The 70,607-nt window shown below is 39.8% G+C and overlaps 1 pseudogene; it reads left to right on the top strand.

The window, feature by feature from the left end:
- The first annotated feature begins 33,241 nt into the window (after positions 1 to 33,241).
- On the top strand, positions 33,242 to 43,379 carry LOC122196616 (NAD(P)H-quinone oxidoreductase subunit 2 A, chloroplastic-like; annotated as a pseudogene).
- Positions 43,380 to 70,607: the final 27,228 nt, after the last annotated feature.

Below are 70,607 nucleotides of genomic sequence, written 5' to 3'. Positions count from 1 at the left end.
CGACCGCGTTCACCGAAGTGAATACTAGAATGCCAAGAACCATAGGATAACCTTCGTGACCAAGGATACTTGAGGAAAGTAAGCGATAAGTTGTGTCAAACTATATAACCCAGGTCGTAAGAGATTTTAGACTCGACACCGGTCTAGGTGGTAGTCGATGGGGTATACGAGAGCACGCGCTTCCTACGAGCTGGAGAGAGAACCGACAACTTATTGGTGCATGTATTAGAGATTTGTTGGGCTACTAGGTGTTCCATAGAATAATGTCTTTAAAGGGGTAGTAGAACCACCTCCTAAAATAGCCCAGCACTCCAGAAAATCTCTAAGGGCTAAGTTAGCCCTAAATAGAGACTGCTATCCATGAAACAACGAAGTCAGTAAGAGCATGATTCCTTCCGTTTAGAGATCGTGCTGTGAAAGCATCTATTAGATGATTTTGAATATTTAAATTTTCTAAGCATCGTCTGGTAAAAACCCCCTAACTCACCGACCTCGAGAGTTTCCGTTAGAGACACCTCAAAGGTTAGAAGTGCATGTCCATTTTTGCACTAGGTTGAGATAGATGCCCTGTAGCCAATAGATACCAGTAGATATCCAATACATCTGATGATCCAGAAAATCTCCGAAAGCCAATCAGTAGGAAACACGAATCCGAAGTTAGCCCGAGCCTTCTAAGAACCAACCCGGAGAACTACACCCCCGATATGAGAGAACTTTTGGAACTTTAAAATGGCGATCACGCCAGTGATGATCTCACCATAGAAGTACATTATGTTCTAAGTACTGAAAAGCTCTATCTTTCCGAGAGCTTAGGACCATCCGAGATTCATTATAAGAATTGGTCCAACCCTTGTCAGACCACGACTACTTTTGGAATTCCATAAATTCCACCGTGGTCTATTCGCGTCTCCAACATGGACAAGATGTTTGTCCGACGTGACTCGTATAATCCCACTCGACGAGATAGAAATCATTGAGAACCCCAACTTCGTAGAAGAACCCATAGAAATCATATACCAAGAAGTCAAGCGAACAGAACGAATCCGCATCCCGTTAGTGAAGGTTCCCTAGAACGCCAAGCGAAGACCGGAGTTCACTTGGGAGCGCGAGGACCAACCGAATAGGAAGTACCCACATCTCCTTACTCAATTGTTCATTCCTACTTCCTTGCCTAAACTCTAATTTCGGGACGAAATTCCCTCTATCGGGGGGATGATGTGTCAACCCAAAATTTTTATTTGTATATACTCCGCAATTAAGCACTTCAAAAATTAGCCAAATTTATCCCAAACCATTTTTGGCCGGATTTAATCCCATTTGAATATTTTAAATAATATTCATCAAGCGAACAAAAATAAGGAAGCATAATTTTAGAGTTGCCGCGTATCACGTAAGTCGTGAAACTCCAAAAATTTGGAATTTACGGACGTAAACTCAGAGTTTACGACCGCAAACCCCCGAGAGTATAAATATGACACTTAGTCATTTTTGCTCATTTTTCACTTCCTAGTTTTAGAACACCCAAGAAATCCTCTCAAGTATCATATTCCATTTCCGTCAAATCCGCCAAAAACGTAAGTGTTTCTAACCTAGATTTGTTCATATAACACTTAATCTAGTGTTCATACCCCTGAATAAACCTTTTAAATGATTTTAAATGCTTTTATGGGGGGGGGGATACAAGTTGAACTATATAGTTATTAGATCAATCACATGTGATTAATAACTGTATAGCAAAATAGATTTTGCTTGTCAAACTGCTTTATCCAACTGAAGGTTTTCAAATCTCATTTTCAAATCTTGTTTTAAAGTATAAATTTCTCTTTTAGATTATCAAAGATTTTCCAAAGGTTATCCAAAGGTTTTCAAGGCTTGTTTTATATAATGACATCAAGTCATAAATTCTTAATTGTAAAGTTTTCCAAAGGTTTTACAAAAGTTTCTTTCATGCTTTTATATTGTTAAATGCATGCCTGTATATGTATAGCTATATAAGTAATACTTAAAGGACTTCGGAAGGCTAGCTCGCCCTATCTCCTTTTCCTTCTTTGGATGTGGTTCTGGGGTATCGGTTATCTGTCCGAAGGTCGTTTAATTATTAGTTATATATCATGTATACATATATAGTCATAAAGGTTTCCATCAACGAGTTCATTTCCTTTGGGTAGCAAAGGCATCCTTCTATTCATTGTTCTTATACCTGAAACATTAATAACTATTATAGGAATAGTTAGGAGGTTCTATTTACTGTTTCTAGTACGAAGAATTCCACAAAAGTCAGTTCATTCGTGAGTCTATACTTTTGGGGAAATTACTCCTTAAACATAAAACCGTTGGGTCTTGGTAGAAGACTACTTTTAATAGAGATACTCCTTGGTTTAAACACAAAACAATTGGGTCTTGGTAGAAGACTGCTTTTAATAGAGATACTCCTTGGTTTAAACACAAAACAATTGGGTCTTGGTAGAAGACTACTTTTATTTAGAAAATATAGGATTTTATGGAAAGAATTCTAATACTCTGTATATTCTAAACTACCATCTTTCATGATGTTATTTTGAATAAAAATGTGTATTTATACAAATGTCATTAAATACTTATGAACTCACCAGCATGTAAAAATACTGATACTCGCTTTCAAAATAACTTGTATTCTCAGGTCATCGATAGTCAGGTACATTCCGAGAGCTTTTGCGAAGTTAGCCTAGAACCAAGTTGCATTTATGTTATGTTCTTTATTTACTTTGTTGTTGCTATGAAATGTAACCTATGTAAAATTATTACTATTAATGCAATGGTTGTTGTACTTTGATTACTATACTACATATGTTGTGATACTTGACATGACGTCCTCCACCCTAGAACGTTTCCTCCGTTCCGGTTTTGGGGTGTGACACCAAGTGACACTGAGTTTACCCAATGGCTCGACATGGCTGGACTCATTTTTCCTTAGCACCTATTCTCCAACTTTGAAGTTCTTGACACATAATTGGTGGTTGTAATAGTTCTCGGTGCGGAATTTGTACAATGCTTGGCGCATCTGCGCAGCCTCACGTTTTTCATCTAGCATGTCCAAGTCCTGGCGTTGCCCCTCTTCATTGGCCGTTCCCTCGAAACTATCTATTCGCAAGGAGCCAACCACTATTTCCAATGTGAGGACTGCTTCCGTCCCATAGGTTTGGCTGATTAGCTTTTCTACCGTGCTTTTCCTTGCTGTGGTACGATATGACCACAACACTGTTGGGAGCTCATCGACCTAGGCAGACTTTGATACGAGTAACTTCTTCTTCAGACCATTGAATATGGTTTTGTTTGATATCTCAGTGTGTCCATTGGCCTACGGACGTGAACCGGCGGTGAATTTTCTTGTCTTCGTACCACTTCTTGAAGGGATCCCTTAAAATTGTGTGCCGTTGTCTCTTATGAGAACTCTGGGTGTACCAAAGCGATCCAAGATATTTTTGACCATGAACTTTACCATTTGTTTTTTTGGTGAAAGTGGCTAGTAGTTCTACATGAGTATTAGTAATTTCTATGGAAGTAGGTTGCCAAATTATAATTTTGGGTCCATTTAGGGGTTTGCAAGCCACTAAGTAATTAACTTTGTTGGTTAAGACACTTTATTGGACTCAGATCTATGTTTGGAGCTTAAGGTCTTAAGGGATTAAGCCTTTTTGGAGATTATGGCTTAACAGGGTAGTACACTAGGCGTACAAGCCCGTACGTGCAGCGTACAAGCCATGTAGCCTATGCGCTTAGTGGGCCATCACTGGATTTGGGTTTTCGTCATTTGGTCCTTGGGTTGGGCCATTTCATGGACTTTGCTATTTTGGGCTATAGTGGGCCATCAAAAATTAGTTAGTTTAGGCTAAGAATATGTTAGGCTTAAGAGAAGGCCCATTTGAGGAGTTGGGCCCACTTTAGAAAATTAGGCCATTGGTGGTCCACTAGTGGGCTTAGGAAGGCTATCTAGATTTGGGCCTTTCATGATATGGTTTTGGGCTTTAGACATGGACCAAATTAGATCAGTGGTAAAATGGTCATTTTACCCTAAGAAGGATTATTGGATTTTGATTAAGTGTTATTTTGGTAATGATAGCCCAAGGAGTCGTCAGGGTAGCCGTTAGAGATTCGTTACCATGAGATTCTGCATTCAGCTTTGCGAGGTAAGTTTCCTCTTGTAGGAATGGGTCGAAGGCACCAATGCCGACCCGTTTATGTATGTTAGTATGTTCTAGACAAAGGTCCAAACTCGGGTGGTGCCCGATGAATGTTTATATGCTATCTGGATTTCGGTCCGACGTCGGGCGATGCCATAGGAATTTTTGTATGCTTGATGTCTTTGTGATTCTTGCATGTGTCTGTATTTGTATGTTTCCAGATTTCGGTTCAATGCCGGGCAATGCCCGAAGAATGTTAGTATGCTTTTGGATTTTGGTCCGATGCCGGTTAGGGCCCGAGGAATGTTTATATGTATATGTTATGTGATTATTTATGTGTATTCGTTGATATTTTTATGTGTATACCGAACTTTGCTCGATGCCACGGGGGGGGGGGGGGGGGGGGGGGGCGATGCCTGACATTGTTCGATGCCAGGCGGGGCCCACAATAAGTTTATATGTGATTATGTGCTTATGAGTATGGTATGTGGTAGTTTGGGGAGACTCACTAAGCTTCGTGCTTACAATTTTCATTTTTGGTTTCAGGTACTCTTGGTAGCAAAGGGAAGAGCTCGGATGACTGCTGTGCATACACCATTATGTTTAACCTGGGATGATTACTCTGTTATTTTGATTTGGAAACTCTGATAATAATGTTTTTGAGATGGTTTGACTTATGTTTTCTATGAAGTGTTTTGATAACTATGATTTTATTTAATGATTTAAAACGAAATTTTTGGTCATGATTTTTGGGATGTTTCAAGTTGGTATCAAAGCCTTGGTTTGAGGGATTCGGGCATACTCTCGGGTCGGAGATTACCCTAGGGCAAGCCTAGGATGAGATTAGTGATAAGAGCAGTAGTAGAAGGGAGTTGTGGAGTTAAGGTAATTCTTGAGGAATGTACGAATAGATGTGGAAGGTAGTATGGGCCCATACTACTGAAAGCAGAGGATCTGTACTCGAGTCAAGGAGAGCTGAGATGAATCCATGAAACTTGTAATGTGTGTGATCCCTTGAGTTATGATGAGTATTATGATGTTTGTTATAGTGTATTTTCATTATGGTGATGCTACGCACTAGACTAGTTGGCAACATTGGCGTCGGTGAGGGATCATGCTTGGGCTCTAGAGCCGGGCAACTCGATGATTAGATGAGGGAGTTCATTTCATCTAAGATCACGTGCAGTATATTAGACCAGACTCCCGTGATCTTCGCCACGGTCAAGGAGGGAATTCTGGAGATTATTGACGAGAGGTTGGGTGCATTTCGCACCGAGACGGTGACCATGATAGGGGCGCGTACAATGACATTTAGGGAGTTCCGAGCTTGTAGAGCTCTAGAATATCATGGGGCTCGGGACCCCAATGCTAGCAACAGGTGGTTGGATGATGTCGCCAACTTCTTTCGCACCAGCCGTTGTCCCGAGGGGTACAAGGTCCGACTTGCTTCCTGCCTCCTGAAGGACAGGGCGCATGATTGGTGGGAGGAGGTTGGACATGCCATTGGATATGATGCCGCTCTTATGCGATGACCTAGAGTGATTTATTGGCCACGTTCAGGGCCGAGTTTGCACTTGTGATTGAGGTGCAACAGCTTGCGAGAGAGCTCCAGGATCTCTAGCAGACTACTGAGACGTCACTGAGATCACCGCCATGTTTAGGGAGAGGGCCCTTCTTATTCCGTAGTACGTGGTGGAGTAGAAGATGGAAAAGGACCGGTACCATGAGATGCTGCGGAGTAATATCCGCCAGTTTGTGAGTCGATCCAGCTGCAAGACGCTGGAGGATATGATAGTGAGGGCTCGGGAAAGGGACCTAGATTTGGAGATGGAGAAGAAGAGGAAACCATAGGGGGTTCAGACAGGGAGTTCAGGCAAAATGCCCAAGGTATCGGATCACAGATCAAGGAGCCAGCAGGGCCGCAACCGCTATGGCAAGATGCACGAGTGAGCGTCCAAGGCGGGTAGTTCGAGCTGCTTTAAGTGCGGTAGAACTTGTCATGTCAGCAGGGACTGTACTGCTACCACCACCACGACAGTATCTGATCTAATTTGCTTTCAGTGCAATCAGAGGGGCCAGAAGCGGTCCCAGTGTCCGAGTTTAGCAGCAGCAGGACAGGTGGCGGCACCCGCTCCTGCTACGTTGAGGATTATAGATTACCGTGAAGGGTTTTGAGCATTCTAACACTCCTATGGTTGACATATAACCCTAAAAACCTTGGATCTATGTTTTCTCTATTATACATGCAAATTTGATTTTCCAAGGTTCTCAACCTAACTAGCATGTTATGGGGTACTTGTAATATGAAGCTTTGGTAGAATAACATACCTTTTCCTGTGGTTGATTGCTTGGAGTCTTGAGAGCCTAGCACCAATAATGTGGATGCCTCAAGTGGAATCACAAATCACCAAAACACCTTGGAAGACTTGAAAGTATAGTATTCACTTGTAGAAATCGGCCCACCCTTTGTTCTCACACACATTAGTGCCATTTCATGTGCTAAATACCTCTTTATATAGTATGGAGGATTAGGGTTACATCCATGTAAACCCTAATACCCATTACCTTTCATTTGCATAGGATCCATGGGTTAAAAACTCCATGGACTATCCATCCAAGCTTTTCCCATCCTAAATGAACTTGGCCCATTATATATATATATATATATATATATATATATATATATACTTAATTAGTTCATTTTGATCACTAAATTAATTCTTGATCAATACTAATTAAATAATATGATTTCATATTAATATATTATAACTAATAATGTATTAATAAATCATAAATATACTATTCTCAAAAGGTTATCTATATAAATTGTTTCGGTGAAGTGCAACCCAAATGGACCATGCCGGGTCAGGTCAAATACATATCAAATATAGTTACGGACTTAGACACCTTATCCAACAGTCTCTCACTTGGATAACTCTGATAACTATAGTTGCAAGTATGACTTCAGGAACCAACCAACAATCGTAGCTCTTAAAAATCTGTTGAACTATGAAGTGCCATTTTAGATAAGTGATCATATGATCCTCTGTTCTAGATATAAGTCGGACAAATACATGGAACAAAGTCGTACTTATTGTCCAACAATTTGTTTCCCGATTTCCGATTTGTTTGACATAGAACTAAACTGAACACATCAATTTGGTTCTGACCGGGCCCGAAACATAGTTAAAAAAATCACCGAGAGGCCCATATATCAGTTTTAATCCTCCAAGGACTAAAAGGAACATATAAAATTCGACTCATATGCTTGTTCTAATACTTGTTGAGTCATACATAAAGGTACGTTTTATAACATCAAGTTACTGATGCGTTTTTATAAAATGAATGCACAACCAACTCATAGGCACCAACTCATATCTTTAGGTTTGAAGACTTATATGATATTACCGTCTCACGATTACTCGAGATAAATTCCATGAAGTGATACAAGTGAGCGTGAGTTTAATCCAATACTCAGAACTTATGAGCATTCATGAATGTTGTAGCAACTTTTGCCATGTCTAACACCTTAGACATCTTCAAGCCCAATTCATGATAGTATTGATTCATACCTACTTCCAACATATGACTGACTGTGGAGAGTTTGAATAAAGTAATTATTCTAGAAGTCAAAACATGCAAAATTGAAACAATAGTAAACAATTGACACAAGATAACAACACCTTACTTATAAATAAACAACAACTTTTATTTAATCATCAAATGTCAATTACATTTTACAAGTTTCAGAAATAGTTATCTAATCTGTAAAACTAATATCATCCTTCAGCCCGATGCGCCTCGCATGCTGCAAATGCCTAACCCTAGTCAGTCCCTTCATGAGGGGATCTACTGGGTTCTCTTTTGATGATATCCTCTTTGCCACGAGGAGTCCTTCTTCTATCATGTGTCTTATGAAGTGATATTTTCTGTCAATGTGTCTGGATCTGCCATAATCTCTCGGTTCCTTGGCTAAGGCAACTGTACTATTGCTGTCACATAAAATCTCCATAGGCTCCTTTATAGCTGGTACAACTCCAATGTCTCCGATGAAGTTGCTCAACCATATCGCCTCCTTCGCCGCTTCACTCGCTACTATGTACTCTGATTCACAAGTCGAATCAGCTACTGTCTCCTGCTTGGAACTTTTCCAAGTAACCGATCCTCCATTCATGGTAAAGAACCAGCCTGACTGAGAGCGGAAATTATCCCTATCAGTTTGAAAGCTAGCGTCACTATACCCCACTACTCTCAAGTCATCACTCCCACCAAGGGTAAGGACCCAGTCCTTAGTCCTCCGCAGGTACTTGAGAATGTTCTTCATCGCAGTCCAGTGAGCCTTGCCAGGGTTCCCTTGATATCTGCTGACCATGCTTAAAGTAAAGACCACATCAGAGCGGTACAAGTCATAGCATACATGATCGAGCCAACAACAGAAGCATATGGTAATCGACTAATCTCAGCTATCTCAGCCTCTATACTCGGTCTACGAGCCTTGCTCAGTTTGGCATTATGCTGGATCGGTAAGTCACCTTTCTTGGAATTCTGCATGTTGAACCTTTTCAACAGTACCTTGTCCACATAGGTTCTTTGACTAAGTCCAATTAGTCGTTTACTCCTTTCTCTCAATATCCTTATCCCTAGGATATAGGTAGCTTCTCCAAGGTCCTTCATAGCGAAACACTTCCCAAGCCAGGACTTAACCTCCTGCAAAGTCAGGATGTCATTTCCCATGAGTAGTATGTCATCCACATATAGTACCAAAAGGCTAACTCTATTCCCACTAGCTCTAACATATACACAGGACTCATCTTCGCTTCTCGAAAAGCCAAACTCTTTGACTTTCTTATCAAAACAAAGATTCCAGCTGCAAGATGTTTGTTTCAATCCATAAATGGATTTCTCAAGCTTGCACACTCTATCAGGGTACTCTGCAATGACAAAACCTTCTGGATGACTCATGTAAACATCCTCAGCCAACTTTCCATTAAGGAAAGCGGTTTTGACATCCATTTCCATATTTCATAATCATGAAATGCAGCAATGGCTAGCATAACCCTAATAGACTTAATCTTTGCTACTGGTGAGAAGGTTTCATCATAATCAACTCCCTGAGTTTGAGTGAAGCCCTTTACAACCAGTCACATCTTATAAGTGTGCACTTTACCATCCATGTCGGTCTTCTTCTTGAAGATCCATTTGCACCCGACCGTCTTATGACCCGATACATTGTCAACCAAGTTCCAAACTTGATTGTCTCACATGGACTGAATCTCGCTGTCCATAGCCTCTTTCCATTTAGTAGAATCAGGGCCTGCCATGGCTTCCCTATAGCTGTTAGGTTCATCCAAATTTACCAGTGTACTATCACTGATAAATGTATCAACTTCCGCAGTAAAATGGAAACCATAGTAATGCTTAGGTGATTCCTAACTCTTGTGGAATGCCTCAGAGGTACAAACTCGTTAATTGGTTCAACAGGAGTTTCCTCCTCAGGTTGATTCCCAGGGTTTTAGGTTGCTTCACCACTTGAAACTTGAAGATTTTCAAGGTCAATTTGCCTCCCATTATTTCTTTGGCTTATAAAATCTCTCTCGCGAAAGACCACTTTCCTTTCCATAAAGATCACATTCTCACCACGTCTGTAAAAGAGGTAACCAAAGGATTTCTGTGGGTAGCTGATGAAAATACACCGTTCACTATGAGGATTGAGTTTGTCTAGAGTCTCACGTCTCACAAAAGTGTCGCAACCCCAAATCTTGATGTGGTCTAAATTGGGAACTTTCCCAGTCCACATCTCGTGAGGTGTTTTGGCAACCTTCTTGGTAGGGACTAGATTAAGGATATGGGCGACAGTCTCTAAGGCATACCCCCAAAATGAGATTGCTAACAAAGCTTGACTCATCATGGAACGAACCATGTCTAACAAGGTTTGATTGCGCCTCTAAGCCACACCATTAAGCTGTGGTGTTCTGGGAGGTGTCAATTGTGAAACAATTCCACATTCCTTAAGATAGTCAAGGAACTCTGTACTAAGATACTCTCCTCCTCGATCAAATCAAAGCATCTTAATGTTCCTACCCAACTGATTCTCCACTTCCTATTTAAACTCTTTGAACTTGTCAAAGGTTTCTGACTTATGCTTGATTAAGTAGACATAACCATATCTACTGTAATCATCAGTAAAAGTCACATAGAAGCGATTAACATCCCCTGTGGCGGTTTTGAAGGGTCCACACACATCTATGTGTATGAGGTCCAACAAACCTTCACCCCTAGAACAAGTACCAGTGAAGGGTGACTTTGTCATTTTTCCAAGACAACAATGCCACAAGGATGCCTTATCCAAACTAGTGGAAGAATCGATATACAACACATTATTTCCTAAATTGTCTACAACTGACACAGTTTCATATACACCATAAAAAGGTAATGCTTTAAAATAAAAAACGTTATTATAAAAAGAATTACCACCACATTCATTATCAAATGAAAAAGTAAATCCTTGTTTGTACAAACTGTGAAAAGAACAAATATTTCATTCCATTTCAGACGAGTAACAACACTTATTCAAATCAAACAATAACCCACTACTTAGCAACAAAGAATAAACTCCAATCTTGGTGACAGGTGAAGCTTTTCTATTCCCCATGATCAAGTTTATCTTTCTGTCACACCCCAAAACCGATAATGACGGAATACATTCTGAGGTGGAGGACGTCATGTACAGTATCATAATAGTTTCATAATAGTAAAAACAAGTGACAACAATCACTGCATATAAATAGCAAATTTAAATACAAACGTGTTCTGTAAAGTTTATACACACTAAAAGTATAACAAAATAAAATATGGGTCTTGTATGTGCTCCATCTTCTCCAAAAGCTGCAACTGTACCTGTCTATCTTTGATCTGAGGATACAAGTTATTTTGAAAACGAGTATCAACATAAAGCTGGCGAGTTCATAAGAATTTAGTGTCGTTGTTGTATAAAGAGTGTTTCCAAACTTATAGTATAAGAACTGAAATTTGTGTTTATAAGTAGTAGAAATCCCTAGAAAATCCTATATTTTTCAGAAAAGTACAATGTAAGTTAAATCCTTTGAGTTGAGTGTAAGTATTATCATTGAAAACCTTCAGTTGTAAAAGTACGGTAATAACTCTCATGTGAGTAACATAGATGAAGAAAAGTTATGCCTGTTGACAGTAGTAGTGGTGCAAACTTCCATTAGTAATAGATACTTACTTACTTCGGGATGTTAGCTTAGACTTTAGTCTTAGTGTATTAATCTAAATAAAGGTGTAACCCTCATGTAACCAGGCTGGATGATAATAGAGAACCCGACGACCTTCCCGGTCATACGTAGTGTAGTGATGTAGTGCCACCCCTGGGCCTAGTCGGCTCGGACTGTAGTTAACAGTCGGGATGTAATAGTGTCTGCCCCGTATAGATCTATACATGTAGTGCTACCTTCCTTCCGGAAAGCCCTGGTCACATGGTGTAAGCGCGGTAGAGTGTCTTATAGAGGGATAGTGTGTTATACTCTGGATTAGTGCATTCTCTTGTAATATAGTATAATAGTCTTTTTGTATAGATCATAGAGTGTTCTCTTATACGTGTATTAACTTGTTATAGTAACAGTTATAGTGAGTATAGTAGTAGTAGAGGTAACGAGCAGTAGTCTTAACTATACCTATTATAGTTAACTAGAGTGTATGATTTCATGCCTTTGAATAGCTAAGGTAGCGGGTAAGATGAAGACTTTCATATCTATCACAAATATATATATGATATATAACTAAGAAATCAACGACAGTCGGACGGACAATAGATACCCTAAGACCACATCAAACAAGAACAGGAAATAAGGCGAGCTATCGGTCCTAAGTCCTTAAAGTCTTACTTATATAAATATATTAATGTAGATATATTTTAAAAGAAAAGAAAATTAGTTTAAACATAGTTTTGAAAATAGTTTAACAACAATTTAAATCTTAAAAATGTATTTGATAGTCAACTAAAACATTTTTATTGGTAAGCAGCTAAAAGTGTAGAAAATCCATTTTTTTGATGATAATTGGTAAGTCGCATATGATTTGGTAATAAAAACTTGTAGAATTTTACTTGTATTCCCCCCTAAAACATGTAAAAACATTTAAAAAGGTTCATTAAGGGGTATAAACTCACCGTTTATTGTAGGGTTCGAGTATGCGATTCGTATGAGTGTCGAGTGTCAACGGTTGCTCTGAACGTACGTAGCCCCTATTAATTATATGGTGACACATATATAAGTTAGAGCTAAGGTGTTTTATGACTAAACATGATGGGAAATCCCTCCTAAGGGCTTGGGATCACTAAGACTAAGTGTCCCATGTTCTATACCCAATGATCTATGCAAGTTTAAGGCCAAATATGAGTATTAGGGTGTGTGTATGGCCATAAAGGTGAGTGTGTGGCTGGGGTATGCGGCTAGACTTGTGAGTGAGGCTGCACACTAGAGTGTGCAACCGTACAGGGTGTGTGTTCAGCCGTACACAGGGGTGTGTAGCCGTACACTCCTTGCTTGAGTCCTATGTGTCAATTATGTGGCCTTACTCTTACTTGGAGGGTATTATGAGTGTGTGCGGCCACCTGATGAAGTTATGCGGCTGCACTCCTTCATAGGATGAAGAACATGAAGAACATTATGAGTTTGAGGCTTGGATTCAAGTGTTTTACCTCTATAACAAGCTAAATGATGGTGTTCTTCACGTTTTGGGAGCCTTCTATGTGTTCTTGGGTGGTTTTCTAGAAAGAGAAAGTATAGAGAGAGAAAGGATGCAGCCAAAAGTGAATGGAAGGGGGTCCTCCACTTTATATAGGGTTGAGTGTGAGGCTGGACGCGTTTGCTGCTGGGTGTGCGGTTGGCTTGGCCGCACACACTAGTGTGCGGCCGCACACACCTCTCTTGTTGTGTTTGGCTGGATTTTGTGATGCAACACCCTTCCTAATCCTACCTAAGGTCCATATCTATGATATATTAAGCCTAAAACACTAGTGCGGACTCCATATACTATTAAAAGATGCTAAATTCAAGTGAATTATAGATATATGGATCGATTTCTCAGTGCAAAAGTGCCAAGTTGTCACATCCTCCCCCCGATAGGGGAATTTCGTCCCGAAATTATAGTTCAAGCAACTAAGTTATTATATATTAACTAAGCAAAAAGATGAGGATATTTATGTTTCATTTGATCCTCGCGCTCCCAAGTGAACTCCGGTCCTCGCTTGGCATTCCAGCGAACCTTTACTATTGGGATGCGACTTTGCTTCGTTCGCTTGACTTCTCGATCCATAATTTGCACAGGTTCTTCCACGAAGTTGAGACTCTCATTGATTTTGATCTCGTCGAGTGGAATTACAAGAGTGTCGTCGGATAGGCACTTTTTCAAGTTCGATACGTGGAAGGTTGGATGTATGTTACTAAGCTCGTGGGGTAGATTGAGTTTGTAAGCTACGGGGCCTATTCTGGCGAGAATCTCGAAAGGCCCTATGTACCTTGGGTTCAACTTTCCTCGCTTTCCAAAGCGTATCGTGCCCTTCCAGGGTGAGACTTTCAAAAGGACTCGGTCTCCCACCTGGAATTCCAAAGGTTTTCTTCGTTTATCTGTGTAGCTTTTTTGTCGATCCCTAGCGGCTTTTAATCATTCGCGAATCTGTACAATCTTCTCGGTCGTTTCTCGAATGATCTCCGGACCCGTGAGGGCGCTATCAGGAACTCGTCCTTTGGCTAACTGAGTGTCACCCACCTCAGCCCATCACAGAGGGGATCTGCATTTCTGGCCGTAGAGGGCTTCAAATGGAGCTGCCTTGATGCTCGTCTGATAGCTATTGTTGTAGGAAAACTCGACAAGGGGTAAGTGTGTATCCCACACTTTACCAAAGTCAATCACACAGGCTCGCAGCATATCCTCTAAGGTTTGGATCGTCCTCTCACTTTGTCCGTCAGTCTGCGGGTGGTAGGCTGTACTCATGTCCAGCCTCGTCCCTAATGCATTTTGCAGCGATTGCCAAAATATCAAGGTAAACCTACTATCTCTATCAGAGATAATAGATATAGGGACACCATGTAGTCGTACTATCTCTTTAATGTATGTTTTGGTGAGTTTCTCCATCTCATCTGTTTCTTTGATAGGTAGGAAGTGTGCGGACTTGGTCAGTCTGTCGACGATGACCCATATGGTATCCAACCCACCCGTTGTCTTGGTAGCTTGGTTATGAAATCCATGGTGATCCGCTCTGACTTCCACTCCGGTATCTCCGGTTTTTGAAGGAGACGTGATGGCTTCTGGTATTCGACCTTGACCTTTGCGCAAGTAAGGCACTTACTCACGAAAGTAGCAATCTCCGCTTTCATGTTAGGCCACCAGTATAGCTTTTTGAGATCCAGATACATCTTATCTGAATTTGGGTGAACGGAGTATTGAATGTTGTATGCTTCCTTCAGGACCAAGTATCTGAAACCACCGTGGCTCGGAGTCCAAATTCGGTCCATAAGATAATAGGCTCCGTCACCCTTGACCTCCAAGTTCTTATCCATTCCACGTAGGGATTCTCCCACCACATTCTCAGGCTTTAAGGCTTTGAGCTGAGCCTCCTTAATTTGTGCGGATAGGTGCGAATGGATAGTCATTGTTAACGACTTGACTCTTCGACCATAATACTCTTTTCTACTTAGGGCATCTGCTACTACATTGGCTTTCCCCGGGTGATAACGAATCTCGCAGTCGTAATCGTTGAGTAGTTCGACCCACTGTCGTTGTCTCATGTTGAGCTCCTTCTGGTTCAGTATGTGTTGGAGGCTTTTATGATCAGTGTATATTATGCTCTTCGTCCCATACAAGTAATGTCTCCAGATCTTTAGAGCGAATACAACCGCCCCTAACTCGAGGTCGTGAGTGGTGTAGTTAACCTCATGTGTCTTCAGCTGTCTTGAGGCATAGGCGATGACCTTACCTCATTGCATCAAGACACAACCAAGCCCTTGGTTCGATGCATCGCAGTATACCACAAAATCTTCTGTCCCTTAGGGAAGGGATAATACCGGTGCGGTGCACAGAGCTCGCTTCAGGGTCTGGAATGCCTTCTCCTGTTTCTCATCCCAGTCAAATGTAATGCCTTTCTGTGTCAAAATGGTAAGAGGTTTCGCAATCCGAGAGAAGTTCTGAATGAATCTGTGGTAGTAGCCAGCGAGGCCCAGAAATTGACGAATTTATGTGGGTGTCTTCGGTGCTGACCAGTTCTCGATAGCTTTAATCTTGGATGGGTCCACGTGGATTCCTTCCTCACTAACCACGTGTCCTAAGAATTCAACTCTTCGGATCCAAAATTCGCACTTAGAGAACTTCGCGTATAACTTCTCCGATTGCATGGTTTCTACGACTTGTCGTAGATGATTCCTCTCTTCTTCCTCGCTCCGAGAGTAAACGAGTATGTCATCAATAAAGACGATGACAAACTGATCTAAGTATGGCCGACACACCCTATTCATCAAGTCCATGAACACTGTAGGTGCGTTAGTCAGTCCAAAGGGCATCACTACGAACTCGTAGTGTCCGTAACGAGTTCGGAAGGCTGTCTTCGGAACATCCTCCTCAAGCACTCGTAACTAGTGATACCCGGACCTAAGATCAATCTTGGAAAAGTAACTCGCCCCTTGCAGTTGGTCGAATAGTTCGTCTATACGGTGAAGAGGGTAGCAATTTTTGACCGTGAGTTTGTTGAGTTCTCTATAATCGATGCACATACGGAACGATCCGTCCTTCTTCTTTACGAACAAGACCAGAGCTCCCCAGGGTGAGAAGCTTGGTCTTATAAAGCCCTTGTTGAGCAGATCGTTAAGTTGGCCGGATAGTTCTTGCATCTCTGCGGGCGCTAAACGATATGGCGACTTAGCTACGAGGTTAGCTCCTGGGACTAGGTCGATTCTGAACTCAACCTGACGTTTGGGAGGTAAAACTGGAAGGTCCTCTGGAAAGACGTCAGGTAAATCACATACAACAGGGATGTCTTTTGGATCTCTCGCTTCCTGGCTTGTGTCGACGACGTGTGAAAGGAAGGCGCAATATTCCTTACGCAAGTATTTATGGGCTTGAATACTTGAGATGATACGAAGGCCCGTACCGGGTTTGTCTCCGTAGATTAACGGAGTTTCGTGATTCGGTGGATTTAGGTGGATGGCTTTGTCGAAGCATAGAATATCAGCGCGATGAAGACTCAACCAGTCCATGCCAACAATGACATCGAAACTCTTGATCGAGACTGGTATGAGGTCGATAGGGAACGAATGATCGTCTAACGTGAGGGTACAACCTATGTAAATTTTGTTAGAGCTTTCGGTCTTTCCGTTAGCCATTTCTACGACGAATGTTTCTTTTAGTGGTTGTGGGGATTGTTTAAGTAAGTGTTTAAAGTATTGGTTTATGAAGCTTCTTTCTGCACCACTATCGAATAAGACACGGGCATAAGAGTTGTTGAGAAGGAACGTACCCGTGACTACTGCGGGATCCGCTACCGCTTCGTTGTGGCCAATAGCGAGTAGTCTTCCTGTTCCTCCTGCATTCCCAGCCTTCGGACAGTTTTTCTTGAAATGGCCCGCTTCACCACAGCCATAGCAGGCCTGACTCACTCCCGAACTAGGGACTTGAGAGATAGGTTTGGGTTGGGATCTGCAAAACTAGACAGTATGGCCCTTCCGGCCTCAGTTGGTGGATTGCAATTCATGGCAGGGGCCGTTGTGATGGAAGGGGCACTTGGGACACTTGGGCAGGTTTCCAACATAAGTTTTTGCTGGTGCAGGGGTAGCAGGAGTGGTGGCAGCATGGACAGCCACGATTTGTTGGTCTTTGGAGGAGGTTTGAGTTTTCTTGCCCTTCTTCTGATCCCAACACTTTCTCTTTTTGTCAGTTGATTTGGGTGGTGCAGTGGAAGTTGTGGTTGCTGTTGCTGAAGTGGAAGAAGTTTCATGATCAATCAACCTGTGGGCCAACTCCTTGGCGCTATCAAAGGTTGCAGGATGGGAGGATAGAACATTTCCTTGATACGGGGGCACTAAACGCCAGATGTATCGCTTGATTTTCTTGCTCTCAGAAGGGATCATGTTAGGGCACATAGCCACCAGGTCGCAGAACCTGGCCGTATAAGCCACTATGTATGTTCCCTTCATCTTGAGGTTCCAAAGTTCCTCTTCAAGCTTCTGAACCTCCCCTCTAGGGCATTACTCCTTTCTCAGTAGATCCTTTAGTGTGTCCCAACCCATGGCATTGGCTGTTACTAGAGAGAGTGAATTGACGTGGCCATTCCACCATGTCAGGGCCCTTTCAGTGAAGGTGGCAGCAGCGAACTTGATTTTGCTTTCTTCGGGGCATGAGCACATTTCGAAAACAACTTTGGCTCTTTCGATCCATTAGGATAGAGCTAGGATTCCTCCGGTCCCATTGAAAAATGTGGGTTTACAGTTCATGAAATCTTTATAAGTACACCCTGGTGTACGTGAGGGAATTTCACCATGTCTGGAGTTGGTGCCCATTCCGGCTCCACTAGCATCACCGGAATTCATTTGGGCCATGGATGCCGTCACAGCTGCGGTTACAGCCGTTTGAAACAGCACTGGATCGAACTGCGGAGGAGGAGGTGGTGGAGGTGGAGTTTGAGTCACTGGTCTGCCTCTGTTTGGGCGCTTTCGAGGAGGCATCTTTCACTGAAAGTTAATAGGGATGATGACAATAGTAAGAGTCTATTGCAAGTATGACAAGAGGGTGTCATGGACTAAATCAGCATAGACCAATAATCAGAGAGAGAGAGTCATAGCAACAGAATAGTTAACTGTCAATATTACTGGTATTCATGATGTAAAATGAGTTCAGGAAAAATGACCTAGCAGTAGATCTTACATCAAACCTTAAGGGAAAACGTTGGCAGCCTAGGAGTTTCAGTTAGGGTATTTTCATAGTTAGGAAATGTTTATAGACAAGTGTCCTATTGAAAGTATAAAAGGAGAGGCTATTCCTTTAAACAAAAGAGGGATGAGTTGACATCTTCTACTGGCGACGGGTACCCCTTGGGTGAATCCTCAAGTCGGCCAGTTGGCGTACAACTTCTAAAAGATGTCGCTAATGAGCCCGTTGGTGCGCTCGGAGTTCCCTAACTTCGGCTCAGGATGCAGCTAGCTGTTGCTGCAGAGCCTCATTGGTCCTCCTTGTCCTATCCATCGCTTCTTCAAGTTGACGAATGCGAACAATGTTGAGGTTAGAGTTGGCATCCACTTCTACAACTCGGCCAATGGCTGCTTGACCTTGCTCGACGTTCCTGGCAATCCTTCAGACCATGATGGGCAGAAATTAGTCCGCTGATCCTCCCTTGATTATGTTGTAGAAGCTTCGGTCTCCATTGAAAGGTAAGGGCTGACCGTGCTCATCGCTCCATCGGTTCAAGGTTATTGCCCACATGGGAGTGGAACCTTGAAATGCCGGACGAGGGTTGGGTTTTGGAGCTTCAGGGGGTAGGTTGTTAACTTCTGGCTCGGAGCTGGAGCTATTCGAAAAGCCTTCTACGTGATGATCATCCAAAGGGATCGGGTGATCATCTTCTGGCTCCTCATCGAGCCATCCTTCATTGCCCTGGTTTGGATAATACGGATCGCCGGGATAGTGGAAGCCATCCATGCTATCTACGCGAGAATGGGGAGAGAAAGGTGAATAGACATACTTATCTAGGATACTTATGAGATGGATCGTTTATTGGTCGACCCAATACTTGTGTAGTGCATACCAATTACATGTAACCAAAGCAAGATAGTCCTTCGAATAAGCAACCCTAACTTTAGATCCCCAATCAAACAAGAACAAGAAATGAAGCAAAGGTCACAGATTCTGAGTCTATAACGCCTTAGTCACATGTAACCATGGTGTATCCACTTAGCAACCATTGTCCTACCAGTAACGACCCTTTAGTTATCACATATGTAGTTATTAGAATGCATAATGCTCCTATAGTATTCTTGTTCTAACGTTCTTGTGGTAGTGTTGGTAAGTTTTTAGACTTGTTGCAACACCACAATCACTCTTATGAACATGCTAGTCACTCCTGGAAATATGTAGTTGATCAGGCTACATCCCCCCAGATGTGACTATATGTCTCTAAGCTTAATTGTGCTGTTCAACAATCGTAATACTTTTGTTTTGTTCTAGTATGATAATGGCCCTTTTGAAGTGGTGAGTGTGTATATATATATATATATATATATATATATATATATATATATATATTTACTTAGTTAAGTATTTTAGCATATATTCTTGGTCACAGTGTTTTAGTCCAGAAGTGTTTATAGTTCGTATATCTTTTTTATAGGTTGATATACTTGATTCACTATAAACAATGCTCTGATACCAATCTGTCACACCCCAAAACCGATAATGGCGGAATACATTCTGGGGTGGAGGACGTCATGTACAGTATCATAACAATTGCATAATAGTAAAAACAAGTGACAACAACCACTACATATATATAGCAAATTTAAATACAAACGTGTTCTGTAAAGTTTATAGACACTAAAAGTATAAAAAAATAAAAGATGGGTCTTGTACGTGCTCCATCTTCTCCAAAAGTTGCACCTGTACCTGTCTATCTTTGACCTGAGGATACAAGTTATTTTGAAAACGAGTATCAGCATAAAGCTGGCGAGTTCATAAGAATTTAGTGTCGTTGTTGTATAAAGAGTGTTTGCAAACTTATAGTATAAGAACTGAAATTTGTGTTTATAAGTAGTAGAAATCCCTAGAAAATCCTATATTTTCCAGAAAAGTACAATGTAAGTTAAATCCTTTGAGTTGTGTGTAAGTATTATCATTGAAAACCTTCAGTTGTAAAAGTACGGTAATAATTCTCATGTGAGTAACATAGATGAAGAAAAGTTATGCATGTTGACAATAGTAGTGGTGCAAACTTCCATTAGTAATAGATACTTACTTACTTCGGGATGTTAGCTTAGACTTTAGTCTTAGTGTATTAATCTAAATAAAGGTGTAACCCTCATGTAACCAGGCTGGATGATAATAGAGAACCCGACGAACTTCCCGGTCATACGTAGTGTAGTGATGTAGTGCCACCCCTGGGCCTAGTCGGCTCGGACTGTAGTTAACAGTCGGGATGTAATAGTGTCTGCCCCGTATAGATCTATACATGTAGTGCTACCTTCCTTCCGGAAAGCCCTGGTCACATGGTGTAAGCGTAGTAGAGTGTCTTATAGAGGGATAGTGTGTTATACTCTGGATTAGTGCATTCTCTTGTAATATAGTATAATAGTCTTTTTGTATAGATCATAGAGTGTTCTCTTATACGTGTATTAACTTGTAATAGTAACATTTATAATGAGTATAGTAGTAGTAGAGGTAACGAGCAGTAGTCTTAACTATACCTATTATAGTTAACTAGAGTGTATGATTTCATGCCTTTGAATAGCTAAGGTAGCGGGTAAGATGAAGACTTTCATATGTATCACAAATATATATGATATATAACTAAGAAATCAACGATAGTCGGAAGGACAATAGATACCCTAAGACCACATCAAACAAGAACAGGAAATAAGGTGAGCTATCAGTCCTAAGTCCTTAAAGTCTTACTTATATAAATATATTTATGTAGATATATTTTAAAAGAAAAGAAAAGTAATTTAAACATAGTTTTGAAAATAGTTTAACAACAATTTAAATCTTAAAAATGTATTTGATAGTCAACTAAAACAGTTTTATTGGTAAGCAGCTAAAAGTGTAGAAAATCCATTTTTTGATGATAATTGGTAAGTCACATATGATTTGATAATAAAAACTTGTAGAATTTTACTTGTATTCCCCCCCCCCCTAAAACATGTAAAAACATTTAAAAAGGTTCATTAAGGGGTATGAACTAACCGTTTATTGTAGGGTTCGAGTATGCGATTCGTATGAGTGTCGAGTGTCAACGGTTGCTCTGAACGTACGTAGCCCCTATTAATTATATGGTGACACATATATAAGTTAGAGCTAAGGTGTTTTATGACTAAACATGATGGGAAATCCCTCCTAAGGGCTTGGGATCACTAAGACTAAGTGTCCCATGTTCTATACCCAATGATCTATGCAAGTTTAAGGCCAAATATGAGTATTAGGGTGTGTGTATGGCCATAAAGGTGAGTGTGTGGCTGGGGTATGCGGCCAGACTTGTGAGTGAGGTTGCACACTAGAGTGTGCGGCCGTACAGGGTGTGTGTGTGCGGCCGTACACTCCTTGCTTGAGTCCTATGTGTTGATTATGTGGCCTTACTCTCACTTGGAGGGTATTATGAGTGTGTGCGGCCACCTGATGAAGGTATGCGGTGTCACTCCTTCATAGGATGAAGAACATGAAGAACATTATGAGTTTGAGGCTTGGATTCAAGTGTTTTACCTCTATAACAAGCTAAATGATGGTGTTCTTCACGTTTTGGGAGCCTTCTATGTGTTCTTGGGTGGTTTTCTAGACAGAGAAAGTATAGAGAGAGAAAGGATGCAACCAAAAGTGAATGGAAGGGGGTCCTCCACTTTATATAGGGTTGAGTGTGAGGCTGGACGGGTTTGCTGCTGGGTGTGCGGCCGCACACACCTCTCTTGTTGTGTTTGGCTGGATTTTGTGATGCAACACCCTTCCTAATCCTTCCTAAGGTCCATATCTATGATATATTAAGCCTAAAACACTAGTGCGGACTCCATATACTTTTAAAAGATGCTAAATTCAAGTGAATTATAGATATATGGATCGATTTCTTAGTGCAAAAGTGCCATGTTATCTCACTTTCCATGCTCCACATCCTCACCTCTTCTTAGGCGCTACAAATCAGAACATATATGAATACGACAACCTGTATCAAGGTCCCAAGAAGTAGTATGTGGTGAGTTATTAGAGAATATAGTGTAAATACATGCATAGGTATTTTTGAGCTTCCTATCCTAACATCTTTCAGGTACTTGGGGAAGTTTTGTTTCCAGTGCCCCTTATCATGACAATAGAAGCATTCAGCTTCCTTTGAGTAGGAAGAAGGAGTGACAGAACCACCTTTTGTTCCTCTTGAAGAGGAGCCATCAAGAGGATTTCCCATGGCACCCTTCGAAGCAGTCTTCCTCTTCTTCCCTATACTTTTCCCGATTTCCAGAACAGGGGCGGTGTTAGGTGTAGGAATAGTAACAACCGATTTACCTTTGAGACCACTTTCAGCGGTCTTCAAATGTCCTTGAAGCTTGCTGAGTGTGACCTCCTCCTTGTTCACGTGATAGGTCATTCGAAATTGATCATAACAACTAGGTAAGGAGTGCAGTATGATGTCAATATCCAACTCCTCAGGGAAATTCACATTCAACTTCATCGAATGGTCCACAAACCTTAACGAGCACTCTGATGGTAGCGGTCCATCAGGTCCATGTGCATCTCAAAAAGGTAAAAATCCTCATTGGACTTTTGGAGTTTAGTTGTCATTGTGGCCAACATGATACATGCCACCTTGGTGGCATCTCTCTCATGTGTCCTAAAGTCAACGATCTCCTGTGGAGTAGCAGTAGATTCATCAATTTCTTTCAACTCCTTGTTGAGGACATATTCCTTGTCCTCGTAATGCATTACCATCCTGATGTTCCTGATCCAATCATTAAAGTTGGAACCATCAAAGATGACTCTCCCACAAAGTTTCATGAGAGAGAAGGAGCTGGTAGGGTTTGAGCCAGAAGCAACATTGTTGGAAGACATCTGAAAAGAAGAAAGGCAAGTTTAGATTAGATATGGAATCCTTAATAAGAGACCCAAATGTAATATTAAGGCTAGGACCCAACACAATACTTTATAACTTGGAAGAGGGATGCCGTAATCCAAGCTATAAAATATTTGAAGTTAGGCGAATGACGATTCACCAATTTCTACCATTAAAAACGAAATAAATTATTAGGTTTTAATTGGATTGAAACTCCTAGATCTTTTGAGATTCATTGAACTTTTCAATGGGATGTTTAAATCTCGATTGTGCTCTCTCAAGTTTGTGACTGGGATGTCGAAGATCACAAACAAGGTGTGAATAACCATGCAAATTAACTTGGTACCCTTAATTTTTTATGACCTAAGTGATGTGCCGGTTACCCACACACGCTCTACCGATCTATGATAAACACTAAGTCACCCTTTGCCACTCTTACTAGTCCATGTTAGTGTGCTGGTTGGCCACACATGCTCCACCAACGACTTGGTAAGGTACAAAGTGTAGTTTCATGGGTTAGCACCAATTTCACATTTTATGAAAGTAAATAAGATTGGGACTTTATAAAAGGTTTAATTACTTTATATTTATCATTATAATTTTATTGAGAATTATATTCCTTGTCCTACCTGTTCGGCTAACGACCATCCACCAGTCAAGGAAGCGGTGAGTGAGAGTGGACACCCATTAAGCTGCCATTTTATATGCAACAACCTTATACCCCCTTATAGACCGACTTCGTGAATGAGGCCTACTAACAGTAAGACTGACTTGATCTTATACATATATATATTATTAACTTATAATACTATAAAGTATAAGGGTGAAATTTTAACTTTTAAAACTCTAGGGTTTGGAATTAAAGTGTGTGTGAGACTTTGCAAATTCCAAGAATTGAGGGAAAGTTTTGAAACTATTCAAGAGTTTTCATTTCTATAACTTATGAGTTTTAATGGTTTTAAAGAAAAGACATTTTGAATTCCATAACCTGAGGACAAGTTATGGAGTCCATTAATTGGCATTTAGATCAAGAATTACACTAACAAACAATTTGCAAATAATTCCTATGATCTACTAAAACTCATAAGTATGAAAATTCATATCAATAATTTCAAGAATCCTATACACATATATAAAACTTGAAAATTTGATAATAACCATTGAAAATGAATTAGTATAATCATTACCACATCAAAAACAGGTTTTATAAGTCCAAAACAGTTTCGGGTAAGGATTATAGTCCATTTCCAGTAGCAAAACTCAAAAATCTACACATAGGGCCTCCTACTCGCCGAGTGCAAGAACCTACTCGACGAGTAGGATGAGTTTTCACTTGGAATCGTCGAGTCCCCTCATGGACTCGGCGATTCCACTGAACAGTGAACAAATTTTCAACTTTTTCAAGCATTTTGCATCAAGTATAATGAAAACAAGCCTAGGCTCTGATACCACTGAAGGGTTTTGAGCATTCTAACACTATTGTGGTGTACATGCAACCCTAGAAACCTTGGATCTATGTTTTCTCTATTATACATGCAAATTTGATTTTCCAAGGTTCTGAACCTAACTAGCATATTATGGGGTACTTGTAATATAAAACTTTGGTAGAATAACATACCTTTTCTTGTGGTTGATTGCTTGGAGTCTTAAGAGCCTAGAACCAATAATGTGGATGCCTCAAGTGAAATCACAAATCACCAAAACACCTTGGAAGACTTGAGAGAATAGCATGCACTTGTAGAAATCGGCCCACCCTTTGTTCTCACAAACACTAGTGCCATTTCATGTGCCAAAGACCTCTTTATATAGTATGGATGATTAGGGTTACATCCATGTAAACCCTAATACCCATGACCTTTCATTTCCATAGGATCCATGGGTAAAAAACTCCATGGACTATCCATGCAAGCTTATCCCATCCTAAATGAACTTAGCCCATTATATATATATATATATATATATATATATATATATATATATATATATATATATATATAAGAGTCCATATTTAATTAGTTCATTTTGATCACTCAATTAATTCTACATTAATTCTTGATCAATACTAATTAAATAATATGATTTCATATTAATATATTATAACTAATAATATATTAATAAATCATAAATATACTATTCTCAAAAGATTATCCATATAAATTGTTTCGGTGAAGTGAAACCCAAATGGACCATGTCGGATCGCGTCAAGTGCATACCAAATATAGTTACGGACTTAGACACCTTATCTAACATACCGATGGCTGTCAGGGCCAGTCAGAGGTGCCGGTAGCGAAGAGCAGAGCCTTCCAGCTGACAACATAGGAGGCATGTGCAACTCCTGATGTTGTGAAGGGTATATATCTTCTCCTTATCTCTTTATTTATATTTATTGTTGCTTATGTTTATGTGTTTCATTATAGGATCGTTCCTTGTGAGCAGTATATCCGCTCTGGTATTATTTGATTTGGGGGCTACCTGGTCTTTTGTTTGGCTGACGCTCAACAAGATATTTGTGGGAGCTCTAGGAGAGATGGACTGTCCACTTGATGTAGAGATAACGGATGATAGGACCGTTCCGGCTGTGAGGTTTCATCGGGGATGTACACTGCAGTTTTTTGATGAGCAGTTTTTGGTGGATTTAGTCCCCATTCCCCTACGAGGGAATAAGGTTATCATGGGTATGGACTGGTTGAGCCCCAATGGGACAGTGATCAATTGCGAGCAGCAGCTTGTACGAGTTCGGACCCCAAGTGGGGGAGGCTTGGTGATTCAGGGCGAGAGGCCGCAGTGTGATCGACTTTATGTTCACCTGCGAGAGCGAGACGCTACCTACATTAGGGTTGTGCAGGTTATGTCGCCTATGTCATGGATACCCAGGATAAGGGTAAGGTGAGTGTGGATGATGTACCGATCGTACGGGAGTACCCATACGTGTTACCAGAGGATTTTCCTGGGGTACCTACGGAGAGGCAGGTAGAGTTACGGATTGACCTAGTTCCTGGTGCGGCTCCGATAGCCAAGGCACCATATCGGTTGGCTCCTCCCGAGATGCAGGAGTTGTCTACACAGCTGCAGGAGCTGTTAGACAAGGGATTTATCAGGCCGAGCAGTTCTCCATGGGGAGCCTCGATCTTGTTTGTGAAGAAGAAGGACGTGTCACATCAGATGTGTAAAGATTATGGGGGCTGAATGGTTACGGTGAAGACCCTTTATCCCCTCCCGAGGATTGATGATTTATTTGACCAGATTCAGGGTGCATCTTGGTTCTCCAAGATTGATCTGCAATCCGGTTATCACCAGATGCGATTCAGGGATGACGATGTGTAGAAGACAACCTTTCAGACTCGCTATAGTCACTATGAATTCTTAGTGATGCCTTTTGGGCTCACCAATACTCCTACCGTGTTCATGGATCTCATGAACCAAATGTGTAGACCGATGTTGGACCGGTCTGTGATAGTCTTCATCGATGTTATCTTGGTTTACTCCAAGACTCAGGAGCAGCATGAGGAGCACCTAAAGGAGGAGCTGGAGACACCGAGGAGGGAGAGTCTTTTTGCAAAGTTCTCCAAGTGCGAGTTCTGGTTGCGCGAGGTGTAGTTTCTAGGGCACCTTGTCAACCAGTAGGGTATTCTGGTCGATATGACCAAGGTAGATGCCGTGATGCGGTGAGACGCTCCGAGGTCTCCATCCAAGGTTCAGAGTTTTCTTGGTCTGGCAGGTTACAATCGGAGATTCATCCAGGATTTCTCCATGATTGCTGTTCCATTGACCCGTCTCACCAAGAAGTCGGTGACATTTCGCTGGGGGCCTGAGCAACATGCAGCTTTCAAGACTCTCAGACAACAGTCGTGCGAGGCATCCACTCTGACTTTGTTGGAGGACGTCGACGATTTTTCGTTTACTGTGACGCTTCGATTACGATTATGGGTGCAATGCTATTGCAGCGGGGTCGCGTGATTGTGTACGCATCGAGGTAATTGAAGCCTCATGAGGCGAACTATCCGACGCATGATCTGGATCCGGGGACTGTTCTTTTCGCCCTCAAGATTTGGCGACACTACCTCAATGGGGTTCGTTGTACCATTTACACGGACCATAAGAGCTTGAGGTATCTGATGGATCAGCCGAATATAAACATGAGGCAACGTCGCTGGTTGGATGTGGTGAAGGATTATGACTGCGAGAATGTTTGTCACCCGGGGAAAGCTAACTTGGTGGTCGATTCTCTCAGCCGCAAGGCGGTCGCATCTCCGATTCAGGATATATGCCTGAGGATGACAGTGATTACTTCATTGTTGGAAAGGATTCGAGAGGCCCAGGTCGAGGGTATGAACGAAGAGCGTCGAAAGTGCGAGCGGATCATAGGTTAGGTGGCATCATTTGATTATGATAACTGTGGGTTGTTGACCCTACATCGAAGGGTCTGGGTTCCTTACTGGGGCGGTGTACATCAAGTTCTAATGGATGAGGTTCACAATTCGAGATTCTCCATCCATCCCGGGGCGACGAAGATGTATCAAGATCTTTGCCTTGATTATTGGTGGCTCTGCATGAAGCGGGACATAGCATGGTATGTGGAGCGGTGCTTGACTTGCAGGAAAGTCAAAGCTGAGCACTAGCGACCTCATGGAAAGATGCAACCGTTGGAGATTCCCGTGTGGAAATGGGAAGATATCACTATGGATTTCATCACGGAGCTTCCCCGGACCACACGTGGAGTGGATTCGATTTGGGTCATCGTGGATCGGTTGACCAAGAGTTCTCATTTCATCCCAATCTAGGAGAGTATATCCTCTAAGAAACTAGCCGAGATCTACGTACTCGAGGTAGTGGCAGGTCATGGAGTGCCGATTTCAGTTGTGTCAGACCGAGATGTTCGTTTCACTTCCAGATTTTTAAGTGGTTTCATGATGAGATAGGTACTCGTCTTAACTTCAGTACAACTTTTCACCCTCAGAAGGATGGGCATAGTGAGAGGACGATTCAGACGCTAGGGGACATGTTGCGTGCGTGCGTATTAGATTTTAGTGGGTGTTGGGTTACGTATCTTTCGTTAGTAGAATTTTCGTATAACAACAGTTATCATGCTAGCATAGATCGACCTCCCTTCGAGATGCTCTACGGGAGAAAGTGTAGGACCCTAATCTATTGGGGTGAGGTCGGTCATACAGTCATAGGGAGTACTGAGGTGGTACTCAAGACCACGAAGAAGATCCAGCAGGCTCCAGACTGCTCAGAGTCGGCATAAAAGCTATGCCAACAAGCGCCGTTCAAACCTATAGTTTCAGGTAGGGGATATGGTCCTCCTGAAGGTGTCACCTTGAAAAGGTGTCATCCGGTTCAGGAAGCGGGGCAAGCTGGGCCCTAGGTACATCGGTCCGTTCAGGGTTTTGGCTCGGGTGGGTCGGGTTGCTTATCGTTTGGAACTTCTAGCAGAGCTTAACCAGATCCACAACACTTTTCATGTCTCCTAGCTGCGGAAGTGCTTAGTGGATGACTCCACGGCTATGCTTTTAGAGGATATTTAGGTTGATGACAGCCAAAACTACATCGAGAGACCAATAGCCATTCTCAATAGGAAGACGGAGGAGCTGAGGAGCTAGTGGGTGGAGCTAGTAAAGGTGCAGTGGCTGCACCGCAAGAGGTCCGTGTGGACTTGGGAGCCCGAAGAGGAGATGAGGGTGCACTATTCGGATTTGTTCAGAGCAGCGGACTTCGAGGACGAAGTCTGATTCAACTGGGGAAGAATTATAACACCCGTGACTAGAGGTAATGCTAATTATTTAATCTTTTTAATTAATTGTTGGCCTATGATATTAATATTGGATTATTGAGTTGGGCCTTTATTAAGTGGGCCATTATATGTTTGCGCTGACTGAAGACGTACGGGGGGCATAGTCACAACATTGGATGCGGGGGGTTGAAGCACGTACACGCAGCATACCAAGAGGTATGTGCAACATACACGCGCTGACTTAAAACCTTAATTATTAGGGTTTAGGCCATATATATGTCCCAAACCCTAGTCTCCTTATCAACCCCCTTGACTCAGAAACCCTATAAGCCTAATCTTCTTCATTTTTGTGTGATCTTGATCTTATGAAGTCCGTTTTAGTGGCTTGGAGCTTGGAAGGAGAAAGAAGAAGTTGGTGAAGAAGAACTTTTGTAGCTTGAGCTTAAAGACCTGAGACATCATCATCATTTAGCACTCATTTGAGGTAAAAAGCTGAAAACTTGCCTCATGAATGCTTAGATCTCTTGTAATGGGGTTTTGGACCTTTTTGGTCCCAAGAATGGAACTTTATGATTCCAAATATGTTTTTAGGCTTAGGGTTGCCACCCTTAGTGCTATTTGAGTCGCAAAGACAGAAAAGTTACCACTTTGAAGGTCTTAATGTGTACATGCATGAGTATTAGTCATTTCTATGGAAGTAGGTTGCCATATTTCAAGTTTGGGTCCATTTGGGGGTTTGCAAGCCACCAAGTAATCAAATTTATTGGTTAAGACACTTTATTGGACTCAGATATGTGTTTGGAGCTTAAAGTCTTAATGGATTAAGCCTTTTTTTATATATTATTGCTTAACAGGGTAGTACACTGTACGTACAGGCCATGCAGCCTATACGTTTAGCGTACAGAGGAGTGCCCCGCATACTCATTGGATTTGGGTTTTCGTCATTTGGGCATCGGGTTGGGTCATATCATGGACTTTGCTATTTTGGGATATAGTGGGCCATAAAATTCAGTTAGTTTGGTCTAAGAATATGTTGGGCTTAAGAGAAGGCCCATTTGAGGAGTTGGGCCCAATTTAGAAAATTGTGCCATTGGTGGGCCACTAGTTGGCTTGGGAAGGCTATCTAGATTTGGGCCTTAGATACGGACCAAATTAGATCATGGGTAAAACTAAGAAGGATTATTGGATTTTGACTAAGTATTATTTTTGTAATGATAGCTCGGGGAGTCGTTAGGGCAGCCATTAGAGATTCCTTACTGTGAGATTCTGCATTCATCTTTGCGAGGTGAGTTTCCTCCTGTAGGAACGGGTCGAAGGCACCAATGTTGGCCTGTTTATGAATGTTAGTATGTTCCGGACTAAGGTCCGATGCCGGGCGGTACCCGACGAATGTTTATATGCTTTCCGGATTTCGGTCCGATGCCGGGCGATGCCCGAGGAATGTTTTTATGCTTGATGTCTTCGTGATTATTGGATATGTATGTATTTGTATGTTTCCGGATTTCAGTTCGATGCCGAGCAATGCCCGAGGAGTGTTAGTATGCTTCCGGATTTCGGTCCGATGCCAGGTGAGACCCGAGGAATGTTTATATGTATATGTTATGTGATTATTTATGTGTTTTTTTGATATGTTTATATGTATACTGTACTTTGCTTGATGTCGGGCGGGGACCTATGCCGGACGAGGCCCACAATATGCTTATATGTGATTATGTGCTTATGTGTATGGTATGTGGTAGTTTGGGGTGACTCACTAAGCATCGTGCTTAGAGTTTTCAGTTTTGGTTTTAGGTATTCCTGGTAGCAAAGGGAAGAGCTCGGGATGACTGCAATGCACACACCATTATGTTTAGCCTGGGATGATTAATCTGATAGTTTAATTTGGAAACTATAATAATAATGTTTTTTGAGATGCTTTGACTTATGTTTTCTATGAAGTGTTTTGATAACTATGGTTTTATTTAATGATTTAAAACGAAATTTTTGGTCATGATTTTTGGGATATTTCAATAATTGGACTATTTTTGAATTCTTTGTTTTTGGAAAACATGGATGGTTTTCTTGTTGCAAGAAAATTCATACATATTATCTTTGACAACTTTATAATTTTTATTTTTTGGTGACAAAATTTACATGCATTTTTGTCCCAAAAGTTGTTTTAGAGAAAACAAAGAGTTGTTTTATATAATTTTTAATATATATATATATATATATATATATATATATATATATATATATATATATATATGTGCATAAACTAGCCTCGGACCTTTGTGTTGTTGCATGTGTTGATTTCTTTACATGGTTGTAATATTTACTTATTAATATGATATGTAATAATTAAATATATAGTTTTATTTAGTTTATTTTTGTAACTAATAGATTAGTTTTAGAAATAATTTATTTTGTACAAAAAGTAACAAGAAATGAAGATGGAGCCAATATTAAAGATAAAAAGGGTTGTTTTTGCTATTTTTTTAAAAGCTGCTGCAAACACAATCGTTTTTGTAAGTGTTGCTAAAATGTTGTTGTTGGAAAAGTGTTGCATCAGATTCCTTAACATACATGTTCTAATGAAACCTTTTCTGAAGTGTTGCACGTTGCTGAAATAACAACCTTCAAGAAGTTTTCAACATTTTTGTAAGCATTGTAAGTTTTCTCAAGCGGGAGCTTCAAAAACATAACTAGAAGTTTTTTGGTCCCTTAAATGTCAATTTAGGAATGGACTTGATAGTTTTTTGACGGCTCAAAAAAATATCACTAGACTTGGTTGATTTATGCACATATGTTTTTTGCATGATTCTATTGTTTTATTTATATTGTTATTATTATGTTATGATTGATAAACCCGATTTTCAAATGATAAATAATATTTGAACATAAAAAATATCACAAAGGAATTTGATTTTAGTGAAATTTGTCTTTCAACAAAAGATGGTAAAAATAGTTTTAAAATAAAACAAACCTAATTTATTAAAACTAGTAATCGATAAAATTTTATGATTACAACTATATAACTTTAAAATTGAGAGTTTATAAACTTATATCCAAACATTATTTTATAAAAGGAAGTTTTCTTAAAATGTTTACAAATGTTCTAAAAATGTTTAAATGAAAAATCCTAATACTAGCTATTAATTTTAAAATTTGATCACGTCGACTATAAAAAACCGAGTTTTATAAAAGAACATTGTTAAAATGTGATTTTACCTAAAATAAGATTTTTTTAAAAGTATATCATGAATTATTGAATGCATGAAATAATCATGATATAATATGTTTTTAAACTAGAGTTAAAAAACATTAAAGACCCCTTAAAAACCTCAAATCTATGCAATTCATTTTGAAAAACACTCGCATATCTCTTGTATGCACTAGTGGGATAAAAGACACCTAACCGCTTAGTGTTAACATTATATGGCCCAAGTGTTTTCACAATTACTATAACCAAGTTATAGGCCGATTATGTAAGTTTTTCAAATTGGATGATTTGATCGAAAATCTTTTGTGATAAATGATACCTAAGCAAGATATATCCAATGCATTGATGGGATTTTTTATTACCGATCCCATAAACCTAGGAATTATATACTAGTATATAAATGATAATTGATAAGTACCTAGTTGGATTCAAATGAATGAGATAAATGATATCTAACCATTTTTTGTTTTGCAACTCGGATACTAAACTTTGATAATTAATGTTTTTAGAAACTAAAAGAATATTAATTATTGTAATGCCCGTAAGTTAGAGCTAGACGATTTAACACACACACACACACACACACACACACATATATATATATATATATATATATATATATATATATATATATATATTTTGCGTGCATGTTTAACGAGCAAATATTATGTGCTTATAATATTTATAAAAAACTGTATCGTAAATTTAACGAATTATGATAAATAAGAGTTTAAAATAAAGATTATTTAGGATGAATAGCATTGATGAAAGTTATAGTAGTCATTATGCCGATCTCGTAAATAAAGAACACTTAAATTTGACTTCATATTCTTCGAAGTTTTGTGTTCAGCCCATATAGGAAAGCGTGTCATAAAAAGTGAATTGGATAAAGATTGTTTATTAGCCTAAGTCATAAAAGAAAGTCGTAGTGATCATAAAAGCGAGATCGTACATATAAAGCACACCAAAATCTTACTTTGTATGTGGAAATTATGATTTTTCGAAGATTCAATACAACAATGTGCGACATAAATCGAAATTTAAATCGGATGAGTGTTAGCCAAAACAATGTAGACGAGAGTTGAAGATGTCATACATACGAATCCGTCGAAATAAAGAGAGTCGATAACATAGTTTGTATGAAGGAGTTATGATTTTCACACAAACTTTAACAATGTAATCTCTACAAAATAGCCCACTTGTGCTGTAGGTTATATATTTACTTATGCGGTTTGTCTTGCCTCTATCTTCCCGGGACTCCTGCAGGCTAGAGAGATGGAACTACTGAAGCAGCTCCCTCTGCTTCTGGAACTGTAAAACGGTTGGGGGCAATCACTTTTTAGATCATGGCTTGTAATCCCGAAGTCTTTCCTTTAACTTTTAGCTTACCTAAGGTAATTTATTAAGATAAAAAGTATAGGATTGAGATCTGAGCAGTCATTTTTCCCCGGCTATGTTTTAGGGTGGTAATTGGTTGCTTGGTCGGGGAATCTCATTGCTATTACTCAAACAAGCATGAAATGTATGCTTTCATATTCGTCCATAGGTCAAATCGGATATGTAATGTAGCGCCCCGATTCCAGGTATGGACTTAAATAAAGAATAATTGGCCTTATGTCCTACTCGACGAGTTGGTTGCCCTACTCGTCGAGTAGCAGCGGGAATAGAACGCGTGTTTAGTGACCTACTCGGCGAGTCCACTAAGGGACTCGACGAGTAGGAACTGGCAGATGAAACCCTAAATTCTGGGGGTTTTGCACCCTATTTAAAGGATCATTGGCCTCCACCAGCCTCCCCTTACTGCTTCTTGTCCCTCTCAAACCCTAAATTGTGTGTGTGTGTGTGTTCTTTGGTGTGTTCAAGCTTGGAGGAGTGACCTTGGAGAAGGAAGCACTTGAGGTAGCAAGGAAAATCAAGGCCAAGAACTCGTGGGAAGCTAAGGGATTTTCTCAGTTATCACTCTCTGGAAGGTATTAGGCTGCTCCTTAAGCTCATTTCTCTTTTAACCTCTCTTGGATGGGTGTTATGAAGGGCTCTCCATGTTTAAGCTAAGATCTGAAGTTGTAACTTCAGATCTGGACTTCCCTTGACCTCTAGATCCATAAAGTTCCCAACTTGTACAAGGATGAGACTCTCCTAAGGTGGAAAACTCCATTAAGAGCTTAGATTGATCATTTAGGGCCTTTAGAGCCTTGCATGTGCGTAAAGTTTGCAACTTTATGTGATAAACATGCCTTAGGAGCTTGGATATGTAATTTGGGACCTTGCCATGGCTTAAAAAGCATCTGCATGGATTAAGAACTGCAAGGAATCGGCGAGTTGAATGAGAAACTCGACGAGTCTGTTGAAGATGGCCATGAACTCGGCGAGTTGGACGAACAACTCGGCGAGTTCGTTGAAGATTCCCTTGAACTCGGCGAGTTGTTAGAAGACTCGGCGAGTTGGCTAGGGTTTCTTCCAAATCTTGGCCACATATGAACTCGACGAGTTAAAAAGGGAAACTCGACGAGCCAATCAAGGATTTCACGAATTCTCGAGTTCAGGAAGGACTCGACGAGTCAGTGATCTGCACTCAACGAGTCGAGTCAACATAGACTGTTGACTTTGACTGTGGACTTTGACTTGGATCAAGGGTTGACCAGTTGAATTCTGTTGGTTTCGGGTAATTGGGAGATTTATGAAAAAGGTTGTATGGTACCTATAGGTGATGGAGTTCTTGTTGGACCCGGGAGTTGAGCTTTCTTATTTCCGATGACAGTTGCGAGGTGAGTTATCCTCACTATACTAAGGGGTATAAGGCACCAAGGCCGGCCCATTGGATATGATATCCTAGTAGTTGTATTATGTTGAGTATGAGTTAGTTATGCATGCTAGTTTGATACGCTAGAGGGTAGGTCTGTAGGACTACCTGTGATACTGATTGATTGCCTGTATGTGCATTATCTGTTAGATGTTGATATGTTATGTGCGATGGGTTGAGGTTGTACTGCTCCGTGCGGTAGCCAACAAACCCTAAAGTATTCCAGATATGAGCTGAGGGCCCGGTAGGCATTCCAGACTCATATTGAGCACTTGGGAGCATTCTAGGTATGAGCTGAGGGCCCGGTAGGCATTCCAGACTCGTACTGAGGGCTCGATGGCAATCCAGATGTGAGCTGAGGGCCCGGTAGGCATTCCAGACTCGCACTGTGGGCCCAGGAGTATTCTAGTCTGTAAAGCTGTGGACCCGTTATGTGCTGTTCTGCTCAGTTTGTTATGATATGTTATGGTGTTACATGGTTATGTGGACTGTATGTGTATCGGTATTTTGGGGGTAACTCACTAAGCTCTTGGGCTTACAATTTTAGTTTATTGTTTCAGGTACATCAGGGGATCGCGGCAAGGCGAAGGCATGATCGTACAGCTCCTCCTATTATGTTATGTTTTTGGGAAAACTCTGATATAAATGTATTTTGAAAACAAAGTTGTAATGTTTTGATGAATTCGACATGTTTTGAAAGTTTAAATTTGGCTTGAATTTTTGGGTGTTACAAGTTGATATCAGAGCCTTGGTTTGAGTGAATTGGAGGAACACTCGTGCGACTCCAGTCTCAAATCAAGGAAAGGATTTTCGAAAAGATTTTTTTCATAAAGGTTTTCAAAATAAATAAAGGAGGATGCAGGGCGTACGATCAGCTGGAGCTAGTAAGTAGACCCCAAAATACCATACAAGTTAATTGATTATATGATATGATAGAACAACATGTTAGTGCTAGGCTAGGGATCTTCAGGAATTGCATGATAGAATTGTCTGAATACATGATGCCTGCTAGCCTAGGGTTTTCCTTATGTGAGATTGACATCATTACTGTAGTTGTCTAATGTATGCATCACAGTTGTACATAATTAAGATCTTATAGCCTGAGAATGTTTGATTTGGCCTTATGTTGTGTTCTTGTTTGATTGGGAGCTTGGGGTAGGATTGGATATTCGAAAGTCTATAGGGTCTAGCGTTATGTATGGCAAGCATACATTAGTGCTGAAGGGTTGGTGGAAGTTTCATGGATAGGAGGGATTGAGTGAGACCGGGAGGTCAGTTATGAGATATTTAGCATTCCTATAGGAATGGGGATTGAGCGCTCGCCATGTTGTGCATATTGTTAGGGTGTTGTGGTGATACTTGGGACAAATATGGGTAGGTGTGGAAGGTAGTAGGGGCCCATGCTACTGAACGCACAGGACCTATACGCGTGTCAAGTAAGTCGCAATCCCTAGGGTTAGTAGGGAGTTGGCTCCTAGTGATTTATATGAATTATCTGATATCTTGTAATATGTTTCAGAATGGTGATGACGAGGCACTTCGTGGCTGGATCTGGTTCGGGATCAGGATCAGGGGACAAAGGCCAGGAGGGGCCGACAGCACCTGAGCTAGTGGTGCAAATGGGTACGGAGGAGTTGGATGCCAGGATTCGAGAGATCCTGCATGATGAGGTTCCTGCTGCATTCTGGGCTCAGTTACCAGAGATGTTCAGATCGATCAAGACCGCCATGGTGGAGTATTTTGATGAGCGCTATGCAGCCCTTGCAGAGACAGCCGCCGCAGCAGCTGCATCAGCTGTATCAGTGACGGGAGGAGGAGTTGGTAGAGGTTTTCAGTATAGGGACTTCGATAACACAAAGCCCCCTACTTTTGATGGGACGCAGGATCCCATCAAGGCTATGAGGTGGATTTCATATGTGGAGGGGTGTTTCTTCACCTGCTCGTGTCCTGCTGACCAGAAGGTCAGGTGTGCTCTGAACCTACTTAGGTCTGGGGCCAAGGAATGGTGGAGACTTGCGACTGGGTCATACTCTAATGCTCAGAGAGCTGCTGTTACTTGGGAGCAGTTCAGGGATATGTTCCGTGTCTGTTACATTCCACGGGTTGAGCGGGAGCGATTGGCACAGGAGTTTTTGAGTTTGAGACAGGATGGGGAGTCGGTGACGGAGATCACCCGGATGTTCACTGAGAGGGCGATGTTTTGCCCGAAGTTTGCTTCAGAGCAGGCTCAGATGACCCGTTATCTGAGCATGCTCAAGACGGATATCCTTCAGTTTGTGTCTACACAACGATGTGACACTCTTCTAGAGTTCCAGGAGGCCGCCAGACGGCGTGAGTTGGAGATTGAGCAGCAGTTGAGAGAACAGCGGCAAGCCCCGACATATTCTCAGCCGGCGCCGAAGCGGTCTAAGACCGCTGATACTAGGACCGGGGGTCAGCAGAGCCGCACATGTGGGAAGTGTGGCAAGGGTCATTATGGTGTCTGTCGAGCTGGTAGCGGATGCCACAAGTGTGGCAAGAAGGGGCATTACATGAAGGACTGTCTCCAGGCTGCTCCGATTCAGAGTATGAGGTTATGTTACCATTGTGATTAGGTTGGCCATTTGAAGGCCAACTGTCCGTTACTCGCCGCCAAACCGGCGCAGGCTCCAACGCCGGCTACTTTGAGGATCACGAATTGGAGACCAGTCAGGGCAGAGCCTCCAAAGGCTCAGGGTCGTGCCTTCCAGCTTACAGCGGAGGAGGCCAGAGCAGCACCAGATGTGGTTGCTGGTATGCTTCTATCCTTATCTCGTTTTCCTATATTTGTTGTATTCTTATCCGTTGCACCTGTGGTTAGGTACGTTTTTAGTGAACTCCTTGCCTGCTTTGGTCTTATTTGACTCTGGGGAGAGTCGCTCCTTCGTATCTCAGACATTTAGTAGGGAGTTCAGTGCGCCAGTCGGTGAGTTAGAGTGTCCGTTGCGAGTGTCTATCGCCAACGAACACAGGGTTTCTGCTTCTTCAGTTTATCGAGGGTGTGACTTGGAGATTTTTGGGGTGTCATTTCCGATAGATTTGATTCCGATTCCCATGGGGGAGGTATGCGTGATTGTAGGCATGGATTGGCTCAGTCGATTCGGTGCCATGATCGACTGTGAGGGGCAACGTGTAGTAGTTCGAACCCCAAGTGGGGGAGAACTGATTGTATATGGTGAGGGCACAAGAGTGGGATCAGGGTTTTGTTCAACTGCCAGGGCACGACAGTACATTCAGCACGGGTGTGCAGCTTATCTAGCGTATGTGGTAGATACGCGAGCTAGGGATCAGATTTCGGATATCCGACCTACTGGTGGTCAGGGAGTTCGCAGACGTATTCCCGGAGGAGCTACTAGGGATACCTCCGGAGAGGAAGGTCAAGTTTAGGATCGACCTGGTGCCAGGTGCGGCTCCTATTGCTAAGGCACCGTACCGATTGGCACTGCCAGAGATGAAGGAGCTATCATCGCAGCTATAGGAACTGCTGGGCAAGCAGTTCATTTGACCTAGCAGTCCTCCATGGGGAGCACTGATACTTTTCGTCCGGAAGAAGGACGGTTTGCACCGGATGTGTATCGATTACCGGGAGTTGAATAAGTTGACGGTGAAGAACCGTTACCCACTCCTGAGGATAGACGATCTCTTCGACCAGTTACAGGGTGCATCTTGGTTTTCCAAGATAGACTTGAGGTCTGGGTATCATCAGGTAAGGGTCAGAAAGGAGGACGTGGAGAAGACCGCGTTCCGAACTCGTTATGGACATTTCGAGTTCATGGTGATGCCATTTGGGCTCACCAACGCGCCAGCGGTGTTCATGGACCTGATGAATCGGGTCTGTAGACTGATGCTTGATCGCTCGGTCATAGTGTTTATAGATGATATCTTGGTGTATTCCAAGACCCGAGAGCAGCATGAGGAACATCTGTGAGAGCTGTTGGGAGTTCTGAGACGGGAACGGCTGTACGCCAAGTTCTTGAAGTGTGAGTTTTGGTTACGGGAGGTCCAGTTCCTCGGACATCTCGTTAACCAGGAGGGGATTTTGGTCGATCCGGCCAAAATCGAGGCAGTTATACAGTGGGAGGTTCTGAAATCTCCCTCAGATATTAGAAGCTTTCTGGGGTTGGCAGGGTACTACCGGAGGTTCATACGGGACTTCTCCAAGATCGCAGTGCCACTCACTCGTATGACAAGGAAGGGAGTGGATTTCCGATGGGGTCCCGAGCAACAGAGGGCGTTTGAGACCCTCCGTCAGCAATTGTGCGAGGCTCCAGTATTGGCACTCTCGGAGGGAGTCGAGGATTTTGAGGTGTTCTGTGAAGTATCCATCAAAGGTTTAGGGGCGGTCCTCATGCAGAGAGGACGAGTGATAGCCTACGCATTGCGGCAGCTGAAGCCGCATGAGACGAGATACCCTACGCATGACTTGGAACTGGGGGCGGTGGTGTTCGCCCTCAAGATATGGAGACACTACCTCTATGGGGTCCGTTGTACCATTTACACGGATCACAAGAGCTTGAGACACATCATGGATCAGCCGAACCTGAACATGAGGCAGCATAGGTGGCTGGACGTAGTCAAGGACTACGATTGCGAGATCCTTTACCATCCTGGTAAAACGAATGTAGTGGCGGACGCTTTGAGCCGCAAGTCAGCGGGGTCTTCCACCCCAACGGTATGTATGAGGATAGCAGTGGATTCTCCACTGGTGAGTTTGATCAGAGATGCCCAGGTTGAGGGCATCCGCCCGGAAAATTGGAAGCTGGAGAGGATCAAGGGCGAGAACACACAGTTTGTGCAGGATAGTCGGGGACTATTAACCCGATGCGGTTGGGTTTGGGTTCCGATGACGGGTGGGGTTAGGCAGACGGTTATGGAGGAGGCTCATAAGTCTCATTTCTCTATTCACCCGGGGCCACCAAGATGTATCGAGATTTGAGTTTGAGTTATTGGTGGCCGTGCATGAAGCGGAAAATCGCTTGGTACGTTGAGAGGCGCTTGACCTGTAGGATGGTCAAGGCCGAGCATCAGAGGCCGCATGGAAAGCTGCAGCCCCTAGAGATTCCCATGTGGAAATGGGAACAAATCACGATGGACTTTATTACCAAATTGCCGAAGACGGCAAAGGAATTTGATGCTATACAGGTCATCGTGGATCGATTGACCAAGAGCGCCCATTTCTTGGCTATACGAGAGGGCTCATCGGTCGAGAAATTGGCCGAATTGTACGTTCGGGAGATCGTGTCTCGCCATGGGGTTCCTGTCTCCATTGTCTCTGATCGAGATATTAGGTTTACCTCCCGCTTCTAGCAAAAGTTTCACGAGGAGCTGGGCATGAGGTTGCACTTCAGCACAACATTCCACCCGCAGACAGACGGCCAGAGCGAGTGGACTATTCAGACCCTCGAGAATATGTTGATGGCATGTGTCATTGATTTTGGTGGGACCTAGGACTCTCACCTACCGCTTGTGGAGTTCGCCTATAACAACAGCTGTCATTCTAGCCTTGGCGCCCCGCCATTCGAGCTGTTGTACGGGCGGAGATGTCGCACCCCAGTCTTTTGGGGCGAAGTTGGACACAGGGTGATGGGTAGTACGGAGGTAGTCTTGCAGACTACCGAAAAGATCCAGCAGGTTAGACAGTGTTTGCAGACCGCTCAGAGTCTACAGAAGAGTTATGCTGACAAACGCCGAGCCGAGTTGGAATTTCAGGTGGGGGACATGGTACTCCTGAAGGTCTCGCCCTGGAAGGGCGTGATCCGCTTCAGGAAGAGGGTAAAATTGGGTCCCCGATATATCGGGCCATTCAGGATCATTGCCAGGGTTGGCAAGGTGGCTTACCGGCTAGGGCTGCCGGAGGAGCTTAGTCGGATACACAACACTTTCCACGTTTTTCAGCTGCGAAAGTGCATCATGGATCAGGAGGCAATGGTGTCGGTCGATGATATTCAGGTCGATGAGTGCCTGAATTATGTGGAGAGGCCCGTGGCCGTACTAGAGAGAAAGATGAATATACTAAGGAACAAGGAAATACCTTTGGGGAAAGTACAATGGGAGCACCGGAAGGGGTCCGAATGGATGTGGGAGGCAGAGGCACAGATACGGGAGCATTATTCGGGACTGTTCACCGCAGCAGACTTCGAGGATGAAGTCTAGTTCAAGTGGGGGAGAATTGTAGCGCCCTGATTCTAGGTATGGATTTAAATAAAGAATAATTGGCCTTATGTCTTACTCGACGAGTTGGTTGCCCTACTCGTCGAGTAGCAGTGGGAATAGAACGCGTGTTTAGTGACCTACTCGGCGAGTCCACTAAGGGACTCGGCAAGTAGGAACTGGCAGATGAAACCCTAAATTCTAGGGGTTTTGCACCCTATTTAAAGGATCATTGGCCTCCACCAGCCTCCCCTTACTGCTTCTTGTCCCTCTCAAACCCTAAATTATGTGTGTGTGTTCTTTGGTGTGTTCAAGCTTGGAGGAGTAACCTTGGAGAAGGAAGCACTTGAGGTAGCAAGGAAAAGCAAGGCCAATAACTCGTGGGAATCTAAGGGATTTCCTCAGTTATCACTCTCTGGAAGGTATTAGGCTGTTCCTTAAGCTCATTTCTCTTTTAACCTCTCTTGGATGGGTGTTATGAAGGGCTCTCCATGTTTAAGCTAAGATCTAAAGTTGTAACTTCAGATCTGGACTTCCCTTGACCTCTAGATCCATAAAGTTCCCAGCTTGTACAAGGATGAGACTGTACCAAGGTGTAAAACTCCATTAAGAGCTTAGATTGATCATTTAGGGGCTTTAGAGCCTTGCATGTGCGTAAAGTTTGCAACTTTACGTGATAAACATGCCTTAGGAGCTTGGATCTGTAATCTGGGACCTTGCCATGGCTTAAAAAGCATCTGCATGGATTAAGAACTGCAAGGACTCGGAGAGTTGAATGAGAAACTCGGCGAGTCTGTTGAAGATGGCCATGAACTCGGCGAGTTGGACGAACAACTCGGCGAGTTCGTTGAAGATTCCCTTGAACTCGGCGAGTTGTTAGAAGACTCGGTGAGTTGGCTAGGGTTTCTTCCAAATCTTGGCCACATATGAACTCGACGAGTTAAAAAGGGAAACTCGATGAGCCAATCAAGGATTTCATGAATTCTCGAGTTCAGGAAGGACTCGACGAGTCGGTGATCTGCACTCAACGAGTCGAGTCAACATAGACTGTTGACTTTGACTGTGGACTTTGACTTGGACCAAGGGTTGAGCAGTTGAATTCTGTTGGTTTCGGGTAATTGGGAGATTTATGAAAAAGGTTGTATGGTACCTATAGGTGATGGAGTTCTTGTTGCACCCGGGAGTTGAGCTTTCTTATTTCCGATGACAGTTGCGAGGTGAGTTATCCTCACTATACTAAGGGGTATAAGGCACCAAGGCTGGCCCATTGGATATGATATCCTAGTAGTTGTATTATGTTGAGTATGAGTTAGTTATGCATGCTAGTTTGATACGCTAGAGGGCAGGTCTATAGGACTACCTGTGATACTGATTGATTGCCTGTATGTGCATTATCTGTTACATGTTGATATGTTATGTGGGATGGGTTGAGGTTGTACTGCTCCGTGCGGTAGCCAACAAACCCTAAAGTATTCCAGATATGAGCTGAGGGCCCGATAGGCATTCCAGGCTCATATTGAGCACTTGGGAGCATTCTAGGTATGAGCTGAGGGCCCGGTAGGCATTCCAGACTCGTATTGAGGGCTCGATGGCAATCCAGATGTGAGCTGAGGGCCCGGTAGGCATTCCAGACTCACACTGTGGGCCCAGGAGTATTCTAGTCTGTAAAGCTGTGGACCCGTTATGTGTTGTTCTGCTCAGTTTGTTATGATATGTTATGGTGTGACATGGTTATGTGGACTGTATGTGTATCGGTATTTTGGGGGTAACTCACTAAGCTCTTGAGCTTACAATTTTAGTTTATTGTTTCAGGTACATCAGGGGATCGCGACAAGGCAAAGGCATGATCGTACAACTCCTCCTATTTTGTTATGTTTCTGGGAAAACTCTGATATAAATGTATTTTGAAAACAAAGTTGTAATGTTTTGATGAATTCGACATGTTTTGAAAGTTTAAAGTTGGCTTGAATTTTTGGGTGTTACATGTAATTATTGGAATAATTGTTGGAGACTCAAATGATGGATATGCAAGCATGATAGCTTATATGTTGTTCTATATCTCCATGAATCTATGAACTTTTGCTTGCATTGTCTTATTTGGTCTACGTACCGGAACTGAGAACATTCGAGATTATGCAGGATTATACAAGAAAGATCCTTTTTGGATCTCTCTTTAGCCCTATGTCTCTTATCCCCGGGAGGTCTTCCTCCATTAGAAGGTTTTTTTTGGAAAACTCTATTTATTCTGGTGTGGATGGCATGCAGGCCTATATTTCTTGGTTTTAATAGGACTCCTTACAAGTGTTGTTTCTATCTACTATTATCCAAAAATAATCAAGTTACTAATGACTGGACGAAACCAAGAAATAACACCTCACGTGCGAAATTATAGAACTTCCCCTTTAAGATCAAACAATTCCACCGAATTGAGTATGATTGTATGTGTGATAGGATCTACTATACCAGGAATATCAATGAATCCAATTATTAAAATTGCTCAGGATACCCTTTTTTAGTTTCTAGGGTCTATTTCTTAGTTCATGATCCCTCTTACTAATTGGAATCAAAGAATTAGTAGATCTCTTCTGCCCAATAAACCCCAATTTAAAATAGAGTGTGAATTAGCTGTTGAGGTCTAAAGAAAAGTTGTACTTAGAATTACCTATGTGTGGATAAAAAAAAAAATAAGAAAACGAAGCTCGTATGCGGAAGTTATGGTTTTATGAAGATTTTTGAAAATACATGCTCGTGATGATGTGACATCATCGGAGTGCGCCATGTGGCGAAGAGAGGGCCGATATTCTAAATGACACGTCGACATGGAACCATGAGATTCGGACATGTGGATTCATTTCACATTGACATGTGGCATGGTCGAAAGCTGTACCCAACCAGACAATGTGGACCAAGGAAGTGACGACACATGGCAGAGTCTAGCAGGAGCAACATTGCTAAGGTGCAGCGTGCTCCAATAGATAGACGCGACACGCCCTGTAATATTTCCTATAAGTGGAGCCAAAATCTGCCTCATTTTATCACCATTCAATATCTCTCTCTCAAACATTTTCCTCCCCTGAAATCCGAGCTTTTCGAAGCTTCGAAGCACTTTAGCAAGGCTCTGAAGTATCTTGAAGCTCAACGAATAGAAGCTTTCGGGTCAAATTTTTGCATATAACTTCCCAGTTTTTGCCAGAAAATCTGTAAGTTAATGTGCACTTACTATGCTTTAAATGTAGCTTATGTTTAAGTTTATTATTGTTAATATGAACCTATAAACAATATTTATGAATGATTCCATTTCATAATACCGAATGATTTACAAACGGATCCTACCGCCAATATGATCTTACCTGGTTGTTCCTTATTTGATAGATGTCGATGTATTCATTAGGATTGCTGAGGAATACGGGAAATAATGTAAATATGAATGAGTATTGAAGCATAGTAATATTCATTTTTAAGGATAAATTGAAGTGATTAGTAGAGGAGGTAGCTTTCCTGAGGATCTTCCACCTTAATCATGTGAGTGTATAGTTAGTTTCATTAAAATGATATTAATACAAGTATTATTAAAGGTGTTAAATATCTATTGAAAGTTTATATATGAATTATGTGCTTATTGACTGGAATAAGTGTTAAATGTATATTTGATAATATACTATATGTGAACCGTGAACCGATATGGTTATATATATATATATATATATAAATATATATATATATATATATATATATATATATATATATATATATATATATATATATATATTATATTATATTATAACATGATAATAACAGAAGTATTATTTATGTGAAAATAAATGTATATTAATACCTAATACTATGTGTTAAATGTATACACTAGATTAGGATAGTGTTGCCTAAACCAAGTTGGTATTGTGAGTTGATTATAAGAATTGTAGTCTTATAAAGGATGCTTAGTTTGGGTTAAGTTGAACCTTGGGATGATTATGGGTATCATAACCGTGTTTAGTTATACCCTAAAACTTAAAAGAGATGTTTAGTTCAATTAAGTTTGGATATTAGGCATCATCTTATCAAGGAAGTGTGTGATCTGGGAACGAAGAGTAGAAATATGTTTGATGATTTTGATGATCGGTGGGGTACGCTATAAATACAAGAGTGCTATATTAGTATTACCCTTCCTTCTTCCTTATGGATGATCAATGAGGCACGTTAGGTACATGAGAACTATATTAGTATTCTCCCTCCTTTTCTTCTGATGTGCATTATGTGTTATCATTTATGAAGTGATCGGATGAGCTTCGTGTGTCAACATTTACATTTACAAAGTGACTAGATAAACTTCACAGACTACCGGATAGGGTGTGGCTATATCGGACCACTGCTAGCTATGACTGAGCAATGTAGACCGCCAGATAGAGTGTGTTTGAGGCTAGACATGTCTAAGTCATCTAGCAGAGTATATATGACCACCTCAGACTTAACTATCTTGTGGTGCTAATGAAGAGAGGTTCATTTGAGTACTCCATTCATCTCATTTGTTGTCTTTATTGATCCTCGCCTTCTACCAAGGAATCCCTAAAGTAGCATAGTCAACTTGTTACTCATAGTAATTCTTCTTATAGATCTTGTACGATCGTTGTATACGATCAGTATGTGAGGATCAACGAGATGGGGTAGATTGTCTTATATATATACATATATATATATATATATACACACACACACACACACATATATATATATATATATATATATATATATATATATATATATATATATATATATATATATGTGTGTGTGTGTGTGTGTGTGTGTGTGTGTGTATTGATGATAATAGTTGGTTTTGCAGGTTTGAGATATACGATTTATTATCATGAAGTTTTTATGGGATTGAAAACCCTATGCATCTCACCAATTTTCCCATCCTAACCCACTCAATGTTTATGCATCATACGTAGCAGTGTTAAGACTATTTAAGATTCAAATAGGATGATGAGTGATTGAAGAGAAGACCTGCATTAGTGTTTAGGGCAGTTATTTCTTTACGTTGTAACATAATTTGTGTATGGATTATGACATCCTTAGAGTTTTTGATATTTTGGTACAATCAATTGTAATGAAATTATTGTAATATAGTGGGAATTTCCGCAAATAAAATATATTCTGAGTTTTGAAAGCGTAAAGAAATTTTTTTCGGTTCTGAAAATTGGAGATGTCACAGTAGGTATCAGAGCATTAGTTTAAGAGAACTAGGAATGATGAGGATTTCTAGAATTAAAATTAGATGGCAGGTGATGGCGGTGAGACATGTGTCTAGAATATTTTAGGTTGTAAAGCTAAATAGACACAAGCACTAGGGTACTTTAAGGTATATGCCTTAATAAGTATTATGTGCTAATAAGATTTATTTTATAGAATTCTTTAGGTTGAATACCCTACTTGCTATGATGTGCACTAGCATACTTTAGGAGAGATGCCTTATATGCTAATATGTTATTGACGATATGAATTATAGCATGCCTTAGGTTGCTTACCTATAATACTATTAATTGAAGAGATTTAATGTCTATTTCTAACCTTGGTTTGGAAGAAGAAATTTTATGTGTTTAGGATTCCAAACGTATACATACTATATTAGAACTGACATATAATTTTTCAAGTAGATAAGAAGAGTTATGATAGTTGACATTAATAACTTTTTAAAATACTACCTATCGAGTGACATCGTAAATAATGCATTAATACCTATAGAGTGGTATCATAGCTTTAGAGTACATTTGATGATAGTAAATTTAGAGGAATATTGTATGCATGAAGTGCATTTTCAACTAATGAGACGATAGAACTTTGACATGATCTACGAATTTGTTCCACCACCTGACGATTCAGTCATTAACCAGATTGAAGCAGTGATTTCTTAAGGAGTTAGAGGAACTAAAGATGGTGATAAATGCTTTGACGATATTGAACTTATGGTTATGCCAGATTATAAGAATTCAAGGAAGATGAAAGGAAAGGCTAACAAAGTTTTTAGTATCAATAGGTTGAGACCTTGTCTATCGTTGCAATTTAGTATGTAGTTTGAGTAGTGTGTTAAGAGCTGATCTATACCATATACAAGAAGCTTTGACTTAGTATTTAATAATACTGAGTGGTAGTTGACTTCTATCACGTACTTACATGGACTCCTTGATGTGTTAATCCGACTTTAACAAACATGATTAGGATGGTGAAAATAGTAATTAGGTTGTAAAATTCTTGTGAACTTACTTATCTAAAATAAAGTTAGAATATTTAGCTGAAGAGGCGCTACACCCATAGTATTGCACAAGAAGAGATGTTTGTGTCAAGAATGAAAGAGAACCACGCTGAAGCTAGTAGAAGATGCTGAGATGCAACTGAAATGCAGACTTTCTAGGATCGACTCCTATGAAGTAAACGTGATAGATATGAAGGTGAGAGGTATACTTGTAGGATTAACTGTTGGATTAATGTCTAAGTCCATAACTATAATTGGTAAGACTTGACCCGACCTGGCATGGTCCATTTGGGTTGCATGGCATCATGCATTTGGATAGACTTTAATGAGAGAAATAACACTTAAGGTTGGTTAATATATTATAAGTTCTAATATATTAATAAGATTATTTAATTAGCATTGATCAAGAATTAGTCTAGGATTAATTAAGTGATCAAAAGAAGACTAATTATATATATGGGTTGATTGTGTAAATCATCCATACTTATATAGTGGGCTGATGCTCCATGGATTATCTAGTTGGGCTAAAACACATATGATGCTCCATGGTGTTTTTGTACCCATGGATCATGGAAATGAAAGGCCATGTTAATTAGGGTTTACATGGTGTAACCCTAACTATATATGCATCTTATTCTTGACCACAATCGGCACTAGTGTGTGTAATAGAAGGGCTAGCCGATTTTCATGAAGTGTCTCAAGTTATTCCAAATGTATTTGGTGTTGTGTGAACCATTTGATGTGTCACACTTGAGGCACTTGGCACTCAAGCTTCATGAAGACTTTCTACATGAAAGAGGTATGTATTCTATCTTGTTATATTCATTGTTTTGTATGCTAGATTAGGATAATACCTTGGATGTTCATATTTGTATGTATAATAGAGAAAACATAGATCCAAGGTATTTAGGGTTGCATGTACACTTAGGAGTGTTAGAATGCTCAAAACCCAACATTGGTATCAGAGCCTAGGCTTGTTTTCTTGTTATACTTGCAAAAGTAGCTGAAAAATCGAGTTTTGATGCTGTCTACCCAATAGACTCGCCGAGTCCATGAATGGACTCGCCGAGTCTAAGGCAAAATGCATCCAACTCGCCGAGTTGGTTCGTGCACTCGACGAGTTGGACCCCCAGACAACATAAATTTGACTTTTTTTTGCTGGAATTGGACTAGGAACATTACCCTAAGATGTTTTTGGACTTATAAACTTTTTTTTTGATGTGGTAATGTTCATGCTAATCCAATTTCAAAGGTAATTGTCAATAGATTCATGTTTTGTATTAGTTTAAGGTTTAGACTAATTACATGAAAAAGTTTGATTTGAATTATCTTATGCTTATGAGTTGCTTAGATTAATAGAAAAGTTGAGTGAAATAGTTGTTTTCAATCCAAATTAATCTAAGAGTTGATTCTAAAATGTTTTTTTATAACTTGTCCTCAAGTTATATGAAGAGTCACATTTAAGTTTCATAAAACTCATAAAAGTTGGCAAAGGTTACAAAATGAAGAGTCTAGTTCTAATTATATGGTTTTATGACTCCATAACTTGTCCTCAAGTTATGGAGGACCAAGAGTCTCTTCATTAAATAATAAATAAAAAAAGTGTAACCTTAATTAATTCCATAAGTTATAAAATAAAGATAAGTTCATTTTTTTATTAGTTTAAAGTCTTCCATAACTTGTCCTCAAGTTATGGAACTTGAAGAGTTTTTGGATTAAAACTAGTTTAAACACATAAGTTATGGAATTAATTAGTTTTGAATAGTTTCAAAACTTGCCCTCAAGTTTTGGAATTCGAAAAGTTTTCACTTATGAATACTTTAATTCCAAGTTAGCCCTTAGAATTTTAAAAGTTAAAATTCAAACCTTATACTTTATAATATTATAAGTTAATAATATTTATATATATGTATAAGAGTGAAGTCATTCTTACCATTAGTATGCCTAATTCACGAAGCCAGTCTATAAGGGGGGTATAAGGTTACTGCCTATAAAATGGCAGTTTAATGGGTGTCCACTCTCACCCACCGCTTCCTTGACTGGTGGAGGGTCGTTAGCCAAACGGGTAGGACAAGGACTATAATTCTCCCTTCATTAAAAGTATTAATGATAAATACTAAGTAACTAAAGTCTTAATAATACCCAATCTTAGTTACTTAGGAAAATGTGAATAAGGTGCTGATCCATGAAATTACACTTTGCACTTTGTTTAAGTCGATTAGTGGAGCGTGTGTGGTTAACCGGCACACTAACTCGTATTTAACAAGGTAGGCAAAGGCTAACTTAATGTTTATCATAGTATCGATGGAGCGTGTGTGGTTAACCGACACATCGATTGAGGGGTAAACACTTAAGGGTACTAAGTAATTTGCATGGTTACTTCACACCTTGTTTTGTGATCCTCGGCATCCCAGTCACAAAACCTGAAGGGTACACTCGAGATTGAAACATGCCATTGAACAGTTCAATGATTCTCAAAGATCTAGGAGTTTCAAAACCAATTAAAACCTAATAATACATTTCGTTTATCTTGGTAGAAATTGGTGAATCGTCATTCACCTACCTTTAAATATTTTATAGCTTGGATTACGACATCCCTCTTCTAAGTTATAAAATAGTTTGTTGGGTCCAAGCCTTAATATTTCATATTGGGTGTCATATTAAGGACTTTAAATCAACTATCTTGAATATCTCCCAAAAGATATCTAGTTCAGACATCTATGATCTTCCCAAATATCTTGGAACTTCACTTCTTCCACCTCCTCCAATTATTCTCCCTAACCCACAAGTTCAAGGTCACTCAAGCCCTATTGGCAAGGCAAGGTCTAGGTGTGATCACATCTTGGAGAGTAAGTCACATACTGACAAGCCGGGAGAGTTGGGTGTCAAAGTCTTAAGAAAGTTAGTGGTTCAATCACTTCCTAAGTCACATAGTGAGTTCCTTGGGACTCCTATGAAACAGACTATGACAAGACCCTTAATGATCTTATCTTTTTCTTGTGCTGCTAAATCAGAAATGATTTAGTGTACTAGTAAAGCAAATTTGATTAGGAGATAAACTTCCCAAAACTTTATGGACAGGGACAATAGTGACACAGGAAATCCAGAAAAGCATTCTCTTCCCAATGGAAAGGGATCATCCATAGTCAACTCGGTTGACCAAATGGTAAAGAGAAAGGCTAAGTCTGAGATAGTCCCATGTACTATTACCTAAGGGTCCATATGGTCCTATTGCCAAAAGGAAAGGGCATTGGTTGCGAAGCTGTCAATTTTACCTGAAAGATCATAAGGCTAGTAAAGTCAATAAGTTTCACTCTATTTCAGGTAAGGTCCACTATCTAACTCGGTTAAGTTTCTATTCTGAGATTCTTATTACAAGATGTGACTGGGTCACATGTTGATGTTTAAGAATCAAAGGGAAAGTGAAGGAAACTTAAAGAAATAGTATGTTGAATCTGATCGCGAAGATGGATTTCTATCGCTTGATTGAAGATTGGATTCTTGAGCTACTCTTAGGAGTTATGATAGATTGCTAGGGAACAAGTAATAACATAGTTTTCATTTCAAGTTACATTGTAAGGAAAAGGTTTTTTCCGCATTTTAAAATAAATAAATGTTTGTTTTACTTTATTTTTATCTCCTTACAATGGCATTCATGAAAACTTGATGTTTGTATATTTATAGCAATATTGGAAATATGAATTTGATTCTTTCATTTGTGGTAGTGTCTAGATTTACCATATAAGGAAAAATTCTCATCACCCAAGTTTCAATTGGACTGGAACTTGGAATCATGCAAGTTGTATAGCATGATGGATGAGAACTTTCAAGCATTGGAAAAATTAAGACTAACTACTTGCTCACATGGATGTGTGAGTCAAGTGAAGGACTAAGGGATCGAGTACACATTCTTGTGCACTGATTAAGTCCACCACAAAAGATTGATAAGACTATTCGTCATAGGTTACTAAAGCTCAGTAAATATGATTATACTTACAAGCTTAAGTGTAACTCTAAGACATTGAAAAAGGTTCCAATGTATGGGATAGCGAATAAAAAGAATCAATTTAGGCAGAAAGATAAAAGTTTCTCAAATCTGAAAAGATGGGAGAGTACTTTAGTATCACGTCATATGATCATCTTAATGATTAAGAGACCTTATCGCAATTCATCCTCTAAGTGCATTATGATAGCTAAGAAGAGGAGCTATGAATTGTTGAAGTGTTCAAATCAAGAAGATGAGTCATACTTCATTCCAAAATAAGTCTTAGAGTCATACTCCAAGATTGTAATTTGAGTGACATGTCTTAAAGAAGGTTTAAAAACACTTGTCAAATGTAAGAGTAAAAGTTTTCTACTCTTATACATTTGAAATTGGTAAGTTGTGATGTTTTGGATAAAACAAAGACCAACTTAGGCCAATTGTGTGAAGTGTTTGTATTGATTAGAATCCACACTATCTCTTGAATATCTGACAAGAAAGTCTTATATGTCAAGAGGACAGTGGGAGTCTTAAAGGTCTTGAAAGTCTCAAGAACTAATCAAGAATAAAACCTAAAGTTCTTCACTAGCACACAACTTGAGGTTTATAACCTATCGTGTTGACATATTCTGTGCCCATTCCAGTTAAAGTTGGCTTTGCATATGAGTTCTTAGAGTTCTCAATTTGTTGCACAACAACTTGGAAGCAATGGTAGGCCCTTGAGCTGCCGGGTGGCAAGAAATTAAGATTCAGTTCAGTCCATATGAGTTTGGATTTGTCATTATCCTTGTCTTGTGACTATGGTTTTGACAATTCACATGGATAAGAACACATACACCAGTAAATCTAAGTGTCATAAGGTTTCTCTCCAATTCATGAAAATGATGGTGAGGAAACACTTTCACTAAGTAGATTTTAGCTAGATAGCAATTGTGATATTTGCATTCTCAAATTCGTTAGTGGAGCGTGTGTGGTTAACCGGCACACTAACCTGGACTTGTGAGAAGTGGCAAAAAGTTCTAACCATTGTGATTACAACATCCTTCTTCATAATTGTTTAGACACACCTATGAGCTATCTAAAAGAGGTGTATGATTTTGATAAAGTCTTATCAAAACAATCTAGTATCATAAATCTGAACTTTGGTAAGAAAGTCAGCTAATTTCTAAGTACATGTCAAAGCTAGTAGGAGCATAAGTGTTATGCTAATAATCATCATGTTAGTGGGAGCATGATAATTATGATAAGTATTGCAAGTTAGCAATGTTAATTATAGAAAACAAAAGTTTCAATTGGGAAAGAGTTGTTTTGCTATAATTAAGGGAGAGGAAATTATACTTTATCTCAAATCTAAAAGCTTAGATTGAGGTTTTAATCGTATTTAGTCAAGGATATATATATGAATTTCATGTTGGAATGGCTCAACATAAGGAAATTCTGTATATGGGTCCATTATTTGCGTTCTAAAATTCGATTATGATTACGGCATCCCTTTTCATAATCTGAATTATGAGAAATTGGCAAATAGAAATGGAAATATTAGAGCAAAAGACTGGTTTAGTCTTTATGTAAGATATCATGAATCGCGTCCCATATGCTTCGGATATAGGATCAATTACTTGTGCTATATTCATCCTTTCTAAAATTTTCCAAATGCCTGGGGCATTAAGAAGGGATAAGGTCTAGAAGTGGATATGACCAAAAGGATTAATCAATTGTCAAGGACAATCTAAGGCTTACCAAAGATTGGGTGCTCAAGGACAGTTGGAAGTATAGTGATAATTCTGGAAGGACCATATTGACATAACTATAAGGAGGCAACTCTTATTCAGAAGTGATAATCAAAATGAATCTGGAAATGTTTCAAAGTTAGAATTTTTAATCTGTGTAAGATTAGGAAACTTAATGCAAGAAGGATGTTTCCAAGGAGCTGATCTCCTTTGGAATGCTCTGTAATGGTTGTTGTCAAGTCTTTCTGATTTTGTGCATAATCCATACAAGAGGATCAATGCATATAAGTTTAGAATCTAACAGATTTTAGTAAATGGCATGAATTTGGAATTCTTGCATTTGCAGTAAGGATTTGGGACTGTGAAAAGAGGATCATCGGAGTTATGTTCAGTTGATCTATTTCACAAAGTAAAGATCATAGACAAACATAGTATGCATACTTGGTGTGTGGCATGACTAGTATTTAGAAAACATAGTGTACATGTTTAGAGCATGTGACAACTATTGTTTTAAATTCAAGAATAAAGTTGATAGCTGAAACAATATACAATGAATAATGTGTAATCATATGGTGATAAATAAAAGGTGTTTTATTTATGTTCATAGGTTTTGATACCATATTGGATTCAATTATTCTTGTGTTTCATTTTGCATGTTTTGACTTCCAGAATAAACTAGGTTATTCTTCCGGAATGACTAAGTTATTCAAACCATCCACAGTCGGTCATATGTTGGAAGTAGATATGAGTTAAGACTGTCATGGGTTGGCTTGTAGAGGTCTAGGGTGTTGGACAAAGGGCTACAACACTCATGAGTGCTCATAAGTTCTGAGTATTGGATTCAACCCGCGCTCATTGGAATCACTTTATGGACTTTATCACGAGTGATCATGAGACGATAATATCTTATATTCTTCTAACCTAGAGATATGAGTTGTTACTATGAGTTGATAGTACATTGATTTCACGAAAACGCGTTGGTAACTCGATGTTATAAAACGTGTCTTTGTGTATGATTCAACAAGTAGTAGAACAAGCCATATGAGTCGAAGTTTATCCATTCCTTTTACCTTCGGGATAAAAGTGATATCTGTGGGCCCCTAGATAATTTGATGATGACAAATGGAAGTGCTCGGCCGGGCCAGGGCTGATTTGATTTGTTCAATTAGTCAGTCGTCATAAATCGGAAATTGGGAAACAACAAATGGACAAAGAGAATGATTATAATCCATGTCTCAGTCCATATGATATCTAGAATGGGTGAATATATGATCCCTTATCTAATGGACAAGTCATTGACAAAGGTCAGAGTTCATCTACAAGGTCAGAGTTCGACAGAAGCTTTTGAGAGCTATGATTGCCAGTCGGTTCTTGAAGTCATACGAAATAATAGTTTTAGACTTATCCAAGTGGGAGACTGTTGGATTAATGTCTAAGTCCATAACTATAATTGGTAAGACTTGACCTGACTTGGCATGGTCCATTTGGGTTGCATGGCACCATGCATTTGGATAGACTTTAATGAGAGAAATAACACTTAAGGTTGGTTAATATATTATAAGTTCTAATATATTAATAAGATTATTTAATTAGTATTGATCAAGAATTAATCTAGGATTAATTAAGTGATCAAAAGAAGACTGATTAAATATATGGGTTGATTGTGTAAATCATCCATACTTATATAGTGGGCTAATGCTCCATGGATTATCTAGTTGGGCTAAAACACATATGATGCTCCATGGTGTTTTTGTACCCATGGATCATGGAAATGAAAGGCCATGTTAATTAGGGTTTACATGGTGTAACCCTAACTATATATGCATCTTATTCTTGACCACAATCGGCACTAGTGTGTGTAATAGAAGGGCTAGCCGATTTTCATGAAGTGTAAGAATTCTCTCAAGTTATTCCAAATGTATTTGGTGTTGTGTGAACCATTTGAGGTGTCACACTTGAGGCACTTGGCACTCAAGCTTCATGAAGACTTTCTACATGAAAGAGGTATGTATTCTATATTGTTATATTCATTGTTTTGTATGCTAGATTAGGATAATACCTTGGATGTTCATATTTGTATGTATAATAGAGAAAACATAGATCCAAGGTATTTAGGGTTGCATGTACACTTAGGAGTGTTAGAATGCTCAAAACCCAACATTAACACCTATAAAGAAAAGAATGATGAAGTGAAGAGATAAACTATTATTCAATGTCACTTGCATAAGTTAGAAGACACTACAAGTAGTTGGAGAACTTTTGTGACGATACCGCTAGAGTAAATTCTAGTATAGTATGCCTTGCAAACTAGAAACTACCCGAGAAAGAAATTATATCAAGAGTTTAGAAATGAAATGCCTAGCGACTTAGGAAAAGTATTGGAATATGCTAGATCAAGCATATGCATGAGAAGTATCCTAGAAAGCGAGTCTCGAAAAGCCAAGATGTACCTGATAGAGACACGAAATTCCTAGTAGATTCTAGGGAGGATTGTTGTATGTGTTTATTTGGACATATTTGTAGGTGTTAAATTGCTTGGTGGTTATTATCTATAGTAACTTGGGGACCGAGACGCAATTGTTGGGACGAGTATGCATAGGTGTGAAAGGTAGTAAAGGCTTGTACTATTAGAAGTACATGATCCGTACTCCAATCAGGAAGAATTCCAGGATTACTAAGGCACTAGTAGTTGACTTTGTTTTGTCTATTTCTATCATTTACTTGTGTTTTGATAATTACTAGTATGAGGATCTTTGATTCAGGCCTTAGTAGCTATAAAATATCAAGTCGAACCAATACGAATCTACAAGGTGAGTCGATTGGTTCAAAGAACCATGTCCGATGTAGTGGTTGGCTTTAGTTGAGAGGTTGAAGAAGGATATGATCAAGGTGACTAACATAAAAAATGCAGCCTTCGTCAGGGCTAAGCAGACAGTGGCTAGAAATGTTATTTTCTATGATGAGACTATAACACATTAGAACCTGAAGGAAGGTGTCTTATGCGATAAGAGTTTGACTTGTAGAGACATGAGTCTAGTTCAGTTATGCATCTATTGCACTATGCGATGGAATGTTATTAGAGAGTGACCATTCGGTCGGTTACTATAGTCGATGTAAAAAAAATAGTATCGTTGGTTAAGTCTACGACACAATTTAAGAAGGAGCAGGAGTTTGAGTTGATTTTGTAACCTGAAGGTTAGGACTGAAGGCCCAACATAGGATGAGGAATGGATGCAAGCTCAAGCACTACTAGTAGCTAAGGAGTCCAAGAGTTTGATACTCGTTTAACAAGTCATAGGAATTGTGACTATTGTAGAAAGGATGAGAATATGCATAAGGATTTTGGTTGTGCGTTTGTGTCCAAATACTTTAGACATGGTCAAGATGATCAAGTAGAGTGTGACGAGGTTGATCGACCTAGAAAAGAGGAAGAGAAAATATTAAGTTCAGGAACTGTCATTGTTGCTATTATTACCCTCTTATAGCAATTTGTATACATATACGTTAGTGGACAACTTCATGCTTGTCATAATCTAGGCATCATGTGTGTAGATAATTAGTCTGTAGAGAATGTTCTCAAAGACTTATTACCTTGAATGAGTAAATATTTGGATGATTCTTTGATTTCTTGAGAATACTAGTGATAATAGGGAAGCAGTTGTGACCAGGAAAGTGAAATCCAAAGGGAACATGGATAAGTAAAGATCATGAAGTTTTTCATTTTAACCCTTAATGATGAAGATGTTGATTGTGTGGAGAAATTGAGTGAAAGAAATTTGTTTAGATATAGTGAAATTTCAAGCAACAAAGTTGATGTTTTGATTATGAAATTAGGTCGACAAGCTGATAAGTTGTCATAAAGGAACCTAAGGCATTATTTCGTGTATAATGCGAAAGAATCTATTAAGATAGTACTATGTGGAAACAAGTACTAAAGCCAATCCTTACTTAGGAACCACAAGGAGACTTAGGATTATTATCTAGAGCTATTTTGCTGCCGTATGATTCCGAAACATAATCATTATAAGGGGGGAGGGGGGAGGGGATTTATAATGCCTGTAAGTTAGGGCTAGACGATTTAATTTATATATGTATATAATGTGTACATGTTTTATGGGAAAATATGATGGGTTTATAATCATAGTATAAAACTGTATCATAAATTTAACAAATTACGATAAATAAGTGTTTAAAAATAAAAGTTTATTTAGGATGAATAGTCTTTATGAAAGTTAGTCGTGATGATGATCTCGTGGATATATGGAATGCTTAACTCTGACTTCGTATGAAGTTGTGATTCTTCGAAGTTTCGTGTTCATCCCTATACGGTAAAGCGTGTCGCAAAACGTGAATCGTAAATAGGGTTCTTAATAATCTATGTAATCTAAATGAAAGTCATAGTGATCGTAAAAACGAGAGTGTGCACATAAAGAATGGAAAAGTTTGAATTTGTATGAGGATGTTATGATTTTTTGAAGTTTAAGTACAACAATGTGTGACACAGAAATTGAAATTTAAATCATCTCGGTTTTAGACAAAATATGTAAACGAGAGTTGAAGATCTCATAAATATGAATCCGTCAACATAAAGAAAGTCGAGAACGTTGTTCGTTTGAAGAGGTTATGATTTTTGCATAGACTTTAACAATGTAATCTCTATAAAATTATGAATTTTAAATAGAGCGAGAACTAGATGTTTAGCTCTAATGAAAAGTTGTAGTACTCAGAATTACCTACATGCGGATATAAAGAAAGTCGAAAACAAAGCTCGCATGCGAAAGTTATGGCATTTTGAAGATTTCCAAAAATACTTGGTCGTGATGACATGGCAACATTAGAGTGCGTGACATGGTCAAGAGTGGTCAGGGTTTTCCAGCCGAAACATTGATGTGGCATCACTAGATTGGGACACATGGCTTCGTCTCATGTTGACATGTGGCATGGTCGAAAGCGCTACACAGCAAGACGACGTGGACCAAGGAAGTGACGACATCTGGAAGCGTCTAGCAGGAGCAATGTGGCTAAGGCGCGACACACTCCCATAGATAGACATGGCAGGACTTGTAAAATTTCCTATAAATAGAGCCAAAACCTGCCTCATTTTCTTACCATTCAATTTCTTTCTCTTTCTCTCACTCATACATTATCCTCCCTTCGAGTCCAAATTTTTCCGAGCTTCTAAGCACTTTAGCAAGGCTATGATGTATCTAGAAGCACCATGAATAGAAGCTTTTGGGTCAATGTTCTACCTGCGACTTCCTGATTTTCGCTAGAAACTCTGTAAGTTAAGCTGCACTTACTATGCTTTAAGTGTAACTTATGTTTAAGTTCATTATTATAATTTTATAAGCAAGATTTATCAGTGATTCCATGTCATAATACATATTGATCTACTTACGAGAGTGATGTCTAGGCTAGATCTAGTGAGGTTTTTAAAGTGGATTTTCCAGATAGTATATATATATATATATATATATATATATATATATATATGTATGTATGTATGTATGTATATATATACACATCAAATGGATCCTACACCCGATATGATCTTACCTAGTTGTTGCTTATTTGATAGATCTTGGTGTATTCATTGGGATTGCTAAGGAATCTAGGAAATAATGTAAATATGAATGAATACTAAAGCATTGTTATATTCATATTTAGGGATAAGCTAAAGTGATTAGCAGATGAGCTAGCTTTCCCGTTGATATTCCACCTTAATCAGGTGAGTGCATAGTTACTTTAATGAACATGATATTAATACAAGCATTATTAAAAGTATTATAAATTTAGTGAAAGTTCATATATAAATTTAGTGAAAGTTCATATATAAATGTGGCTAAGGCGTGACACACTCCCATAGATAGACATGGCAGGACTTGTAAAATTTCCTATAAATAGAGCCAAAACCTGCCTCATTTTCTTACCATTCAATTTCTCTCTCTCTCTCTCTCTCTCTCATACATTTTCCTCCCTTCGAGTCCAAATTTTTCCGAGCATCTAAGCACTTTAGCAAGGCTATGAGGTATCTAGAAGCACCATGAATAGAAGCTTTTGGGTCGATGTTCTACCCGCGACTTCCTGATTTTCGCTAGAAACTATGTAAGTTAAATTGCACTTACTATGCTTTAAGTGTAACTTATGTTTAAGTTCATTATCATTATTATAAATTTATAAACAAGATTTATCAGTGATTCCATGTCATAATACATATTGATCTACTTACGAGAGTAATGTCTAGGCTAGATCTAGTGAGGTTTTTAAAGTGGATTTTCCAGATAGTATATATATATATATATATATATATATATATATATATATATATATATGTATGTATGTATATATATACACATCAAATGGATCCTACATCCGATATGAACTTACCTGGTTGTTGCTTATTTGATAGATCTCGGTGTATTCATTGGGATTGTTAAGGAATCTAGGAAATAATGTAAATATGAATGAATACTAAAGCACTGTTATATTCATATTTAGGGATAAGCTAAAGTGATTAGCAGATGAGCTAGCTTTCCCGTTGATATTCCACCTTAACCAGGTGAGTGCATAGTTATTTTAATGAACATGATATTAATACAAGCATTATTAGAAGAATTATAAATTTAGTGAAAGTTCATATATAAATTATGTGCTTATTGATAAAGGGGTTAAGTTGGACACACCCAATAGTTGGGAAGCTCTTTGGTAAAAAGTATCCTATGTTCTTTATGAAATTGTCAAATCCTTCGTTCATGAGTATATTACTAAATAATAATTTAATAATATTTCACACACACATACAAACATACGTATATATGCAATCATTTAAAAATCTTGGCAAGATTTGACTTGTACTCTCCCCCAAAAACATTAAAACATTGAAAAAGGTGGGGTATGAAGCTCACCTTGAGTTGGTTGAGGAGTTGTTTGGAGTTATGGAGTGAAGATCTCAAGCTTAAACTCTTGGTTGGGTTGAGGAACTCCTCTGGGAAGAATGTTATCCTAAGGTTGATTATCACATATTATTATGAGTAAAATAATATGGATTTATCTTGAAGATTATATAAAATCTTAGATGATTGGAGAACTTACTTTAGAAAACTTCAAGGAAGATTTGAGAATTTTGCTTTCAGCAAGATCCTTAGCTTTGCTCTTGGGAGGAGTATTGGAGAGAAATTGAGAGTGTTCCTTTGAGTTTGTTGAATATGGATATGAGAAGTGAGAGAGTAGTTCATGTTTTCAATAAGGGAAGATAAGGAGTGATTTGACATATGCTTGGAGTACTTGTGGGTAATGTGTATCACTAAGGGTTAATGCATAGGTTACTACGATTGGCATGGGAAATGAGGAATTTACATCAAGCCAAGCTCCTTATCCTCTTAGAATCCCTTCATAAAAACCTTGGGTATTATTTTATATAAATATATTTAAAATAATTCATTTTGGCATAAAATGGGGGGTTTTAAGGGTCTCAGTTAAGAAGAACACGAGTTTGGTGTGATTCCCGACCTCAAAATACCTTAAAATGGTGAAAAAGTCTGAAAATGACCAAAATCCGGGATTAAAAGGTGAATTCTGAAGCCATTATGTGAATTCCGAAGCTATATCACAACTTTCAGAGTGGAACTTTAGGTATGCGAGGGTCCGAAGTAGTTGGCAAGAAGGTTTCGGAGGCGCTGGACAGGTTCCGAAGCAAATATTACTTTCCGTAGGGGTTTTCTCGGATTCCAAAGTTAGGAGGCGATTAGTGGTCCGGACCGAGGCATACCGAGATGCGAAGGTGTCCGATGCAAGGTCCTTCCGGAGCAAGCCTTAGCCTTCCGGAGTCAGAAGCAAGTTCCGAAGATGCTTCCTCTTGGCCCTTAGAAGGCATTCCAGAATAAGAGGCTTCGGACCAGGAGGGTTCAGGACCAAGAGGGTCCTTTTAGGGTTTCTCTTCCGGTTTTGAGCTGTTTACGACGAAGGAAGGTGCTTATAGAGATTTGGGAGAGATTTGAGATACGCTTGTTCATGAGGCTAGTTCAGGAATTAAGGTTTTCTAGTTTCAATCTATAAATACCGTGGAGAGATTTGGGAGAGATTTCACCATACTTGGAGTGATTTGGGAGAGATTCACTATTTTTGGAGAGATTCGGGAGAGATTCACCATTCTTGGAGAGACTTCGCATACTTAAGGAGATTTGGGAGATATTCACTATTCTTTGAGAGAGATTCACTATTCTTGGAGAGATTTCGCATACTTAGGGAGATTTGGTAGAGATTCACTATTCTTGGAAGAGATTTGGGAAAGGTTCACTATTTTTGGAGATATTTTGCATACTTAGGGAGATTTGGGAGAGATTCACTATTCTTGGAGAGATTTGGAGGAGATTCATTATTCTTGGAGAGATTTGCATTCTAACACTATATGGCTCCTTAGGAACTCATATTGAGCAATTAGTTGTGTCAGGACAAGTCTGACAATAGTCCTTGCTTACTTGAGGACAAAATTTCCTTAGTCAAAAAGGCTAGTTGTGACATCATCCCCACGTTAGAGGGAATTTTGTCCTGAAATTCTTTCAAAAGATAGGGTCATGAAAGCGGAAAAAGGTGAGAGTACTTTTGAGTTATTTGGTGTCTGTATTCCCAGGTGAATACCGGCTCACGCCTAGTGTTACCTTGAACCTTCACCATCAAGATGTGGCTTTCTTTTGTATGCTTAACTTTTATATCCATAGTCTCGATAGGTTGATAAATTTTTAGGAGGTTCTAGTCCACCAACATTGTCTAGTGGGACTGGAAGGGTTTTGTCTGACAGACCCTTTCTAGGTTCGACACATGGAACACAAGATGTACGTTACTAAGATTGGAGGGTAATTGGAGTTCGTAGGTTACCAAACCCATTCGTGCGAGGATCTTGAATAGTCTGGTGTATCGGGTAGTTAGTTTACCTTGCCTTTTCAAATCGAGTCATCCTTCCCTGAGGGAAGATCTTTACGAATACCCTGATCCCTTACTTGGGATTCTGAGGCTTTAACTTGTTATCTAAATAGTTCTATTGTCGACTTATATGATGTTTTGGGTCGTGTTCAGGTTTGTGGTTTCTCGAATAATCTTGGGTCTAGGGAGTGTGCTATTGAGTATCTGTCATCTTGTCGGTTGGGTTTCTCTCACCTCAGACCAACAGGGGATGATCTGTATCTCCGGCCACGCAGGGCCTCGAAGGATATAACTCCCATGCTCGGGTGGCAGCTGTTGGTATGTGAGTACTCGAGTAGAGGTAGGTGGGTATCCCAACTCTTTCAATGTCCATTACACATGTTTCTCTTCGGGGTGTAGATTCTTGTTTACCCCGTTTTTGTTAAGTGGGATTTCTAGGGCTTCGATGGTTCGACACTTATGAGTGTTGAAGACATGGGATGTAAAATGTCTAAACAAAGCTTTTAGGTTAATCGGAGACTATGGGTCATCGGGCCTTTTCTTGGCGAGGCCTTTTGAATGGTCTTCTAGGGATCGGGATCCTGGTGTCCTAGAAGTAGAGTTTTCGGGGCCTTAAGAGTTGGTTCTATGGTTACCAAGGTTGATTTTGTGTGTGATGTGGTTGACTTCATGAGCCTTCGATTATCTTGGGAGTTTTCTCCCTAGGGTCTTTCCAACTAATGGTAGGTCGGCCTTTTCCAGTTCCTTGTTGTTGGTTGATCGTGTCTTCAATTCGGGGTAGGGAGTATCGATCCTTAAGGATGGGTTTTGCTGGGCTTAATCGTAGCTGGTAGTGCCTATGGCAATTTCGTCTTTCTCCCCTTATGAATTAGACAAGTGCTTCCTGTGTTTGGGGACTTGATCTGATGTTTCCTTTACATAATATGTCGATCTTGTGATCAGACACTATTTGTTCTTGTGACCATGCTAAGTGGTATCGAGTGTTTGGTCATTGATTTGTTTCCAGGAGTCGAGGTGATTCTATCTCTTCTTAGCACATGGTTGAGGTTTCCAGAGGGATTTTAGGAATTTTTAGAGGAAGGTTGGAAGCCCTTCGGATTCCTTTTTATGCTCTTGGCTCCTTGATTTTCAATCTTTGCTGGGGCTAGGGAAGGGCGTGGTATTTCTTACACCAGAACTTAGGCGTTTGGTTGATAGGGATTTAGTCGTTATTGACTGAAAGAGTTTTGTTATTCGATTGAGTAAGATGAAAGTCTATTTGCAGGGCTCAAGGTTTGTACGGTGAGAATCAAGCCTATCCGTGTCAACTGATGACATTGGACTCCTTGTTGTTACATCGATTTGAGGAGTATTGGTTGTTAGGAATGACAGGGTGTTCTCTGTTCATGTTCTTGTCGTTGCTATTTTCATTTTCGTTGTTACCATTGGATCTATCTTGTTTCTACTTTTTATGTGTTCTGATGTTCGTGTTCTTATCGTTGCTAATTTTGTTTTCGTTGTTACCATTGGGTGTATCTCGTTTCTGCTTGTTAGGTGTTCTAGTGTTCATTTTCATTGTTACCATTGGGTCTAACTCATTTCTACTTGTTTGGTGTTCTAGTGTTCGCGTTCTTATCGTTGCTAGTTTCATTTTTGTTGTTACCATTGGTCCATCTCATTTATGCTTGTTAGGTGTTCTAGTGTTAGTGTTCTTATCGTTGCAAGTTTCGTTTTCGTTGTCACCATTGGGTCTATCTCATTTCTACTTGTTTGGTGTTCTTGGCGACATGAGGGTGTTGTTATAAGGCAATGGAATTCGTAATCTGAATTTTGCCAGGTCCTTCCACTATAGATGGATGTGACCTAACCGCACATACTTAGGATTGTAAAAGGTAGTTGCCTGTGGGGTTCTGTTTTAATCAACATTCAGACCAGGACAGGAAAAATGATGTGGGATCGTACACACTTAGTTTATGAAATTCTAACTGTATATGATATTAACGTTCATATGGAACCATTCCTGGTCCATTAGCAAGGATTCTTTAGTTTCTCTGTGATTTACAGATTCGCTCGAATGGGGAAATAGTTTTTTTATTATGTTTTCAGTTTTCAAGACCTTTATATGAAAATTCGTCGCATAAAGTTGATCGTTCGAAACGTACCAAAAATCTCGGTAGGGTTTCTTGTCGTCAACTCCTGTCTAGTCGTCGACTCCTTCGTTAGTCATCTCTGTTGGACAATTTCTCTTGAAATGTCCGGTTGCACCGCACTTGTGGCAAACTGGACTTGCTTCTGGGTTGAGGGGTGGGGCGGTGCATGGGGCTGGAGCCCTACAGTATCGGGAGGTGTGCCCCATCTTGTTGCACCTTTTGCAATGAAATGTCTGGCAGACTTCCCAATGACGGTATTTGCACTTGTTGTAGGGTGGATTGCTCCCAAAATATGATTGTCTTGATGTGGGAGGAGTAGGGTTAATCAGGGTAGGGACTGATCCCGCTTGTTGCCTTTTTGTAAGCCTCTGAGTCGAACCGACTCCTTTTTCGTTCCTGAACTTTCGCTTCTTGTTCTTAGGTTTAGGTTTTTGAGTGCATGGGTGAGTAATTCTTCGTTGGTTTCCTTGATTGTTGTTACAGTTGAAGTTACCGACACTTCTTTCAACTTTTCTTGTGTCATTGGCATTGAAGTATGCCATGACGGTTGCCACAGCCACTGTTACAGTGGCTTGGAGAGTGACAGAGTCTATTCGTAGGACCGGCGCCTGGTCGGGGTACTGGTTACCTTCATGAGAAGACATAACTCTGTTGCACACGAGGAGTGAGCTTGTGAGTACTCGTGTTAATCGGCTCAACCTACATGCCCATGATACAATTATGGTAGAGAGTGGAAACATGTATTATCTGACGTAAGGTCTGTCAAAATAGCACATAGCTAGCAATATGGTTAATGGACTCGGTTGTATGGATTCTTGGAGGGTGTACTCCTCTTGGTTCACTATTACTGGTTGCGACTAAGGGCATTAACGTACTGGTGTTAATCGGCTCAACCTACATGACCATGATACAATTATGGTAGAGAGTGGAAACATGTATTATCTGACGTAAGGTCTGTCAAAATAGCACATAGCTAGCAATATGGTTAATGGACTCGGTTGTATGGATTCTTGGAGGGTGTACTCCTCTTGGTTCACTATTACTGGTTGCGACTAAGGGCATTATGAACCTAAGGAGAGTAGTGTGGTGATCATCTTTTACCGAAATGGCGCACAGAGTGCTTGGTTATTTCACTTATATTATAGGTTCCCTTTTTGTGTTCCTTACACTATTGAGGCTGTCCTAGCCTTGATTGCTATGAGTTGTGGTCTCAAAATGAACATTTCCTCTTTTAAAGAGTGCACATGGTCTACATAGTATTTTGGTCCTACTAGTGTGTTTTGTAAGGCATTTGGAATAGTGTTCTTGTTACTTGTGGGGGATCAGATTTACATTGTTGCACACTGGGCTTTGCTTATGGTCTCCGTTACTCCATGATGGAGACTTCGAAACCGGGAGTCAATTCAGGTTACTTGCGACTCAAATGGATGTCTCATTCGTGAGGGTTTTGGCTATCGGCGTTCGGTACGCATCGATTGTGAATTGGATTGTCTTTTGTGGAGATACGCCGTAAATTGGATAGGAGCCAATTTCTCAACTTGTTTTTGCATTGTTAACATTTTGGTTCTAGGTATGTTTTATGTATCTGGGAAGAGAAAGGTGAAAGGGTCTCGGGTTTACTCTCAGTTGGGCAAAGCTTATCAAGGGTTTCCTTGGCGCTTTTATCCTTGTTGGGTTCTTAATCAGAATTCTCCCTTTCACAATTCATCTCTGGGTATCCCTTAGGATCCATTTCTGGATTTTCCTCTTGGGCTTCTTTTGGTCTGTCCTTGCCCCATCTGCAAATCATCGTGATAGGGTAGTAGAAGTATGGGTGAGGAATTTCAATTACGTCTTTTTTGCAAGAGTCACGGCATGAGATATACGGGGATAGTTTAGGTGTAAGGGGTTTATAGTATCCTAAAATACTCCTATAGTATTTTAAACTTGATGTTCGAATTCTACTATTCTCGTGTGTGCATAGTTGTTAGGTTTTAGGTTTGTTGCAACACCACCATCACTCCCAAGAACATGTTGGTCATATATTAAATAAATATAGTTGATCAGGCTATATTGATCCCATATATGATTACATAACTGCCCAGGTTTGACTATAATGTTCAACCTCTAGTTACTTTTGGTTTCTTCTCGTTATGATATTGGGTTAGTAATTATGTATACTTTTATAAATACTTATCTTCTTAAAGTATACCTTTTGGCAGAGTTTTTTTTAGTCCCATTGTATTTATAATTGTATATCTCGTGTGGCTAGATATACCAGTTCACTTTAAACAATGCTCTGATACCAATTTGTCACACCCCCGGACCAGACGGCGGAAATGTCAGGAGGTGGGTGACTTCATTGTGCAGTATCATAACATTTGAATATAAATGAAACAGAGCAAACCAAACATCATACATTGAGATGAGAAACTTACATTGTTTACATATTGTATTTGTTCTTTGAGTTACACAAAAGATACATAAGTAGAAAAGAATCCAAACTACAGCTAAACGGTCTTGCATCAGCGTTCCTTCTTACCTGCTTACTAGATCCCTGAGAATACAAGTCGTTTTGAAAAGCGTCAACTAAAAAGTTGGTGAGTTCATAAGCATTTTTGTATAAAATCGTTTACACTTGTTTAAAATCGATCTCATTGTACTTTCATAAAATCTGATATTTTCTATGAAATCTTTTGAAGTATTGCCTTGAAAATCATGGATATATGTGTGCATGACATTACTTTTGTTCATCCTTATAAGGAGTGATTTTGAAAAGTAGTGTGATTTGTAAAAGCGAGTTGTGTCCGAGAACAGTTCTTTTGAATAGTAAAAATCAACTGTTTCAAGAAAAATCCCTTATTTTCAATAGTAAAAATCAACCGTTTCAAGAAAAATCCCTTATTTTCAAAAAGAATATATTGTTGAAAATCTCGTTTGTCTTATCGAGTAAAATTGAGTGTGTGCGTTCTAGTTTATCGTTATCGAAATCGTAGAAAAATCGTTTTCCCCAGAAAATCCTATATTTTCTGCTATAAAATAATCGTAAGTTCTAGTTTCCAACTATGTATATGTGTGGGTTAGTTTATCGTTATCAAAACCGTTTACAAAAGTTTTCCATAGAGTTCTATGCTTTTTAATTTGTAAAAATAGCAGTATTACGACTTTATACTTGTACGAGATAGAATCAACATGGCTATTGTGGACATTCTGATGGGTTTTAGGTAAAACAAATAAACTAGAAAAAACAATTCCTAAGTTCACATGCAACCTACTTTGGATCTATGTTTTAACTATTGAACATATAACTTTGAATTGCAAAATAAGAACCCTAGAGGAGAGAGGCTATTTTTTCGAAAATAAAAAACTAGAGTTTACGAGTTACATACCTTTCAATTGTTATAGCAAAGAATTGACAATCCTCTTGATCTTGATCTTGATCTTCTTGGAAGCTTAGCACCACAAATGTAATGCCTCTAATGGAATCACATCCAAGAACTACCAAGAAGGAAACTAGAAGGAGACAGGGTAGAGGGAGTATGCAATTTTCGGCCTAGGGTTTCTTCAAAAGAAGGAGTGCCCAAAATGTGAACCAGGAGGCTCCTTATATAGCTGAGGGATTTAGGGTTTAGGGAAAAACCCTAATGCTCCTTGCTTAGGGCCTAAGAAAACCCAAGGGCCTTATCCAAGCCCCCATGGACGAAATTATTAGGGTTTCCCCTATAGATTTCGTCCACCCCCTTCCAAGGAGGTTCTGGATCCTTCCACTCAACTATTAGATAATTGCACACTAGTCCCTGCACTTTATAATTAATACTTTTAACCCCAAAATTAATTCTGATTAATTTCTGGCTAACTATTAATTAAACATAATGATTCCTAATAAATATATTAATCTTTTAACATATTAATAAATCATTTATATTAATTTATTAATCTTATAATAAATTAATATCTCTCCTTTCATAATTTCCTTGTCCGATTGCTAGGTTTGAGGGCAACCCAAAAGGACTGTGCTGCTATCAATTCATGTACATACCAATTATAGTTATGGGCTTTGACACCTAATCCAACAGTCTCCCACTTAGATAAGTCTGTAACTATAATTGCTAGTATGGCTTCCAAATTTGACTAGCAAATTGTAGCTTCCAAAAGCTGCAGCGGAACTCTGACCCAGTCAGTTACGTGTCCTAAGATAAGTGATCACATAACCCTTCATTCTACTAGATATCCCTAGACATAAGACATGGAATACAATCAATCTCTTTGTCCAGAATCTATGTTTCCCGATTTCTGATTTGTGATGATATATGACTTCTAATCGAACACATCAATTTAGTCCTGGCTGGGCCCAGCACAAAAGTCAACACCAAGTCATCGAGGGGCCCACAGATATCGCTTTTCCCGTTAGGGAAAAAGGAACGAATAAACATTGACTCATATGCTTGTATTTTTTACTCATCAAACCATACATGACAATACGTTTTATAACACCAAGTTACTGATGCGTTTTCGTATCACCAATGTATACATGACTTGCAAATTACAACTCATATATCTCTGTTTCAAGATCATAGATATTATCGTCTCAGTATTACTCGTGATGAATTCCATGAAGTAATACTCTGAGCGTGGGTTTATCCAATACTCAAATCTCACTCTCCGAGTACTCATGAACATTGCAACAATTCTATTGCTATGTCTATCCTTAGACAATCCGCAATCCAATTCATGACAGTTTTAATTCACTACGTACTTCCAAAAGTACGAGCGACTATGGAGTTTGAACAATCATATTATTCGGGAAGTAAAACATGCAAAATATGAAACACAATAATAAACAATTGACAAAAGGTAGCAAACTTATAAATAATACTTTATTATTTAATCACCAAAAGTCAATTACATTTACTTTGTAACAAGTTTCTGAACTAGACTAATCTAACCACTAAAACTAATATCATCTTTCAGACCTATGCTTCGAGCATGCTGAATATACTTAGCCCTACTCAGACCCTTTGTGAGGGAGTCTGCTGGGTTATCTTCAGATGATACCCTCTTTACAACAAGATGGCCTTCTTCTACTCTATGCCTGATGAAATGGTACTTTCTGTCGATATGTCTAGTTTTACCGTGGTCTCTGGGTTCCTTAGTTAAGGCAACCGCTCCCTCATTATCTCAAAACAGTTACATAGGCTCCTGGATGGTTGGAACAACTCCGAGATCCCCGATGAAGTTCCTCTACCAAGCTTCTTCTTTAGATGCTTCACTCGCTGCTATGTACTCTGACTCACAAGTAGAATCAGCCACCGTATCTTGCTTGGAACTTTTCCATGTAACTGCTCCTCTATTCAGTAGAAATACCCAGCCAGATTGAGAATGGAAGTTATCTCTATCCGTTTGAAAGATGGCATCACTGTAACCATCTACTCTCAAAGTATCATTGCCACCAAGTACAAGGACCCTGTCCTTTGTCCTCCGCAAATACTTGAGTTTATTCTTTACTGTTATCCAATGAGCTCTACCCGGGTTTCCCTGATAGCGACTGACCATGCTCAAAGCAAATGCCACATTAGGGCGAGTACATGTCATAGCGTACATGATCGATCCGACAACGGAAGCATAAGGTACACGACTCATGTCAGCTATTTCCTCATCTGTACTAGGGCATTGAGTCTTACTTAATTTTGTGTTGCTCTGGATAGGTAGCTCTCCCTTCTTGGAATTTTCCATACTAAACCTCTTTAGTACCTTATCCAAGTATGTGCTCTGACTAAGTCCAATTAGTCTCTTCTTTTTATCTCTCAATATCCTAATCCCAAGGTTGGAATGTCATTACCAATGAGTAATATGTCATCAACATATAACACCAGAAAAGTCACTATACACCCACTAGCCTTGATATACACACAAAACTCATCTTCACTCCTAGAGAAACCAAACTCTTTGACTTTCTCATGGAAGCAAAGATTCCAACTGTGAGATGCTTGTTTCAATCCATAAATGGATTTCTCAAGCTTACACACTCTATTGGGAAACTTTGCATTGACAAAACCCTCTGGCTGATTCATGTAAGCATCCTCAGCCAGCTTCCCATTAAGGAAAGCAGTCTTGACATCCATCTGCCAGATTTCATAGTCATGAAAGGCAGATATGGCGAGTAATATCCTGATAGATTTAATCTTGGCTACTGGCGAGAATGTTTCATCATAGTCAACCCCTGGGGTTTGCGTGAAACCTTTCGCAACCAGTCTAGTCTTGAATGTGTGTACATTCCATACATGTATGTCTTCTTCTTGAAGATCCATCTGCACCCAACTGTCTTAAAACTTGGTGCATTATCAACCAAATTCCAAACTTGGTTGTCATACATGGACTTTATCTCGCTGTCCATTTCCTCTTTCCACTTGGAAGCCTCTAGGCCTGTCATTGCTTCATTATAAGAGACTGGTTCATCTAAATTCACCAGTGTCTTATCACTGATGAATGTGTCACCGTCTGAAGTAATATGAAAACCATACAACTCAGGTGGCACACTCACCCTAGTGTATCTACAAAGAGGTAATGATTTATCAACTGGTTCAATAGGAACTGTTTCCTCTGGTTGAGTGCTAGTGTCATCTAAGGTTCCATCATTGGTTGACTCTTGAATCTCTTCAAGGTCAATGGTACTCCCACTGTCCTCTTTGAATATGAGCTCTCTTTCTAGAAAGACTCCTCTTCGAGCTACAAACACCACGTTCTCTCTAGATCTGTAG

This window comes from Lactuca sativa, chromosome 2 (assembly GCF_002870075.4).
Source record: "Lactuca sativa cultivar Salinas chromosome 2, Lsat_Salinas_v11, whole genome shotgun sequence".
NCBI classification, from domain to species: Eukaryota; Viridiplantae; Streptophyta; class Magnoliopsida; order Asterales; family Asteraceae; genus Lactuca; species Lactuca sativa.
Note: the sequence above shows the minus strand (reverse complement) of the source record. Positions and strands in the feature narration are given on the sequence as shown.